We start from the raw sequence: 70,961 nt of genomic DNA on the forward strand, positions 1-70,961 counted from the left end.
AAAGCATCTGGAACTCACTGCTGGATATTGGGCTAGATGGACTGCAAGTCTGATCCAGTCTGGCGGTGCCTATCGTCCCTATCTATGGTGTAAATCCAAGACTCATATTTTGCTGATTTTCCTCGAGCTCCTGTGTGTCCAGAGCAAAGAAACCTCTCTTTAAGTATAATGTAATCTTTTTCGTTCCTTTCAGGAAGAAAAGTTCAAAAGTCCTCTGAGCCGACGAGCACGTGATGTCAGCTGTCAATGACACCACTTTCACCTATGCAGTGTTCCTGCTCACCGGGTTACCTGGGCAGGAAGATGTCTATCAGTGGATCTCTGTCCCTTTCTGCTTCATGTATTTTATTTCAATAGTAGGCAATTCAGTCATTCTGTTCATTATAAAAACAGACCCAAACCTCCATGAGCCCATGTACATTTTCCTTTCCATGTTGACCCTCACAGACCTTGGCTTATCAATAGCCACCATACCAACAATCCTAGGCGTATATTTGTTTAACTCTAGGGAGATCAGTTTCCATGCCTGTTTTGCTCAGCTGTTCTTCCTCCACTCATTTCAGTGTATTGAATCCTCTATGCTTTTGGTGATGGCCTTTGATCGCTATATAGCGATCTGCAACCCGCTGAGATATGCCTCCATCTTAAACCTGCCGAGAACATTAAAAATGGGACTGGTGTGTGTGCTAAGAGGGATGGGCCTATTATTCCCAATCCCGGTTCTCCTGAACCGGTTCCAATACTGTCGAGCCAACGTACTCTCCCATTCCTACTGCATGCACCAGGATGTCATGAAGTTGGCTTGTGCAGACATCACAGTCAACAACATCTATGGCTTGACCATTAAAATCTTAACGATGGGGTTGGATTCACTGATCATTTTCCTCTCTTATGTGATGATCCTCAAAACAGTGCTGAATATCACGTCCCGCATGAAGAGCCTCAAGGCTGTGAATACCTGTGGCTCCCACCTGTGTGCCGTCCTGCTCTTCTACACACCAGAGCTTGGACTGACTGTGATACACAGATTCTGTAAGGACTCTTCCCCTTTGCTTCAGATTCTCCTGGGCTACATCTCGCTGCTGGTCCCACCGCTGATGAACCCAATCGTGTACAGCGTGAAAAGCAAACACCTTCGTGCGAGGATAAACAAGGTGTTTGTCAAATGAAGATTCCATTAATCACTTTTCTCCAGTGCTCATGACATTGGAAACAACACACATTGGTCACCACCGGCTACTCCATCCTGGACCCTCTCTGCAGAATGCCCCTTGTTCTGTCATCTGTCACTACTGAGAACAGCCTTTCTCCATCCTCTTTGGAACCTCCCTTCAGGAAGCTGAAGGCTGCTATCAAATCCCCGCTCACTCTTCGCTTCTGCAGACTAAACAGACCCAAAACCCTCAGCCTCTCTTCATAGGTCATATGCTCCAGCCCCCTAATCATTTTGGTTGCCCTCCACTGGACCCTCTCCAATGCGTCCACATCCTTTTTGTAGTGGGGGGCCCAGAACTGGACACAATACTCCAGATGTGGCCTCGCCAGAGCTGAATAAAGGGGAATGATGATATCTCTGGATCTGCTGGCAATGCTCTCTTAATGCAGCCTAATATGCCATTAGCCTTCTTGGCTACAAGGCATACTGTTGACTCATATCCAGCTTCTCATCCACTGTAACCCCCAAGTCCTTTTCTGCAGAACTGCTACTTAGCTGGTTGGTCCCCAGCCTGTAACAATGCTTGGGATTCTTCCGTCCCAAGTGCAGGACTCTATACTTGTCCTTGTTGAACCTCATCAGATTTCTTGTGGCCCAATCCTCCAATTTGTCTAAGTCACTCTGGACGCTATCTCTGCCCTTAAATGGATCTACCTCTCTCCCTAGCTTAGTGTCATCCACAAACTTGCTGAGGGTGCAATCCATCCCCTCATCCAGGTCATTAATAAAGATGTTGAACAAAACTGGCCCTAGAACTGAACCTTGGGGCACTCCGCTAGAAACCGACCGCCATCCTGACATCGAGCCGTTGATCACTACCCGCTGGGCCTGGCCTTCTAGCCAACTTTCTATCCATCTCACTATCCATCTATCCAACTATCCATTTATATTATGGGAACAAGTAAATAACTTTTCCCTATTCACCTTTTTCACATCAGTCATGATTTTATAGACCTCTATCATATCCCTCCTTACTCTCCTTTTTTCTAACTGAAAAGTCCAAGTCTTTTTAAGCTCGTATATGGGACCTCTAATGGACAGGAGGAGTACTGACCAGCACCCATTGACTAAGGGGTTAAATACAGGCAGCTAGCAAAAGTGTTGGCCAGGGCCTGGGAGAACCAATAGAGAAAGAGAGTTGACATTTGAATTGGATAAAGATTCCTTGCCTGATTTCTTTGTGAGGGAGAGAAAAAACAGGAGTTGAGAGACACAGAATGGTTTAAACCCAGGCAGGACTGCCATGTCTCCAAGGAATTCGGAACATGGGGCTGGAGTGAATAAAGATGAGATTGGAAGTGAGTAAAAGGGGGAAAAAGTGAATCTAGTTGTGTTCAGAGTATTTTTCCTTATTTTGTGGTATGGTTTGAACTGCTCTGTGTAGATCTATGCCTCCCCTGCCTAATTACCACCTAGCATTGTGCCTAGAGATTTTTCTGTGTTTTAATTTGTTTCCCTTAGTTGCTCTGTAACATTTAGCAACCATGTATGCTTTATCAAGTTGATCTTTTGTTTTGTAATAAAAATCACTTTTTTTAAGGTGATGATTTGATTCTTGTGTCCTGGAACGTCTGTCAGTCCGTGAGTATCTGCAGGCCTCAGACTGAGGGGTCAGCTACCAGAGACTGCAGCTTGTTTATCTCTCTTCTTTTTTCAAGCTCTTTCGGGGCAAAAGAGCTTGGAATACCCCTGGGGGTGGTTTCAAGTATTCACCCCTGGTTTTTAGAGATGAAAAATTACTGGATGGTGGCAGCAACCCCCCCAAATCTGTGTATTGTTATTCTGGAGGGAAGGTTTTTGTAACTAGTGCCTGTAGAGGCCAGGTTTTTAAGCTCTCTTGCGAGCCCTCAGCTTCTGCACTCGGTGTGTCAGAATGGGGAACAGCCCTGTCAGGACCCGTTCCAAACACCTAATCACTTTTGTTCCCCCTTTCTGAACCTTTTCCAATGCCAGTATATATTTTCTGAGATGAGGCGACCACATGTGTACGCATTATTCAAGATGTGGGTGTACCACGGTTTTATATACAGGCAAAAAGATAGTCTCTGTCTTATTCCCTTTTTAAAGATTCCTAACATTCTATTGGCTTTTTTGACTGCCACTGCACACTGAGTGGATGTTTTCAGAGATGACTCCAAGATCTCTCTCTTGAGTAGTTGTAGCTAAATTAGTCCCCAGTCATCTTGTATGTATAATTGGGATTATTTTTTCCAATGTGCATTACTTTACATTTATCAATATTAATTTTCATTTGCCATTTTGTTGTCCAATCATTTACTTTGGTGAGATCTTTTTGAAGCTTTTCACAATCTGCTTTGGTCCTAACTATCTTGAGCAGTTTGGTATCATCTGCACATTTTGCCAGCTCACTGTTTACCCCTTTCTCCAGATCATTTATAAATAAAGTTGAATAGGATTGGTCCCAGAACAGGGAGCTGGAGAGAGTTCAGAGAAGAGCAACAAAAATGATTAAAGGTCTAAAAAATATGAGGGAAGACTGAAAGAATTGGGCTTGTTTAGCTCAGAAAAGAGAAGACCGAGAAGGGACATGACAGCAGCTTTGAAGTATCTAAAAGGGTGTTACATGAAAGGAGGTGGGGCAGAATTGTTCTCCTTAACCTCTGAGGTTACGACAACAAGCAATGAGTTTAAATTGCAGCAAGGGAGGTTTAGGTTGGACATTAGCAGGGCTTGACGAACGGCGGCGAAAGCCGCTCGCCAGCCCCACACTGCGCATGCGCAAGACCCGCATTGCATCTGCGTGTGCCGCAAATGAACGAGGCACCCGGCTGAAATCTACTCACCACGGGCTAGTAGATTCAATACTTTGTCTAGCCCTGGGCATTAGGAAAAGCTCCCTAACTGTCTGGAAGGTTAAACCCTGGAATAAATTGCCAAGGGAGGTTGTGAAATCTCCATCATAGGAGATATTTAAGACCAGGTTAGATAAGTACCTGTCAGGGATGAACTAGATGGTGATTGGTCCTACTGTGAAGGCAAGGGACTGGACTCAATGAACTCTCGAGGTCCCCTCCAGTTCTGGCATTCTACAATTCTACTTACAACATATATAGGAAGCAACTGAATCTATGGCCATGCCAAATCAATTATACATAATCACATTTATATATAACGTCACTATCACAATTACCCGGCATTGCTCGGGTCCTTAACTGTGAGACCTTTTTTAAAAATAGAAGAAAAATGTATAAGCTATATTTAAATGACAGTATAGGGCAGGGGCTTGGGTGGTGTGGGGAGGGCTGAGGGTAGGGGGTCGCTGTGCAGGAGTGAAGGCAGCGGCTTGGAGGAGTGGGGGGCTCAGGGCAGGGGAGGGGGTGCAGGAGTTAGGGCAGAGATTAGGTGTGGGGGGCTCAGGGCTGGGGGTGGGGAAGTAGGAGTTAGGGCAGGGGGCTGGGAGGTGTGGAGGGCCTCAGGGCAGGGGAATGTGGGGGTGGGATGAGGCCAGGGGTTGGAGGGTACAAGAGTGAGGGCAGGGGGTGGGGCAGAAGGTGGCAGGTGGAAGGTGCAGGGTTGGGTATGTGATAGGGCTGAGGACAGGGGTAGGTGAGCTGGGTAGGAAGGTCTGAGGGCAGGGGGCTGGGTATTGTGGGCTTACTGGGGCCTTCCATGGTGTCAAAGGTGTCGCTGGTCTGGAGGTGGGGGGGACAAGGCTTGGGTGCTCTGCATCAGCATCTCCGCTGGGCCCTGGTGTCTCCTCCGGGGTGCTGGTGTGGGAAAGCCGTGGTGTGATTCCTGTCTCTGGCATCTCCTCTGTGGAAGGGGGGGGGGGGAAGGGATAGATCCACAGTTCCTGGCCCTGTGGTCTTCTTGGGAGCGAGGTTGAGCTAGACCAACGAGAACTGTGATCGCCGATACCTGCGGAGGTGCAGGTAACTATAGAACTGACAGCCCACTAGTGACTCACCCAGGTGGGCTGCCGCTTTTTTATTGCCCACCCCTGCAATAAAGGAAACGTACAGGCTTTGGAAAACTGGAGTCCCTTAAGATTCCATGGACACTTTTAGGGACACACGGGGAATGCAGGTGAAGACAGAACCACAGTATAAAAGGGGGCTGCCCAGAATGAGAAAACTGAGCTCCCTCCAGCATGAGCTGTTCCTTCCCAGATGCTCAAGCCAGGAAAGACCCACCAGTCCTAACACTATCGTCAAGGGTGTGAGTAGAACTGTACTTGTAGCTTGTGCACAGGTCTGTATGGGATTACTAATTGCTTGGGATAATCATAACTCTAACCGGAACTGTAATGAAAATGATACACTAGACTAGAGCTTGTACTGGTGACTGTATGGGTGGTCACGGCCTGGGGTCTTTCTGTGTTTCTAGAGAGTAGTTACAAAACTTAGTTCCAATAAAATTAAAAGCTACTACATGACCCCTGGGATTTGGCCTCCTGCCATTTGCCATTGGCTGTGATGGGAGTTAAAGCTGGTGCGCATGAAACCAAGCAGCTGAGGTTCCCTGATGGCCAAGTGGCCCCAAGGGAAGGTACAAACATGCTGCATAAAGGCAGCTGCCTCCCTATCTGAACACACACTGCCTGCTGCCCGTGCAACCTCTCCGATGACTCCTTGTGCTGTAGGGTGAAGACCTCTGGTGCCAGCGGCTCCCTTCTTGCAGGAACTGGGTACGTTGGCAGGTGTCACTGTCTGTAACATGCCAAGTGCAGGGCAAAGGCTGCAGGCTGTTTGCATTGTCAGCTGTTCTGTGCAGCAGCAGAGGACTCAACTGGGCTGTCGGGGTGACTCAGTGATGGGCTGGAGGGCAGGCAGCGCGAGGTAGGTTGAAAACCCTCTACCACATGTGCCCATTCTGCACAGCGTATTATGTAATCCACAAAGAGACTCAAAATAAGCTTGGTGTGTCAAAACCCCAATGCGCCAAGTCAGGATTGTTCTGTGGGGCCCATTCTTAGGGGTGCCATGTGTTCTGGGTGAGATCCTGCCAGGGGCTGAGCTGCCAAATAATTTCAGGTTTATTTGCTCCTGGGAAATGGAATCAGCCACTGAATTTTTAGAAGAAATAGTCTCTGGCTTGATTGTGCAGGCAGGAACTCAGAGCTGCATTGCTCCGTGGTAACAAGTTCAACTGAGCTTATTTCTGTTTTCTGATTGGCCAAGGGCTCCCAGCACATCTTCCCTTTAGAGACCTCTCAGAGCTGCATGGCTACCAACATCTGTATCCATCTCTGTTCTCTGAATTCCAGAGGTCGAGACTCAAAGTCGAACTTCCCATTGAGTAGAATCCTGGGACCCTCCCTCCTTCGGACTGGGTCCTGGGTGCTGTAGGTCAACTGGGCCTGCGCTACAGTTCAGCACTGGCCTGTGTGTCTGAGACCACAAGTGTGAATGTTTTATTGCCAAACTTTTCATTGGAATGCACATGTTGCAAACCAAACTCCCATGACATGGAAAGGCAGCGGCAGAGGGGCTGGTGTCTGCACAGGAAGGAGTGGTGGAATCTTTCCTGGTGAATGGTTTTGCTTTAGAACATGTTTCAGAAGTTCTCCAAACATTGTGTGCAATGGGGTTTGTGCAACTATCTCTTCGTACAGAGAACAGTGCGATGCTCTCTCCTATTAACTGATCAGAAGCAGTTTCTAAGAGAGTCAGGCTCATGAACACAATCCCGCTGCAATACCTGTGCAAGACTTACCAAAAAGTCCAGAGAGAACAGAATTGCTGGCCTGTTTGTCAGCAGGCATGGAAAAGAAGCATGGAATAGTGGTGCTATGTAATTTATGCCTCTCACTCAGGGCAGAAGTAATTTGCACCCTCAACTGGACATCAGTAGAAATCTACTGTTTTTCCTAGTCACCCATTTGCTTTCCTCACCCCTTCCCCAACCAGCTGAAGTAACTGTCTGCTTTAGCTTGTAACTCACAAGATATCTTGGGGTATGTCTAGACTACAGGGTTTTGTCGACAGAAGTTTTGTCGACAGATACTGTTGACAAAGCTTCTGTCGACAAAGAGCATCTAGACTACATCCAGTTCTATCAACAAAGCAAGCCGCTTTGTCGACATAACAGTGTGGACGCAAAGAACAGTGTAGATGCAATAATGCCTTCTATCGACAAAGGCAGTGTGGACGTAGGTATAGTTTTGTCAACAAAAAGTCCACTTTTGTCGACAAAACCCTGTAGTCTAGACACACCCTTGGAGAGGAAGCAGATCCTGTGAGGATGAAGAGAAACCTGTAGGAAGAGCCACATCTCTGGATTCAGACAGCACTGGCCAGGCAAAGCACTTCGTCATCTCTTGGAGGGATTCCTGCGGCCAGAGTGTAAGACTGGGGGCATTTGGTACAAATCTGCATGTGTAGATCATGAGTGATGCCATTGCAGTCCGTGTTATTTAGTTAAGAACCTGTCGCTAAGGATTTATCCCCTGTACTGCACAGGAGATAATACAAATGTACGTATAATGAGGCAACAAAACACATTTACAAATAGCTTCCATGCAGGACAGATACATACACTGACCATTTCCGCCATGCACTTGCCCCGTGTGTGCGCACATGTTGGGCTACAAGGGGCCACACTCAGAAATGAAGGGCTAGAATGGGTGCCTGGGGACAGTCACAACTGTAAAGTCACACAATGCTCAGGTAGGCTGTGGTACTCCCCCACACAAGACATCAGTGGGGTTCGGATCTTAGGAGGATTCAAAGAGGGACTGGATGTTTATACGAGTAACCAGAAAATCCAATTGCAGTAGGGAGGAGATATTTACAAAACTCTTGGAAGGGCTCTAAACCTTCTTGGTGTACACCACAAAATGTGTCTAACTTGTGAGTGTTAAGGGACCAATTGCCTGTGGGTAGATTATGTCCCATCTTCCTATTGCAGAACTTCTTCCAGCTTCCTTCAGAATATCTGGATGTAGCCACTGGATATGGGGTTAGATGGACTGCAGGTCTGATCCAGTCTGCCAGGGCCTGTCTTCCTATCTGTGGTGTAAATCGAAAACTATGTTTTTGCTGATTTTCCTTGGGTTTGTAGAGACCTGCGGTGAGGGCAGAAAGACGAGATGGCTCTGTCATTATGAATTAGTCTATTCTTGTTCCTTTCAGGAAGAAAAGCTCAAACTCTTCATCCTTGACCAGTGCATGATGCCAGCTATCAATGACACCAAATTCAACTCTGCAGTGTTTCTTCTCACCGGGATACCAGTGCAGGAAGACGTCCATCTCTGGGTCTCTATTGCTTTCTGCTTCATGTATGTTATTTCAATAGTGGGAAACTCAGTCATTCTGTTCATTATAAAAACAGACCCAAGCCTCCATGAGCCCATGTACCTTTTCCTTTCCATGTTGGCCCTCACAGACCTTGGCTTATCGATTGCCACTGTTCCAACTGTACTGGGCATATACTTATTTAACTCTAGGGACATCAGTTTCGGTGCCTGTTTTGCCCAGCTGTTTTTCATCCACTCACTTCAATGCATTGAATCCTCAGTGCTCTTGCTGATGGCCTTCGACCGCTTTGTCGCGATCCGTGATCCGCTGAGATACGCTTCCTTTTTAACTCTGCCGAGAATAGCCAAGATGGGGCTGATGTGTGCAGTGAGAGGAGTGGCTGTCATATTCCCACTCCCCTTTCTCCTGAACCGGTTCCATTACTGTCGAGCCAATGTCCTCTACCATTCCTACTGCATGCACCAGGAGGTCATGAAGTTAGCTTGTTCGGATATCACCATCAACAGCATCTATGGCTTGTTTACTACACTGTTAACAATGGGGCTGGACTCATTGTTCATCTTCCTCTCCTATATGATGATCCTCAAAACAGTGCTGAGCATCGCATCCCTCACAGAGAGCCTCCGGGCCCTGAACACCTGCATCTCCCACCTCTGCGCCGTCCTGCTCTTCTACTCACCAGAGATTGCCTTGTCTTTGATACACAGATTTGCAAAGGGCTCTTCCCCCCTGCTTCAAATTCTCCTGGGCTACGTCTCTCTGTTGGTCCCGCCCCTGATGAACCCCATTGTATACTGCGTGAAAAGCAAACACTTGCGTGCAAGGATCATCAGGCTGTTCGTCAAGTAACTGGTCCATTTATCAATCAGTTCCAGTGCTGGTGACATAACAGATGAAAGAGCTGGGGCACAGCCAGGGCCGCCAGTTCTGCTGGAGACCTTACATCTACAACGTACCATGAGCTACTGATCTTCCCTCAGAAGGGAGAGGTTCTGGTTGGGTCTAAGGCCTGAAGGAAAGGGAGAGGGGATGGTAGCACAGGCCAGAGTGGGAAGGTGATCAAGCCAGGCAGCAGCAGTTACAAAGTGTTTGTATTGGAGGAGAGCCAGGCAACTGGTGGGATAAACAGCTGTATCAGTGGTTGCTCTGACCTCAGAATTCTTCTCTGTACAGTCAATCCAGAGAAGGGATGTGGTTGTTGTTTCCCTGGACACCTGCGCTGTCCCCCTCCTCTCTCTGGTAAAACACTCCCAGGCCATGAAACAAGCCGCAGAGCTGTCATGCAGTCTTAGTCCTGGCCCTTCCTGAGCATTGTGGGTGCTCTGGGATCCATGGGACTGCCCCAGTCCTGGGCAGGGGCTATTCAAGAGGCCTGGTCACTCATCTTCCCCTTCGCCTTCAGCTATATGGCTGTGACTGAGTCATGTTAGAGGCATGGTTAATACAGCAGCCCTCGAATCAAGGTAGGCAGCCCCCACCCCTGAGTAGCCCTGCCACCTGGTGAAAGGTCAAATGGGCGCTAAAGGTCTTCAGGTTCAAAGTCTTATTCAGATGCGCGCAGCCAGGCCTATCCAGGCTGCTAGGCTCAGCACATGCTCACCCCCTACCCCACAAATAAATACACCACATGGTATCTCTCCATCAAGCAACAGGCACACCACAAACACACACCCTACAAAACAACCATCTTATTCCATAACATCTCCTCCTTCACCTAGAGAACGCCCTTGCAAAAGTCCCTCGTTAGCTGCTCCTGTTGCCTATCATTCTTTGTGTAGTTTGAGCAGGGATCAAACCTGCTTGTTTTAAGGAAGCGGGGGGGGGGGGGGGGGAGGAGGGGTGTGACTGTGTAGGTTGGGTCACAGGCATCCTAAAGGAAGAGACTGAGGTGTCCATCAGACCAGCCTGGAGCTAAGTGTTTAATTGTTCCCAACAAGCAGAATAGGACAATTGCTAGGGAGACAGGAAGGGACCTAGTTTAGAGGGTCAAGAGACCGTATACCCCGATTTTACTGTGACAACCCCGATTCTTCATGGACGCCTTCTATCCTTGTTCAGTGCCTATTGGCTTTCAGAGGAGCAACCTGTTCAAATTGCACCCAAAATAATTCTCTTCTCAAGACAATGATAGAATCATATCAAGTCCTCTCATGTAGTAGAATTTAAAGCCTGTGTATTATTTTTTTTAGAGATATACCTATCTCATAGACCTGGAAGAGACCTTGCAGGAGCAGCCCTAGATGAGCTGCTGGTGCCCTAGGCAAAACATGCAATCCGTACACCTGCCTCCAAACCCCTCAACAGCCATTTAACTTGGCACCCTAGGCAACTGGCTAGTTTGTGCTGCCACTGACTCTGAGGGTACGTCTACACTACAGTTAATTCGAACTAACTTAGTTCGAACTAAGCTAATTTGAACTAATGCATCTAGAACTAAAAACTAGTTTGCGTTTTGCTAATTCGAACTAGCAAGTCCACATTGAGTGGACCCTGAACAGGGCTTAAGGATGGCCAGAAGCAGTGCCGGCAGGGCATCAGAGGAGGACTTAGAGCGTGGAGATGCTGTCTCAGGCTAGCCGAGGGCTGCGCTTAAAGGGTCCCGACCCCCACCCCGGACAGACAGTTCTCAGGGGTGCCCCGCTTGCAAAGCAGTCCTGGCTTGGATTGCCCGGAGTACCCACACTGGGCACATCACAACACTCGGCCATCAGCCTGGCTGCACTTGCCGCAGGCTGCCATCTGGGGAGAGGGGACAATTGGGGGGCTGCAGGAGAGCTTCCACCCCCAGAAGCCCGCAGAGCCAGCCCAGTCCTCCCCATCGGGGGCTCGTACCCCATTCCTCCCTCACCTCCTTCCACTTACCCTTCCCTAGCCCCCCTTCTTATTGATGTACAAAATAAAGATAATGTTTCTTCCAACATTAACTCTGTCTTTATTGAACAAAACTGGGGGAGACTGGGAAAAGGAGGTGGGAGAGGGGAAGAGAAAGGCTGGGAGAGGGGAGGGCAACTAACATGATCAGGGGTTGGGAACAGGTCCCATATGAAGAGAGGCTACAGAGACTGGGACTGTTCAGCTTAGAAAAGAGGAGATGGAGCGGGGACAGGATAGAGGTCTCTAAAAGCAGGGGTTGGGTGGAGAGGGTGCATTCATAAAAGTTCTTCCTGAGTTCCCATCAAGAAGGACTAGAGGACACCAAAGGAAAGGAATGGGTAGCAGGCTTGAAACTAGTAAGAGAAAGTTGTTGTTGTTGACAAAGCAAATAGTTAACCTGTGGAACTCCTTGCTGCAGGAGGCTGTGAAGGCTACAACTAGAACAGAGTTTAAAGGGAAGTGAGATCAAGTCATGGAGGTTGGGTCCATGGAGTAGTCTTAGCCAGGGGGTAGGAGTGGTGTCCCTGCCCAAAGTTTGTGGAAGGCTGGAGAGGGATGGCACGAGACAAATGGCTTGGTCACTGTCTTTGGTCCATCCCCTCCAGGGTCCCTAGAGTTGGCCGCTGTCGGCAGACAGGCTACTGGGCTAGATGGACCTTTGGTCTGACCCAGGACGGCCATTGTAAGCTCAGGGCTCAGGGTCGGGGGTCTCAGTGGACCCCCTTGATTTTCATGCACACCTGCTCCTGGGTGGCCAGGCTGGCAGCTCTCCTGCCCTAGACGGCCACTTTCCTGTGCCTAGTGCGGAGATCATGGACGAGGTCCACGATGTCCGCACTAGCCCAGGAAGGTGCCCGCCTCTTGCGGTCCAGGGCAAGCTCCCGGGAGCCGCCAGCCTGGTCCCGGGAAAAGGGGGTGGGCTGGGGGACATCGGGTGGGTGGCTCTGTGCCGTGCCAGGTGCAGGGTCTGCTGGCTGGGTGCTGGCAGGCTTGCACCTGGCACGGATACCGTAGCCAACCCGTGCCCCTTTAAGGGCTCCGGGGCCGGGAGGGGGGCATAGAGTTTCCCTGGTGTTGGCCAGAGTGGCCACCAGGGAAAGCTGGGGAGGGCTAGCCTCCCAGTAGTTCGAATTAAGGGTCTACACACCCCTTAATTCGAACTAGTAAGTTCGAACTAGGCTTAATCCTCGTAAAATGAGGTTTTCCTAGTTCGAACTAAGCGCTCCGCTAGTTCGATTCAAATTCGAACTAGCGGAGCACTAGTGTAGCGGCTATGAATGTTAGTTCGAACTAACATCCGTTAGTTCGAACTAACATTGTAGTGTAGACATACCCTTAGAGATTATCAAGTCCAGTCCCCTGCCCTCATGGCAAGCCCAAATACCATCCCGAACAGATTTGTCCCAGATGGTTCCCTGAAGAATTGAACTCACAACCCTGGGTTTAGCAGACCAATGCCAAAAGTGCTGAGCTATCCCTCCCCCAGAAGGAGCTGTTAGCTCTAATTCAGAGGTTCTCAAACGGAGGGGGGGGGGCAGGCCACCCCCAGGGTGCAGAATTGAATCAGGTGTGGGGGTGAGATGCTTTAGAGGAAAAATCTTTCTTGTGCACATTTTATTTGCTGCGATGAATAACTAGCAAATCTGGCAGCCCTGCAGCTATGTGCGTTTCACTGTGGGTGGCGCTGCGCATTTGGAAGCACTTCTGTTAAGCTTGCCTGGCATTATACAAAGTCATTATACAAAGCTTGCCTGGCAATATACAAAGTCGCTTGCCTGGCATTATTCATAGCAAAGCTGGATCTGTTTGCTATGGGGCAGCGAGCCCATTTCATTGTGAGCAGGGATCACGGTTTGCTTTGCTCTTACTCCCAATTGATTGTTGGCTCATTACTAATAAACCCCCCAAAACTCAAGTGAAACAACCAAAAAAATCAACAAACCCTGATTCTGATTCAGTTTAAGCCTTATCCCTAAATATATATGCATTTGCGGGGTGAGGGAAAGAGGCCAAACATTCTTACAGGCATAAAGGAATGTGGGGGGAGATGATCAAAAAGTTTGAGAACTCCAGATAGTCGGACCTCCTCTATCGCACAGGCTGCAGAATTTCATCCAGTTACCCACAGCACTAAGCCCAGGGCCTTGTGTTTGACTAGCACATAACTTGTGGTCATGTAAAGTGTATTTTCCAGTTAGGCATCCGGTCTTGGTTTGGAATTATCAGGAGAATCCATTGCCTCCATTGGGAGTTTGTTGCCCTGTTTAAGCACCTTGCTTTTAAAAATGGGTGTGCCATTTCCAAATTTAATTGATCTGATTAATTTTCCAGCCATTACATCTTTTCTGCTAGATTAAATAGCCTGTTAGTAGCCGGTATTTTGTCCCTGAAAGTGCTTATACAGTGTCACCCAGTCAGCTCTCAATCTTCCCTACGTCTACACACTACGCACCTGTTTACACAGCCTAAGGTCAATTGGAAGTGCCAGGGGAGGAGAAAGACCTGAGTGTATTAGTCCCAGGATGACCATGAGCCACCAACATGATGGGGCTGGGAGCCAAGGAAGTGAGATCCTACAATGCATGAGACATGATGGAGAAGTATTGATATCTTTATAACAAGCACTGGTGAGACTTCTTCTGGAAAACTGTGTCAAATTCTGGTTCCTCGTATTCCAGAGAGAAGATTTCAGACTGGAACAGCTGCAGAGAAGGGCTCCACAGAAGGTCAGGGCAACGGAGAGTCTGGCTTTCGAGGAGACAGGAAAAGCTTGGCTGGTTTAGTCTAACACAGTCCAGGCCTGGTGGAGATCAGATTCCTTTATAAATACACTGTGGGGGGAAACAGCAGGGAGGGAGGTGAGGTCCTGAATCTAGAGCGCAATGGTGGCTCAAGAACAAATGGGGAGAAACTGGTCAGAACTAAGCAGAACTGGAAAGAGGGAAGTCTCTGACCATCTGAAGAGAGAGGTTCTAGAACAGCCACCTGACAGAAAGTGGGGAGCGGGGCAAAGCAACCACTAGTCTTCAGATGGATCTTGACAGCTGTCACTCTTGCATCAGGAGGAGACAGCAGCAACAGGGCCTGGTTCAATATCTTGGGGTTTCTTTTCATCCATTCAACAGGGAACTGGCTCAGGTCTCACACAGTATCCTGGGAAAATTAGACTCCACCTCCAACTCCTAAGCACAGAGTCAGAGGGTATTTCTAGACTACATGCCTCTGCCGACAGAGGCATGTAAAATAGGCTACTTGACATAGTCAGTGAAGCGGGGATTTAAATATCCCCGGCTTCATTCAAATAAAAATGGCCACCACGCTGTGCCAGCTCAGCTGATCGTCAGCACAGTGCGTGAGTCAAGATGTGGATCGGTGGACAAGGGAAGCCTTTGTCAGCCACTCCCTTATGCCTTGTGAAACAAGGTTTACAGGAGCGGTCGACAAAGACTTGCCTTGTCGAATGCGCCTCGTCTTGACTCGTGCGCTGTGCTGACGATTAGCTGAGCCAGCACAGAGCAGCAGTCATTTTTATTTTATTGAAGCTGGGGATATTTAAATCCCTGCTTCATTGACTATGTCGGGTAGCCTATTTTACATGCCTCTTTCGGCAGAAGCATGTAGTCTAGACGTACCCAGGATGTATGAAAAACTTTTAATGAAAGGAGAGAAGTCCCTGGATGTTAATTAGGAGAAATGCCACAAGCAGGACTCTTTCACAAAGCAATGAGGAGGACACCCACCCCAGAGTGTGGAGTCTTCTGAGTCCTGTTCTAGAGTTCTCCAACCAAAAGTTCCTTTACTGTATTACTGTGCCCCTCTCTGCTCCAACACCTCACCTCGCTCACAGGGATTTTCCTTGGTCAGTGAGGACCGAGGGTTGAGAGGTGCATCAGTAAGAGTTCCTCTCCCAGACAAGGAAGATGGAATTTTCCTTGCTCTGCCATCTGAGCCCTTGCTCTGATTGACCACGCCACCCGCCATAGTTTCTCTCTATTGGCTGCCCTTCCAACCACTCATTCCACTCCCCATAGCCAATTGCTCAGTACTGCCACTGGCTACGTATGGCCACTCTTGTGTGTTCTCTGAGGGTATGTCTACACTACCCCGCTAATTCGAACTAGCGGGGTAATGTAGGCATATCACAATTGCAAATGAAGCCCGGGATTTGAATTTCCCGGGCTTCATTTGCATAAGCGGGGTGCCGCCATTTTTAAATGCCCAGTGGTTCGAATCCCATGCCGCGCGGCTACACGCGGCACGAACTAGGTAGTTCGAACTAGGCTTCCTAGTTCGAACTACCGTTACTCCTCGTGGAATGAGGAGTAACGGTAGTTCGAACTAGAAAGTCTAGTTCGAGCTACCTAGTTCGTGCCGCGTGTAGCCGCGCGGCATGGGGTTCGAACCACTGGGCATTTAAAAGTGGCGGCGCCCCGCTTATGCAAATGAAGCCCGGGAAATTCAAATCCCGGGCTTCATTTGCAATTGCGGTATGCCTACATTACCCCGCTAGTTCGAATTAGTGGGGTAGTGTAGACATACCCTGAGTGATTGTTGGCTTTTAGTTATTTTCAGCTGGTAGCAGTCGGGGCAGAAACTCCGTCCAACCTCCAGGGATTTTGGCACCCATTTTAGCACTTCACATATCAAAAGATTCCTAATGAAGCCCATTTAGCTATTTGGACAGTGAGGAGGGACACGGTAAACCAGACTGGGGATCCTTAGGGGAAGTCCAGACCTCCTGGCTGGGCCACCTGACCCAAACTCCCTTATTCACACAGGGATCTAACATTAGAGCCCCTGGCTTAGCGAGTTCCTTTCAACTGAGGGTGACCCATTCATTTGCGACAGGTGAAGCACCGTTTTGCTCCCTTTCATTTAGACAATAAATGCAACCACACTGATGGGAACAGTTCACTACCCTGGCAGTCAGTACTACAGAGATTTGTAACCCAACACCAGACAAAGTTGATCAATATTGCAGCGTTCAAAAGAAGACTACGTGAATTCATAGAGGATGGGTCCAGCAATGGCGATTAGCCAGGATGGCCTCCCTAACCTCTGCTTGCCAGATGCTGGCAACGGGCAGTAAGTCATGATAACTTGTTTTGTTCACTCCCCCTGAGTCATCTGACATTGGCCACTGTTGGAAGACAGGATACTGGACTGGATAGACCCATGGTTCTTACTCCATGCAACATTGCTCAGACTGCTGGAAATCTGGGCAGAGCAGGTGTGTTCAGGTCAATAAAGTTTCTTCCTGAAATCTCTCATCCTCCCAGGCTCATGTACCAGACAATATGCCGAGGAAGCCGGCCAGCACAGGGGACTGGGCGCACTGACCTAGGAGGTCCCTTCCAGGCATGTTTCCCTGTGGGTTACATGAGCCCATTTTGCATCTCTCTGGCAGCTCCTGTGGAGTTTCTTGCCCACTATGACCCTGCTCTGGGCCTGGCCAATGGATTTGGATGGGCTCCTGTTTAGTGATGTCACAGGGGTGTAATTCCCGGAGTTTCTGGAAATCTCAGCCCGCTGATCTGCCGGCTGCCCTCTCCCAGCCACTAGCCCCAGAGCAGAAGGAGGGTTCAGGGTTAACGTGCTGACCTGGGACTCAGAAGAGCCAGCTCCAGTTTCAGACTCTTCCACAGGACTTCTCCAGTGACTTTGGGCACCTCAGTCCCTCTGTGCCTCAGCAGCATGTGTTGTGCAAGATAAAGGCATGTATCTAGGAACAAGGGACACAGGCCTTACCAGAGGTGGGACCCAAACCTGGGAAGCAGGGACTTTGAAAAAAACACAAGTGTCATAATCAACTGAATATGAACTCTTTGGGTGTGTCTACACATCAAAGTTATTTCGGAATAACGGCCGTTATTCTGAAATAACTATGTGAGCGTCTAGACAGCAATTCCATTATTTTGAAATAATTTTGAACTAACGGATGGCTTATTCCAACTTCCGTAAACTTCATTCTACGAAGAATAATGCCTATTCCAAAATAACTATTTCAAAATAAGGCGTGTGTAGATGTTCCACTGCTGCTATTTTGAAATAGCCCCTCACCTGGGCCATTCTAAGTTATTCCTCCTGGGGCTCTAAATTGAGATAGCACATCTATATTAGGGAAGCCTGCCTTGGATTAATTTTCAGACTTCCCTGCAGTGTAGATGTACTACTTTGAAATAAGCTATTTCAGAATAACTATTGTGGAATAGCTTATTCCGAAATTACTGTGCAGTATAGATGCACCCTTAGTGTGAGGCGACAGCCTAAAAAAGCAAATGAAATCTTGGATGTATAACCTGGGGAATGAATCTCAGTAGGAACAGAGAGATTTTATCTCCACATTTGGCACTGGTGGAAGCACTCTAGTTCAAGAAAGTCATTGATCATTTGGAAGGGGTCCGAGAAGAGACATGAGAATGATAAAAGGGTTAGAAAACCTGCCAGAGAATGATAGACAAAAGGAGCTCTATCAGCTTTGCTTCATGACCAGAAGACGAAGGGGTGACTTACCATAGTCTGTAAATACCTTTATGGGGGATGCACATTGAACAATGGACAGTTCAATCTCAAAGAGAAAGATTTAACACAATCTAATGGCTTGCAGGTGAATTTAGACACATCCAGAGTGGAACTAAGGTGTAATTTTTTTTAAAGGAAGGTACTTAACCACTGGGAACAATTAACCGAGGGCTGGGGTAAATTCTCCGCCCGTGAGCAGTGTAATATCAAGGCGGGATAAATTGCCCAGGGAGGTTGTGGAATCTCCATCTCTGGAGATATTTAAGAGTAGGTTAGATAGACATCTGTCAGGGATGGTCTAGACAGTATTTGGTCCTGCCGTGAGGGCAGGGGACTGGACTCGACCTCTTGAGGTCCCTTCCAGTCCCAGTATTCCATGATTCTATGATCTAACAGCTCTGCTGTCGGAGTTAGTGTGGGGCAGATTTCTAGCCTGTGCAATACGGGATGTGTGTGTGTGTGTGTGTGTGTGTGTGTGTGTGTGTGTGTGGAGGGGTCAAATTACGTGGTTACATTGGTGCCTTCTGGCCTTGGGATCTGCTCAGTGGGGTTAGTAGCACTGCCCTACTGCATGGGGAGTTGAACTTATAAATATGTGACAGATTCTGAGGTGCTCGGACGGAACACACTAGGACCAGAGCTAAGTGCCTTAGGGAGATGACACCTCTCTATGTCTCCTCAGGATGTTTTGGGGCCCTGTGTGGAGACCCCAAACTCTTTTGAACCCGCAGCCTGCCATTCGCACAGCACCCTTTGCTGGGAGACTGCTGGGCCCCTCCCTGCAGCTCGGCCGTAAGAGGAGGGGTCAGGAGGTGCTTTTGGAGAATGAAGGGTCTGGAGAGCATTGCCTAGGAGAAACTGGGAGGCTACCTGATTTCATGAGAGCTGACTTCCTCCCATGGCATGAGCTAGTGCTAGAGATAGACCTCCCAGTCTGCATGCACATTTCTGTCATCACCATGTTGGTGGGCAGCTGGATCTGGGGCAGGGGGTTGTGTGGTTGCTATAGAGAGCTAGCAGAAGACACCTGAAACTGAGCTTTGGTCTCACCTCTTTATATTCACAATGTGCAAGGCCTTGCTTGTCTGGCATGTTCATATCTCATGCCTGAGCTAGAGGAGACCCACTGGGCTGTGCCTCAACTCCTCAGCAACTCTGAGAGGCTGTCACTGTAATGTCCGGTTGTCTGTGGCGTAATCCCATTCCCTATAATTGGGGTCTCTGTAGGCCAGCGCTTAGAGAAACAGGATCAATGACACTGAGCCAGAAAAGTCCCCTAACTAAGTGTTTCATTTGTGGGTGCTCCACTTGAGATACAGCCAGCGGCGTGGAATTTTATTTCCTCTCTCCCCTAGAGCTCCAGTTTCTGGGCTCAAGACTCTGTGAGTGACCCTCAGATTTCAGTTTTCCTTAAAAGGTTTATTTTAAAAAGTGAGTGGCAGAAAAGCTTGAAAACCTGAAGCAGGTGGCCCCAAAGGCTCACTAACCAACATGAAAGGAAAAAAAGAAGAAACTCACATAAATACATTTTTTTAAATCTCATGAAACCAATGTAATGATTTTTGGGAATGTGACTCATCGTTTCTGAACGAGGCTTTATGACACTATATGCCTGCTTCAAAAGGTATGAAGAACAAGTAGCAAAACCAGGAGAGCATACCAAATGGGTGGGGCCGGAGGATGTTTGACTTGCTAAAGGAGAACACAAGGGATATGAAGCTGTTGCAGAGAAACAACCTGTGGAACTCCTTTCCAGAGGATGTGGTGAATACTAGGACTTTAACTGGGTTTGAAAAAGAGCTAGATAGATTCATGGAGGTTCGGTCCATCAAGTGAGGATGAGTAGGAATGGTGTCCCTAGCCTCTGTTTGTCTGGAGATGGATGACAGGAGAGGGATCATGTGATGATTACCTGTTGTGTTCCCTCCCTCTGGAACATCTAGTATTGGCCACAGTTGGCAGACAGGATACTGGGCTAGATGGACTACTTTGGTCTGACCCAGTATGGCTGTTCTTATGTTCTTATGATGTTAAATGGATTATTTGCATATGTTTCCACTACAGAGGATTTGAGGGAGATTTCATCACCTCAGTCATTTCTTTTAGGTGACAGACCAGAGGGACTGTGCCACATTGAGGTGCCAGGAGAGGAAGCTTTGGAACAAACAGATAAATGAATAGGTAATAGATCACCCGGACCACATGCTATTCACCTAAGTTTTCTGAAGAAGCTCAGATCATAATTGCAGAGTTGCTAACTGTGGGGTGTAACCCCATCATTGAAAACACCCTCTGTGTCAGATGATGAGCAAATAGCTCATATGATGCTGATGCTTAAAAAAAAAAGAAGACTCCAGATACAACCTTGGCAATTCAGACCTGTGTTCCAAACTCAGCACCAGGCAAGTTGGTTGTAAAGAAATGGAAGTAAAGAACAGTATTATCATAGATGGACACACTTTGCTGAGGAAGACTCAACACAGCTTTTCAAAGGGAAATCCTGACTCACCTATCTATTTGAATTTTTGAGGGGTTCAACAAATGTCATAATTTATTACTAGTGACTGAGGTCATCTAGTGTACTTGGACATTCAGAAGGCTGATGACATGGTTCCTTACCAAAGGCTCTTAAGAAAAGTAAGTGGTCATGGGACAAGAGAGAAGGTTCTCTCATGGATTTATAACTGGGTAAATGACAGGAAACAAAGGGTAGGAATAAATGGTCAGTTTTCAGAATGTAAAGAGGTAAATAGAAATGCCCCCCAGGCTTCAGTATTGGGACCAGCACTGTTGCACATATTCCTAAACGATCTGCAGAAAGAGGTAAACAGCAAGGTGGAAAAATTTGGAGATGAGACAAAATTACTCAACATACATAGGTCCAAACAGACTACACAGAGTTACAAAGGGATCTCACAAAAAAGGGTAACAGGACGACAAAATAACAAGTGAAATTTAATGTTGATAAGTACAAAGTAATGCACATGGGAGAAAATAATCCCAACTATACACACAACAGGATGGGATCTAATTTAGCTGTTAGCACCAAAACAGTGTTCTTGGTGTCATTGTGGGTAGTTCCCTGAAAAAACCTACTCAGTGTGCCCCAAAAGTTAAAGAAGCTAACAGAACATTGGAACCCATCAAGAAAGGGATAGAAATGTAAGCAGGGGCTGAACTGCTGCTTGCTGTCAGCCAGCTAAAAGGAGGGGTGGGTGTGCCCACTACAGGGCTGTGTCTACATTGGGCCACTTATTCCGGAAAATCAGCTGCTTTTCCGGAATAAGCTGCGAGCTCTCTACACTGGCCCTTGAATTTCCGGAAAAGCAACGATGCTCTACTGTACAAAATCAGCCGCTATTCCGGAAAAACTATTCTGCTCCCGCTCGGGCATAAGTCCTTATTCCGGAACACTGTTCTGGAAAAGGGCCAGTGTAGACAGCCCAGTAGTCTTTTCCGGAAAAAAGCCCCAATCACAAAAATGGCGATCGGGGCTCTTTTCTGGAAAAGCGCATCTACATTGGTCACAGACGCTTTTCCGGAAAAAGGGCTTTTCCGGAAAAGCAGCCTGCCAATGTAGACACTCCTTTTCAGAAATAACTGAAAACGGAATAGTATTCCGTTTTAAGCATTTCCGGAAATTCATGCCAGTGTAGACACAGCCCAGTTGTTTAGCTCTACAAGGTAATTAACTGTTAACTGTTGACATGTAAATACCGCTCAGGAGAGAATCCAAGGTGTGGCTATGTAAATCCCATTCAGCCAGGGCTGATGGAGGGTCAGTGTTGGAATGGAATGTGGAGAATTGTATATAATTTGGGACTGTTGTGGGGGTCACTAATCATGCTACCCCTAAATGTGGGAACTGTAAAACATGCCACCAGTGCTTGCAGGAGAGACACCATCATGGTAAGAGGTCTCGGAAGAACAAGCCTCCCCCTTCCAGAGTTGAGTGGACAAAGCTGGGGGAAAGGGTTAAAGGACTTGAGTCAGCCTGCTTCACACCTACCAGGTGTGAGCTATAAGACTGGCCCAGCCTGCACCTTTCCCCCTTTGTTTTAAGGACAGACCTAAAGCAGACTCCCTGAGGAGTCTTTTTGTTTGCTAGTCCAGTGAAAGCTGGATTCATTTGAGAGCTGAAATCACTGGTTTGGCTGAGAGCCAGACCTACTGCAGCCAGTAAAGTGGTGGCGACCAGTGGCCTGGCATGGAGCGGCGGCAGGTGAAGAGCAGCCATCCGTGGCGTGGAGTGGCAGCAGGCGAGGAGGGGCGACCAGCGGCGTGGCGTGGAGCGGCTGCAGGTGAGAAGCGGCGACAGGTGCCCAGCGGAGCGTCCAGAGGTGTGGAACAAGACAGCTGGTGAAGCGTGGTGGAGTTTTGTATAAGGTGCCCCCTATCTATCCCCCCACCCCCATTTCTACCCAGGTTGGGAGGTGAAACCCTGCGGGTGAACTTTGGGACTCTTGGTGGCACAGAAACTTGTGGGGACAGAGACTTTTGGGGAGTTGGTGGACTTCGGGCAAATCTTGGCTGGGGTGGGGGCTTGGCTCATGTTTGGGTTATGAACTCTGTTTGTGGTGTTTTCCCCAAGCTAATGCCATATAAATTCTCTCTCTCTTTCATTAAATGTTCTTTTCCTACACTCAGACTATGTGCTTGCGAGTGGGGAAGCATTGCCTCTCAAAGGCGCCCAGGGGTGCGTGAATTTCCCAGATCACTGGGTGGGGGCTCGAGCTGGTTCTTTGTAAGATTGACCCCAAGATATTGAACCCAGCCCTGGTTACTGCCAGGCCTACCCGGCAGAAGGGTTACAGATACTAACACAGAGATACTCATACGGCTGTTATATAAATCCACGGTACAGCCAAACCTTGAATACTGTGTGCAGTTCTGGATGTCCAACACATAATTGTATATTGGAATTGGAAAAAACACAGAGCAAGGCAACAAAAATGACTCAGGGAATGCAACCACTCCCATGTGAGATGAGATTAAAAGACTAGGACTGTTCAGGATGAAAAAGAGATGGCTAAGGGTGTGTCTACACTGCACCGGTATTTCGAGATAACTAGCGTTATTAACTACTGTCTACACAGCCATTCCGTTATTTTGAAATTATTTCAAAATAACGGACGGCTTATTCCGAAATCTGTAAACCTCATTCATGAGGAATAACGCCTATTCTTAAATAGCCATGTCGAAATAAGACGTGTGTCGACAGTCCACTGCTGCTCTTTCAAAATAACCCCTCCCCCAGGGCCATTCTAAATGATTCCTCCCCAGTGCCTCCTAAATTGAGATAGCACGTCTACATGAGGGAAACCTGCCTCAGACTAATTTTGAGGCTTCCTTTGCAATGCAGAAGTGCTATTCTGGAATAAGCCTGCAGTATTGATGCACCCTAAGCGGGAATATTCAGGCACACTGACAGGGCGGGGAACAAAGAGGGCAACTTCCCCAGGGCCTAGCAATACAAAAGGACCCAGAGCTTCTGGCCTCTGTTATTGCTACTGCAGCAGCGATGACGGCTGGAACCCCTGGCCCTTTAAACTGCTGCTAGAGCCCCACACGGAGTACTCCGGGCAGCATGCAGGGCTGCCTAGGAAAGGCACGCTGCTCTCTGGGTGGGACTTAGAGCTTCCTAGCCCCGGCCCTGCCCCTTCCACCTGAGGCTCCGCCCCTTCCAGGGATGTGGAACAGTCCCCGCCCCCTTACCCAAGGATCCAGCCAGGCTGTTGGCCCCACTGGGAATAGTTAGAGGTCTATAAATTTAGGGTGATGTGGAGAAAGAGAACAAGGAAGTGTTATTTACCCCTCCTCAAGAACCACAATAGAAAGTAGAAGCCAGGACCCAGGGATCCCCAAAAGTTAGGCACAGATCTCAGTGATCCACTGGTCGCTCGACCTAGCCCCCCACAATCCCTGGGTGTCCACAGCTGCTCTAGGACTTTCTCCGGCTGCTTGCTAGCCCAGGGCCTGTCACAGTGGCCTGCAGGTTCTGCTGATGAGAGGTTGTGCAGGATGGAGGGGGCTGCACAGAGATGGAGGCTGGTTAGAGTCACTGATGGGCCTGATCCAACCAGTCAGAGACTGGTTGGGAGATTTCAACTGTTGCATACCCAGAGTTCAGCCACAGACTCCATCAGAACCAATCCCATTTTCAGGACGAGGGAGAGGCCAATGAAAAGCCTCCAGTTTCTCTTGGGGATCCAGGCAGCTGCAGCTGGACAGCCTCCTGGCAACAGAGCGGTCAGAGAAAAATGAATCGTTTTCTATCAAAACTGACCTCAGGTTTCCAGCCCAGCTCTAGCTCAACCCATGCTCAATCCCTCTTGCTACAGGACCACACTCCTCAGTAGCAACATTTGTCCCACGTCAGCCTCCCACGCAGAGCAGAGAATCCCCTGCGAGTGGCCATATTTCCCCAAAAAAGGAAACAGGAGACAATGAGGGGACTGGAGCACATGACCTATAAGGAGAGGCTGAGGGATTTGGGTTTGTTCACTCTGCAGAAGGGAAGAGTGAGGGAGGGATTTGAAAGCAGCCTTCAACTTCCTGAAGGGAGGTTCCCAAGAGGATGGAGAGACCCCTAGCCAAGGTTGGCACCTGTCACTGGAGCTTGACCGGGGTGCTTCAACTCCCAGGAAACTATAACCTTTGGCTGGAATGCTGAACCCCCCCCCCCCACACACACACACACACACACTGTGCCTCACCCCTGTATGGGGACAGGTATCTCCTCCAGCCTCCCCTGAGCACTCCTCCACTCCCCAGGCCAGTTGTTTAGCATCATTGAGCATCCCCCATGATTTGGCTTCCTGGAGTTGGACATGACGGGGTTAAAGCTGGTGCACACGAAGCCAAGCAGCTGAGGCTCCCCGATGGCCATGTGGCCCCAAGGGAAGGTACAAACATGCTGCATAAAGGCAGTTGCCTCCCTATCTGAACACACACTGCCTGCTGCCCGTGCAACCTCTCCGATGACTCCTTGTGCTTCAGGGTGAAGACCTCTGGTGCCAGCGGCTCCCTTCTAGCAGGAACTGGGTACGTTGGCAGGTGTCACTGTCTGTAACATGCCAAGTGCAGGGCGAAGGCTGCAGGCTGTTTGCATTGGCAGCTGTTCTGTGCAGCGGCAGAGGACTCAGCTGGGCTGTCGGGGTTATTCAGGGACAGGGCTAGAGGGCTGGAAGCTCTAGGGAGCTTGAGGACCCCTTTCCACCAGCTGCCCATGCTCTGCAATGGGTTGTTCAAGCTACAGACGTGTGGCTTTCGAAAGACGCTCCGAGTGTTAAAACCCGGATGCCCCCTGTCAGGATTTCTCAGGGGGTCCCATTTCTAGATGCTCTGGGCCCAAACCTGTGGGGCTTGAGTGAGAGGAGACCCTCTTACCTCCCCGGAATATCAGAGACAATTCCCAAATTACCTCAGGTTTATTTGCTCCTTGAAATTTAACCAGCAAACGTATTTCCAGGGGTTTTACACTCTTGCGCGACGGTGAAGGCAGGCATTCCGAGCGGCATAGCTCTGTGGTAACAGGCCTGACAGGGCTTATTTCTCTGTCCTGACTGGCTGAGGGCTCCGGCATTTCTGCCCTTTAGATAGCCCTATACCTCTTGGGGGGTGGGGTATCAGAATCCCTGCCCTTCTCTAGTCTCTGAATGTCCGATGTCAGGCCTTGTGCCTGGCCGTTTCATGGGGTGGAATCTCACAATCCTCCCACGCCCAGACAGGGTGTTGGGCTAAGGCACACTCTGGGTCTGCCCGGCAGTGTTTGCCTTTCAAGGATGAGGGGGTTTGGCACCTGTGGTTCTTCCCTCTGGGCATCTGACTAGTGCTGAGATAAGAGACCCGCCAGTTTTCTGGAACCAAAATACTGTTTAATACGACTCTACAAATAAAGCATCATGTGGGTGAATAAAACAGGGGTTTTGGACAACAGTCTGCCCATGTCTCTGACCCCACTTTGATGGGCAACCAGGCAGGCTGAGGGTCTTCAGCCTTCCCCAGTGGTGTCTGTACCTGTCAGCCTGATGAGCTTCTCAGCAACAGCTGCCCCACCTCTGGGCAGACTCCCAGCACTGGCAGAACAAGTGGTGGAGTGTGGTTGGAGCAACAGGCTTTTCCCAGCTTGTAGCTCCGGTGTGCTCTCTGAAGCTCCTTGAGGTACTTGCTAAGCAATGGCTTTTCTTGAGCTGTGGCTTCCCTTCCTGCTTGTTTTCCAGCAGCCTGCTCTTCAGCTAAGGGGAGACAGATGCATTTCACACAATACAGCCATACCATCAGCATCCCAATGGTTTACCCAATATAGCTACCTGATAAATAGTGAAAGAATTGTGGCCTCTCAGCTCCATGTCTGTCACAATGCCCTTATCGGGTGCTACATATTTTATGAATTGAGGGCATAGCTGGCGAGAGAAAGAGAGAGAGATCAACTACTTTCATGTGTGAAATGACATTCCATCTCAGTGAATACTCAGGCATTTCACCTTAAAACTCATTTTCTGCAAACCCTCATTGTACCTCCATACCAGGTTCTTTTTTATTATGTCCTAGGCTGTGTCCAGACTCAGGGTTTTTTTCGAAAAAAGTAGCCTTTTTTCGAAAAAACTTCACCTGCGTCTAGACTGCAGCCGCGTTCTTTCAAAATTAAATCGAAAGAACGCGGCTTTTCTTTCGACGGCGGTAAGCCTCATTGCACGAGGAAGAACGCCTTCTTTCGAAAGTTCCTCTTTCGAAAGAAGGCGTTCTTGAATGTAAATAGGGCTTCTTCGAAAGAGAGCATCCAGACTCACTGGGTGCTTTCTTTCGAAAAAGCAAGCCGCTTTTTCGAAAGTTCCGCGTGCAGTCTAGATGCTCTCTTTCGAAAGAAGCTCTTTCGAAAGTATCTTTCGAAAGAGCCTCTTTCGAAAGAGGCTTGCAGTCTAGACATAGCCCTAGAGAGTGAGCGCTCAGGGAATTAATATTTTATATCGTAATCCCAAAGACTGTCATCACTCAGGATACAGTCTACAGAATGACAGAACAGAATCTGAGGAGAACCATATAGATATTAATCTCTAAGGTGCCACAGGACTACTCATTGTTTTGACTAGACTTTTGTTTGCTGACCAGGGACTGTTTGAGGATTGAGATGTTATGATTGTTTCAGGTTCTGATGAAATCCTGAGGACAGACACAACATATGAAAGTCACACTCGTACCAGAATATTAATCAGATCAGAGGGAAAAATGGCTTGATAAATGTCTATTAAAACACGGTTCTGTAAATGTTATCCCAAACTTTTCATTGTAACATACATATTATAACCCAAACATTCACGATGTGAATTTATATTAGAAGCCAGCAGCAGATGTGTTGAAACTTCTCCAGGAAGGAGCAGCAGTAACTTTACTGCTAAATGAGTATGTTTTAGAAAATATTTCAGGTGCACTCCAAATTCTGTTTGCAATGGGTATGTGCTAATAACTCTTTTTTCAGTGAACAGTTGTACGATACTGTCTGCTGGTTATACCGTAGAAACAGTTTCTAACACTTACATTCAGGATTGTGCAATCACTCTGAAATACCTATCTGACAAAGTGGGTCTTTGCCCACGAAAGCTTATGCTCCTACACTTCAGTTAGTCTATAAAGTGCCACAGGACTCCTCGCCGCTATCTCAGAGAGGTACCTGTGTTTGTCTGTATCTGCAAAATCAATGAGGAGTCCTGTGACACCTTAAGACTAAGGGTATGTCTACACTCTCAACCTAGTTCGGGCTAGGATGGCTAATGTAGGCACTCAAACTTGCACATGAAGCCCGGGATTTAAATATCCAGGGCTTCATTTGCTTGTTCCTGGGTGCCGCCATTTTTAAATGCCCCATAGTTTGAACTATCTGCCCACGGCTACACGCGGCACAGACGAGGTAGTTTGAATTAAAGCTCCTAATTCGAGCTACCATTATTCCTCCTACAAGGTTTATTTCTGCAAGGACGAATAACGGTAGTTCAAATTAGGAGCTTTAATTCGAACTACCTAGACCGTGCCGCGTGTAGCCATGGGCAGGTAGTTCGAACTACGGGGCATTTAAAAATGATGGCGCCCAGGAACATGCAAATGAAGCCCGGGATATTTAAATCCCAGGCTTCATTTGCAAGTTTGAATGCCTACATTAGCCACCCTAGTTCGAACTAGGATGGCAGTGTAGACATACCGTAACAGATTTATTTGGGAGCTTCAGGAGGTAGCCGAGTTAGTCTGTTACAGAAAAAAATACAGCAAGAAAATGATCTGGTAGCACTTTATAGACTAACAAAACATGTAGATGGGATCATGAGCTTTCGTGGGCATAAGTTTTTTCATTAAATGCATTGCAGTGGAAATTAGAGAGGCAGGGATGTCAATAGTTACTAATGTATCGAAATAATGGAGTTACTTATTGAGTTGAAGAACAGTGTTAATGAGGACAATTCAATCAGGGTGCATGTGGCTCACTCTCAGTAGCTGATTAGATAGATAGATAGATAGATAGATAGATAGATAGATAGATAGATAGATAGATAGATAGATACCTCTGTAATTTCGCACCCCAATACAACTGATGATCCGATGAAGTAGATTTTACCCACGAAAGCTGATGCCTAAATAATTCTGTTAGTCTTTAAGGTGTCACAGGACTCCTCACTGTTTTCAAAATACCTGTTCAAGTCTTTCCAAGAAATCTTGAAAGAATAGAACCCCTGTTCTGTCTTTCAGCAAAGAGCAGAGCTGAGGGGAAGGACAGGGGAGTGGAAGAATGATTGTATGTAATTTATTCCCATGACACATGTACATGGCTGAAGCAACTTGCACACTCAGATGGATATTAGCTAAAAATGAGTGTATGCATATTTACCCATTCATGATGCTATCCCCTCTCTAATCTAAGTGAAATAGTTTCCTTTTGTCAGTGTGTAGTTTGCCAAATAGCTATAAACCACAGATGGGGCACCTCAAGGCCAGGAGCCAGATTCGACTGACTGAGGCTCACATCTGCGCCCTAATGCAGGACTGGAGCACACAAAATCTACCAGCCTGGGCCCTACTAGGCTCTGGTGTGTGAGGGGAATGTGGGGACCGTTTGTGTCCTTCTCAGTCCGGGGCCACGTCAGTGAGGGTTTGGCTTCTCCAGACTGATTTTTCTGTGGGTCAGTGGCCCCCACCCAAAAAAAGGTTCCCCACCCTTGCTATAGACCTTTGCTTCCAGGGAGATTGCAGGTCCTAGGAGGATGAAGAGAAGCCAGTAGGATGATGTCTCTGGATTCAGTCCACATTATCCAAGCAAAACACTTCAACTTCTCTTGGAGGTAATCCTGAGGGTCACAGTCTATCACCAGACATGCTTGGTAAGGGAAAGTGAATAGAGTCTGGTTCTGATCCCATTTACACATGTAAATCTGGAGTGATGTAGGTGAAGTCAACATTTTTGAGATGAGAACCGAACCCTGAGTGTATCCCACGGTACAATGGGCCACACTCAGAAGCTTTGAAGGTCCATTGTAAGTAGTCTGTGGAACTCCCAGCAACAAGATGTCAGAAGGGCCAAGAGCTTAGCGGTAGTCAGAGAGAGACAGGTTGTTTAAATGGGTAACCAGAATATTCAATTTTAATATTGATTTTTAAAAAAAGTCTTGGAAAGGCTCCACAGCTTCCTGATTTACACCACAACATATGTCTAAATGGTGACCCTCAAAGAGAAATTTTCCCCAGGAGAAGGGCTGCTTTCATCTTCTTTAACAGCATTTTGTACTGGCCGCTGGATACTGGGCTAGATGGACTACAGGTCTGATCCAGTCAGGCCGTGCCTATCCTTTTGTTTGTGGTATAAATCGTAGACTGTGTTTCTGCTGATCTTCCTGGAGCTTTTGAACATCTCTCAACATGCACTAAAAACAGAATGATGTCTTCCTAAATTTCATCCAATAATCTATTCTTTTTCCTTTCAGGAAAGAAAGTTCAAGACTGCTCAGGCCTGCTCAATACATTATGACAGCCATCAATAACACACAGTTCAGCTCCACAGTGTTCCTCCTCACTGGGATAGCAGGGCACGAAGACATCCATATCTGGCTCTCTATTCCCTTCTGTTTAGTGTATGCTATCTCGATAGTAGGAAATTCAGTCATTCTCTTCATCATAAAAACAGATTCAAGCCTCCATGAGCCCATGTACATTTTCCTTTCCATGTTGGCCCTCACAGACCTTGGCTTATTAATAGCCACAATACCGACGTTCCTGGGCGTATTCTTATTTAACTCTAGGGAGATCAGCTTCAATGCCTGTTTGTCCCAGATGTTCTTCGTCCATTCGCTTTCCAAAATAGAATCCTCCGTGCTGATCTTGATGGCCATTGATCGCTTTATTGCAATCAGTAACCCTTTGAAATACACTTCCATCTTAACACTGTCAAGAATAGCTAAAATGGGACTGGTGGGAATGTTAAGAGGGCTGGCTGTAATATTACCACTCCCCATTCTTCTGACACGGTACCGATACTGTCAAACCAACACCCTCTCCCACTTCTACTGCCTGCACCAGGACGTCATGAAGTTGGCTTGTTCAGACATCACAGTCAACAGTGTCTATGGCTTGTGTGTTAAAGTCTTTACAGTAGGGTTGGACTCGTTTCTCATCTTCGTCTCCTATGTGATGATCCTCAAAACAGTGCTGGGCATTGCATCCCGCACAGAGTCCCTCAGGGCTCTGAACACCTGCGTCTCCCACCTCTGTGCCGTCACAGTCTTCTACATATCAGATATTGGCCTTGCGTTGATACACAGATTTGGGAGCAGCTCTTCTCACTTGCTTCAGATTATCTTGGGCTACATCTACCTGCTGGTGCCACCCTTGATTAATCCAATAGTGTACAGCGTGAAAAGTAAACACCTGCGTGGGAGAATAATCAAGGCATTTGTCAAGTGAGGGTCAGTTCATTGTCCATCCTCAGGGCTGGTGACATGGGACCAAAAAATCCCCCAAAACCAAAAAAAAAAAACCCCAACCAAAAACAAAAAAACAAAAAACCCAAGCAATGGCCGTGGCTACATATTCTGTCTTGTATTTTCTTCTCCTCCTTCTGCCCCATTTCTTCCCCTGTTGTGTTCCCTCCCTCTAGGACACCTGGCATTGGCCACTGTCGGCAGATAGGATACTGGGCTAGATGGACCTTTGGTCTGACCCACTATGGCTGGTATAATGTTCTTATGTTCCCCCAAGACCTCACCCTTCCTACTACCTTTTATCCTAGACTCTGCCACTCTGCGGTCTGGAAGCCAGGGCTAGGTCATGGTAAGTGCTGCCCAGAGAGCTAGAACCACTATGAAGACCCACAAGTCCTCCCCATTCCCTCCCCACTAGGATGTACAGCCCAAGGAATGTAGCGAATCTGGAGAGCTCCAAGGTCGCCTATGTCCGTAGGGCAGCACTTACCAAGTACCAACTTTGGCCTCCCTGGGAGGTTGAGGTTGGGGGAAAGTTGAGGAGCAGTGGCTAGGGTGTAGTGGGAAGAGAGGGGGATGTTCCCAGATGGGAGAGTGGGATGTTGTGAGATTCCCCTCAGGACAGGCAAGGATCTGGTATGGAGGGTAAAGAAACAATAAATACAATTTCACTCTGACAATCCCGATTCTTATTGGCCAGCATCTGTTTTTGTTGTGTGTCTATCAGCATTCCAAGGTGCAACTTGTTCCAGCTGCATCCTAGAATATGATCCATGCAATCCAATGATTCAGAGAGCCATCGAATTTAAGGCCAGAATGATCCATTAGATCGCATAGTCCAGAGGTTCTCCAACTGGGGGAGGTGCAGGGTGTATGTGGCCAGTGAGGTGGGCCTAAGAAGCTGTAGGGGAAAAAACCCCTTCCTGTTCACGTTTAGCCACAGAAATGAGTAACTAGCCAAGCTGATTCCTCCAGACAGATCTGGTCTCCAGACGGCACTGTGCCTTTGTCGCTAAGCGGTGCTGTGAATTCTGACTGATTTGTGTCACGGCTGCATTACAGTATAAAAAGTTGTTTCCATCTGAAAGTGAGTCCATTTGATATGGCGTGGTGTGCACATTTCATTGTGAGCAGGCACCAGGACCTCCATTTTGCTTTTGCTCTTATTACAGTGGGTCATTGTTTTATTTGTGCAACAGAAAAACAACAACCCTCAACAGATTCAAATGGGATGTGTCTAGACTGGCAAGTTTTTCCGCAAAATCATCTGCTTTTGTGCAAAAACTTGCCAGCTGTCTACACTGGCCGCTTGAATTTCCGCAAAAGCACTGACAATCTCATGTAAGATTGTCAGTGCTTTTGCGGAAATACTATGTTGCTCCCGTTCGGGCAAAAGTCTTTTTCCGAAAAACTTTTGCGCAAAAGGGCCAGTGTAGACAGCAGAGATTTGTTTTCCGCAAAAAAGCCCCGATCGCAAAAATGGCGATCGGGGCTTTTTTGCGGAAAAGCGCGTCTAGATTGGCCACGGATGCTTTTCCGCAAAAAGTGCTTTTGTGGAAAAGCATCCTGCCAATCTAGTCACGCTTTTCCGAAAATGCTTTTAACGGAAAACTTTTCCGCTAAAAGCATTTCCGGAAAATCATGCCAGTGTAGACCTAGCCATGATGTAATGGCCCCCCGCCTAAATCAGTTTGTGTCTTTGTGTGGTGGGCTGGGGATACACTTTTAGGCCATGTCTTCACTAAACGGACACTACCACGATTGATCTTCTGGAGTTCGATGTAGTGAGTCTAGTTGATTCACTAAATCAAACTCAGAGGGCACCCCCATTGGCGGCTGGTACTGCTGCTTCTGTGAGGAGTAAGGGACGCAAATGCTCTCATCTGACTCCCACTGCAAGGAAATGCAAAACAAGGTACATTGACTCCAGCTACATAATTAACGTAGCTGGGGTTGGGTATCTTGATTCTCCTTCCGTTTTAGTGTAGACCTGGGCTGAGGGACACAAAGAAGGAGGATTGCAATCATATAAATCTGAGAACCACTGATCTGGTCTGACCCCCTGTACATCACAGGAAGCAGAATTTCATCCCGTTATCCCGGTATTGAGCTCAATGACTTCTTTTTGACTAATGCACAACTTTTGTTCATCTCACAAGTCTCTTTCATAGAATCATAGAATCATAGAGCTGGAAGAGACTTCAGGAGGTCATCAAGTCTAGTTCTCTGCCCAAGGCAGGACCAATCCCAACTAAATCAACCCAGTCAGGGCTTTGTCAAGCCGAGACTTATAAACCTCTAGTGATGGAGATTCCACCACCTTTCAGGAATGCATCTCATCATGTTAGTTTGTAGATAGCAGGAGAATTCACCACCTCCCTTGGGAATTTATTCCAGTGATTAAGTGCCTTCGCTGTCAAAAACGTGTGCCTCATTTTCAAATGTTATCTGTGTGGTTTCCAAGTCAGCTCTCAGTCTTCCATTCTGTACATGGTGCAGGCTCATGCCTTGAAGTCTCCCAATGTCAGGCATGTTCTCAAGACCTTCAGTTATTTTTGTGGCTCTCCCGTTTTTCACTCTAGGCACCAGACCTGGATGCAGCGTTGTTCTCACCAATGCCTTCCACGAAAGTGAGATCCTCTCCCCTCGTTCAACTCACTACCCGTATGTATCCAGCAAAGGCTATGTTGGAAACAACAGAGGAGGAGAAAGCCCTGGTGGCATTAGTCAGACCCAAAGTGGCTGTGAGCCATGTCGTGATGTGGCTGTGAACAAGGCGCATGAGATCTTAGAATGTGCCAGGCACTGGCAAGATTTCCTCTGTCCAACTGTGCAAATTTATGATCAGTCACATTCCAGAAAGACTAATTCAGGCTGGAATGGGTGCAGAGAAGGAGTGCTAATATGGTCAGCCTAATGGAAGGCCTCAGCTTCAAGTAGACTGAAAGACTTTGTCTAGTTTAGCCTAGCCCTGGGAAGGCTGAAAGGGGTTGGCTTTCTCGATCAATACAGCAGGGGAGTAAACACGAGGGAGGAGAGTTCCTGAAGGTAAAGGCTGGAGTTGGCAGAAGAACAAATGGGGACACACTGGACAGCAGTAAACAGAGGCTGGCAAGGAGAAGGAGGTTTCTGACCATCTGTACAGAAAGGTTCTGGAAAAGCCACCCAATGGGGGGGAGGAGGGCACGAACATCACAACTCATTTTAAAATGGAGCTTGACAGGTTCATACTCTGGACAATAGGCCAGGGTCACCTGCCATAGCAGGCAACTGGGGCTCACTGACCCAGGAGGTCTCTTCTACGCCTATGTGCCTATGGGTTGCATTAGCCCATTTTGCATCCCACTAGGATCCCAAGTGGAGTTGCTTAGCTCTGGGCCCTGGCCAACATCCCTCAGTAGATCCAGGAGAAAGCAGGACTCAGTGTTGTCATCCGGCAAAGGAATTATTCTTGGGCCTCTGGTCACAAGGGTGTAATTCCCGGAGAGTCTGACAATCTCAGCCTGCTGAGCTGCCGGCTGCCCCCTTCCAGCCACTAGCCAAAGAGAGGAAGGAGGGTTCAGGGGTTAACATGCTGGCCTGGGACACAAAAGATCCGGCTTCAGTTTCAGGCTCTGCCATAGCTATCTCCTGTGACCTTGGGAAAACTCACTTTGTAATGCTTATAAGAAGCAGATGGGATCTTTCTAGGGGAAAAGGCAATATGCCATGTTTATTGAGAACACAAAATAAAAAGCATAAACAATGAGAAGTCCTGTGGCATCTTATAGACTAACAGATTTATTGGAGCCTATGCTTTCGTGGGCAAAGACCCACTTCGTCAGATGCCACATAACTTCTCGTTGTTTATGCAGATTCAGACACGGCTACTCCTCTGACAGTTGTCAAGATAAAAAGCATATGAATATTCTCTCTCTCTCTCTCTCTCTCTCTTTTTCACACACACACACGTCCTGCTGATGTTACAGTTATCAGTCTGTTGCTTGCATCAGCCTCGTGGCCAGTTAGGTTGTAAAATCTCAGAGAAGTACCCATGCTAGTCTGTAACTTAAAAAAAAAAGAGTAGTCCTCATTAACACCAGTCCTACAATTGACAGGTATTTTTGTCTCCCTCTCTCCCTTCTTTTTCTGTCATTTATTGTGAGGTTCTCCCTTTTTTCTCCACTCTCAACCGAGGAAGTGGGTTTTGCCCACAAAACCTTATGATATTATATATATTGTTCAATATGGCTATGTCTAGACTCCACCTCTCTGTCAACAGAGAGATGTAGATTAGGCACATCAAAATTGCTAATGAAGAGGAGATTTAAATACCCCGAGCTTCATTAACATAAATCTGGGCCGCCGCTTTTTTTCAACATGGTGTTTTGTCGAAAAAAAACAGCAGTCTGGACGTGGATCTGTGGAAAATAAACCCTTTTTTGACAAATCCTGTAAACCTCATGTTTTGAGGCATACAGGATCTGTCCAAAAATGGTTTATTTTCGACAGATCTGCATCTAGACTGCCCTCATCTGTCACCAAATGGGCACATTTGATAGTTCCTTTGCGCTCCCAACTCTCTGGCTTCAACTCTAACCATCCGCATGCCATGCCAGCCTTCAGACTGATCTCTTTTGAAACAAGCACTCACAGTCTTCACTCACACGAACTCAAATAGCATTGTTGCTTGGCACAAGTACGGATTACATAGTTGCTTTTGGTACAATGGATCTAGTGCAAAATATTCTAAGATGAAAATAACTATTACTATTACAAATTCTTCCATAATGCAAAACAAATTCTTATACTCTTACATTAAAGAACAAATCAATCCTAAGCATAGAAGGGTGACAATACTGAGTCACAAGGACTTTTCTGGTCTGTTCCTGCCTTAACATTAATAAGAAACACAAACAATCTGCTTCATGGATCTTTACCTACACCACTAGACCGTTCCTTTCTGCTAGTCAGAAAGACGGCTGACCAGGTACACTGAGACACATTACATTGCATAAGGTTACATTTTAGCTACATGCATGGCTGCAACTTAGTCCCTCTCTGCCACAGCAAACTGTGTTTTAATATAGCTCAATGTGAAGGGGTATGTCTAGGAACAAGGGATGCTGGTCGTCTTCATTGGATGGGGAACCCAGTTCTGGGAGGCAGTGATTCTTAAAAAGATTCACGGTCATAATGGGTAATCAGCTGGCCATGAGCACCCAAAATAACTAGTGCAACATGAGATGTAGAACTAGGGGAATCTTGAGGAGGAGCAGAGAGCTTGTTTTACCTCTGGCTATGTCTACACGACAAGTTTTCTCGGGAAAAAATATGCTAATGAGGGACTAATTTGCATGGGTCACAATCTCATTTGCATATTTTCTGCTGATTCATTTTTGTGCTGGAATGTTTGTGCAAATACAAGCCGTGTGGACATTTTCTTTTGGTGCAAAACCCCCTTTTTGCACAAGATCCTTATGCCCCCCAAAAGGAGGGAAACTGATCTTGCAGAAAAAGGGGTTTTTGAGCCAAAAGAAAATGTCCATGCTGCTTGTTTTTGCGCAAAAACCCCAGTGCAATAATGGATCAGCAGAATATATGTAAATGAGATCACAACTCATGCAAATGAGTCCCTCATTAGCATATTTTTTGCCGAGAAAACTTGTAGTGTAGACAGCATTTGTGTTTTTGGAGCTGATATGATCCCTGCTGGGATATTGCATCCGGTTCTGGGGTCCACAATTCAAGAGGGATGTTCATAAAGTGGAGGGGGTCAGACAAGAGCATCTGCCTAACTAAAATCATGCCAGATGGCAGATGTTTCTGGACCAGAGAGTTCTGGATGAGAGAGTGCTGGCTTCCTCTCAGAAATATACATTTCAATTGGGAAAAAAAGATCAGAGAAGGACCACAGAAATATTTACGGGTATGGAGCAGTTTCCACATGAAAAGAGATTTAAAAGATAGGGACTCTTCAGCTTGAAAAGGGATGAATATGGGAACATAAGAACAGCCATACTGGGTCAGACCAAAGGTCCATCTAGCCCAGAATCCTGTCTGCCAACAGTGGCCAGCACCATGTGCCCCAGAGGGGATGGACCGAAGACAATGATCAAGCGATTTGTCTCCTGCCATCCCTCTCCAGCCTCTGACGAACAGAGGCCAAGGACACCATTTTATCCCCTGGCTAATAGCCTTTTATGGACCTAACCTCCATGAAATTATCTAGCTTCTCTTTAAACTCTGTTATAGTCCTAGCCTTCACAGCCTCCTCTGGCAAGGAGTTCCGCAGGTTGACTATGCGCTGTGTGAAGAAGAACTGGGGAATGTGATAAAGGCCTATAAAATGAGTGGTGTGGTGCAAGTGAATTAGGAAGTGTGATTAAGCCCTTCACAAGAACCAGGGGCCACCCAGTGAAGTTAGTAGGCTGTAGGTTTAGAAAGAATAGAAGAAATTACTTGTTCATAAAACACAGAGCCAGCCTGCGAAACTCCTTGCCAAGGGGCCTTGTGAAGGCCTAAAGAATAACTGGCCCTACCCAGAATTAGGTAAGTTCATGGAGAACAGGTCCATCAATAGCTCTTAGCCAAGACAGTCAGCGATGTAGCTATGTGCTCTGAGTGTCTCTTAACTTCAGAGCCCCAGAAACTGTAAGCAGATGTGGGGGGTGGATAACTCAATACTTACACTCTGCTCCCTCTGAAGTCTCTGTATGGGCCCTATCAGCAGACAGGAAACTGGGCTAGATGGACTGTTGCCCTGACCGCATGAGGCAGCTATTATGTTCTTAAATTATGTCGACAAGCAGTGAGCTGGTGCATCATGGAGACAGCATGGCGCACCATAGCACATCTCAAGGGGGTGTTCAGGGGGGAACCTGATGGGAGGACTATTGCTGTCAACTAGGGGAATGGTCCTGTCACAGGAAGGACAGGGAGACCTTGTGTTGTGAAGACCTCGGCTGGAAAACAAAGAGTTTATTCCCCAACACACAAAAATTTTGATCCAAACCCTGAGTTTCCTTTTCATCCATCATTTGGGGAGAGTTTTCACAGAAAATGGATCATTTTTCTCTAGATGCTCAGCTGCCAGGATGCTGCCTGGCTGCACCGGCTTGGATACAGAAGAAGAACTAGAAGCTTTGCATCCCCTGTTACCTGACTTCCAGCCATTTGCCATTGGCTGTGACAGGGGTTAAAGCTGGTGCTCATGAAAACAGATAGCTAAAGTTCCCTGATGGCCAAGTGGCCCCAAGGGAAGGTACAAACATGCTGCATAAAAGCAGTTGCCACCCTGGCCTAGCAGACACTGACTGCTGCCCATGCAACCTCTCCGATGACTCCTTCTGCTTCACGGTGAAGACCTCTGGTGGCAGCAGCTCCCTTCTAGCAGGGATTGGGTACGTTGGCAGGTTTCACATGTGAAATGCAGGGCGAAGGCTGCAGGCTGTTTGCATTGGCAGCTGTTCTGTGCAGTGGCAGAGGACTCCCTCGGGCTGTGAGGGTGACTCAGGGATGCGGTTGGAAGGGAGGCAGCGTTAGGAAGCTTGGGAACCCCTCACCCTACAATTGCCCAAGCTCCACATTTGGCGGTTTAAGATGTACAGAATTCAGACTTTCAAAGTGAGCTCAGAGGTATAAAACTCTGATGCCTCCAGTCAAAGTTTCACAGAGGGTCCTATTTCTAGAGGTGCCATGTGCTCTGGGCTCCATCTGCCAGGGGCTGACCAAGGGGAGACCCCACAGAACACCGGTGACACATTCCCAAATTACTTTAGGTTTATTTGTTGCTGGAAATGTCATCGGCAAGAGCATTGTCGAGGTTTTATGCTCTGGCTTTACAACAAGAATTGGATATGGAATTCAGAGCTCTGTAACAGCTCTGATAGGGGGTATTTCTGGTTCCTGACTGGCTGGGAGCTTCATCATTTATGCCCTATAGAGACTTCTCAGAGTTACAGGGCTACCCGCATCTCTGACCCTCTCTGGTCCGTGAGTGTCCCATGTCAGGCCTCATAGCCTAGACTTTCATGGGGTGGAATCCATGATCCTCCCACCCTCAGATGGAGTCCTGTGCTACAGCGCACTGTGGGTTGACTGTGCTTGACCAGCAGGCCTGAGTGGGTTTGGTACCTGTGGTTCTTCCTTTTGGGAGGCTGTGACAAGTGGTGAGATGGGACCACCCAGCCGTCCTGAACCAAAGTACTGTGCAATCTGAACAGCAGGAAGAAAGCGTAAGATGGGAGAACAGGAGGGTTTTCAAATAACAGTCTGTCCACACCTCTGACCCCAGCCCCCCACTCTGACAGGGACCCAGGCAGGCCGAGGGCCTTCAGCCTTCCCCAGAGGTGTCTGATGAGCTTCTCAGCAACAGCTGCCCCACCTCTGGAAAAACTCCCAATGCTGGCCAAACAAGCTTGGTAATGTGACTGGATTCTGGAAATAGGCTCTTCCCAGCTTGTAGCACCATTGTGGTCTCTCAACCTCTCTGAAGTGCTGACTGAGTAACCGCTTTTCTTGAGCTGCTGCTTCCCTTCCTGTTTGTTTTCCAGCAGCCTGTTCCTACATTAAGCAGCACCATATTGGTTTCACCTAATACAGACATAACCAACACCCCAATATTATACACCCCATTATAGCTCAACTGCAAACATACCAAGAAGGGGATTTAGCATAGACATTGATTATGTCAGTCTCTCACAGTGCTGAAGCAATCCAAATGTCAAATCTCTATTTTGAGTCTCACTCTAACCCAAGATGTCGGCTCTGAAACAAGATTCCGGGAGAGGGAATGGGTTGGCATGTGTGTGCTCAATACAGGTGTGCAAATGATAGGCCAGATCTTTTTATTGTAATACAAATATTATGAGGCAAGATTTCCTGACATTCTTGATTGTGAAAAGCCAGCAGCAGCATTGCTGGAAATCTCTACAGTGGTAACTTTAGTGCATAATGGATTTTCCTTTAGAAAGTATTTCAGACGTACTCCATATACTCTTTGCAACGGGTTTATGCAATTTACCTTTGTTACATGAGTGCTTGTGTGATACTCTCTCCTGATAACTAAACAGACACTGTATCTAACACTATCAGGGTCTTTCAGGGTCGCTTCAATACCTGTGCAAGTTTTCCAAAAAGTCTGAGAGAACAGCATCGCGGGTCTGTGTTTCAGCAAAGAAGTGCATGAAATAGGACTGTAATAATGGTTATATGTAATTGACACCATCAGCTGTCACACTAGCATGACTGAGATCACTTCCACACTGACCTGGATGTTAATGCAAACTGAGCTTTTTGCCCCTATTTGGGATGCAGTTCTCACCCCCATTGAGCTGAAGTAACAGTGTTAACTTGTAATTTAACATATATGTACGGACCCTTGCATGGGGGGAGGATGTAGGCCCTACGAGGATGAAGAGAAGCCTACAGAATGATCAGCATTTCTGGATTCAGTCAATATAGGCCAGGCAAAGCACTTGAGTTTCTCTTGGAGGGAGGCTTGGGTGGTCAGAGTATAACCGGGAACATTTCGGGAGGGAAATTTAACAGAGCCCAGGTCTGATCTAATTTACACATGTAAATCTGGAGTGATACTATTGATGACAATTGTATTGAATTCAAAATGTAGTGCTCAGCATTTATCCGATGGGCTGTGAAGAGGCAGCGGCATGATTTGTACTTTTTGTATGTAGAAAATAAATATATAATGAGACAATGGAACTTATTTATAAATAGCTCCAGTGCAAAACGGTTAAATATAATGTCCGTTTCCACAGTGCACTTACCATGTGTTTACACATGTCATGATTCAATGGGCCACATCCAGGGCCAGAGAGGGTGTGTGTGGGAAGATCACACCTATAAAATCACACTGTGCTCAAGTAGGCTGCAGAACTTCCAGCAACAAGTTGTCCATGAGGCCCAGAGCTTAGCAGGATTCATAGAGGGACTGGATGCGACAGACCCAGACTGGCTGGCTGCAGTGGTCTGGTCGAGGGTAAGTACGCTGATCGCTGGATGAATAAATTCAGTTCCCTGAATGACCGGGGCAGAGGCTGCTCCAGAGCAATCAGAAATGAGCTAGAACCAATGAAGTCAGGCAGACACCACTGGAAACCTGGAGCCAGTTAAGAACCTGCTACAAGAGATTAGGAGAGACCCACTAATCAGAACACCTGCAGCCTATTGAGAACCGACTGGGATTTCAGACAGGGTGACACGCGAGGGGCTGGGAGTAAAGCGGAGCACTATGGAAGAGCTGGGAGTGCGAGTGTGGTCATGTGCCAGGAGCAAGTATGCTGGAATGGGCCATCTGGGGAAATGGCCCAGGCCAGGGCTATAGGAAAACTACCTGTTACCATTGCCATTAAGGTCCCTGGGCTGGAATCCAAAGTAGAGCTTGGGCCCGGGGTTCCCCCCAACCCTCCTCACGCCACAGACACACCCCACACGAGGGGAGACTGAGATTAAGGAGGGATCTCACCCCAAACGCATTGACTGGCCTACAACGAAGGTGGCTCAGGATGCTGTGACCCCTGCCTCCTGAAAGGAAGAGAGGCTACGTCGAGAGTCACAGTGAGCCTCTGAGGCAAGCCCTAACCACCTAGAAGTGCAGGATGCCTGAGACAAAACCGGAACTTTGCCCCAGTGGCTAACCAGAGAGCCCTGTTACTCTAGTGAAGACTGGACTATGCAGCTCTCTAAAGACTAACAAAATGGTTTATTAGATGATGAGTTTTCGTGGGCCAGACCCACTTCCTCAGATCAATTTGTGGAAGAAAATTGGCATGGCCATATATACCAAAGGGGTACAATAAAAAAAAATGTGAACACATATAAAAGTGACAAATCAGATTTTAGAACAAAGGGGAGGTGAGGGGGGTAGGTTAATGTCTGTGAGGTAATGATATTACGGGTGATAATTGGGGAAGCTATCTTTGTAATGGGTGAGATAATTAGCATCTTTGTTAAGGCCCATACATAAAGTGTCAAATTTAAGCATGAATGACAGTTCTGAGGCTTCTCTTCGAAGTCTGGAGTTAAAATATTTTTGAAGCAATATGCATGTTTTAAGGTCATCGAGAGAATGGCAAGTCTGGTTAAAATGGCAAGCAACAGTTTTCTCTCTGTGAAAGACTCTGATGTCTGTTTTATGTGCATTGATTCTTTGGCAAAATGTCTGAGAAGTTTGTCCAATATACATAGCAGACGGACACGTTAGGTACATGATGGCATAAATTATATTTCTGGATGAACAGGATATGTGTTCTTGATCTTGTAACTGGCATGGTTAGGTCCAATAATGGTGTCATCAGAGTAAATATGTGGACAAAGCTGGCACCGGCATTTGTTGCAAGGGAAAGTTCCAGGGTTGGTATTAGTGTGGTATGTCCTGTGGATGTTGGTAAGAATTATCCTGAGGTTAGGTGGTTGTCTATAGGAGACTATGAGTCTGTCTCCCAGAGCCTCTCGGAGGGTAGTATATTGTTCCAGTATAGGTTGTAGTTTATTGATAATGCGTTGGGCGGGTTTACGTTGGGGGCTATAGGTGATGACAAGTGGTGTTCTATTGTTGCTTTTCTTGGGTCTGTCTTGAAGTAGATGGTTTCTGGGTATTCGTCTGGCTCTTTCAATTTGTTTTTTTATTTCTCCCATGGGTAATTGAGGCTTATAAATGCTTAGTAGAGATCCTGAAGTTTCTGGTCTCTGTCAGCGGGATTAGAGCAGATGCGATTGTATCTAAGGGTTTGGCTATAGACGATGGATCGGAAGGTGTGTCCTGGATGGGAGCTGGAGGCATGTAGGTAACTGTAGGAGTCAGTGGGTTTTCTGTAAAGAGTGGTGTCTAATCTACCACTGGTGATTTGTACTGTGGTGTCCAGGAAATCGATCTCTCGTGTAGAATGGTCCAGACTGAGATTGATGGTGGGGTGTAGGTTGTTAAAGTCTCTGTGGAATGCATCCAGTGTTTCTTGGCCATGGGTCCAGATCATAAAGATGTCATCCATGTAGCATAAGTAGAGAAGGGCTAAAAGGGGATGAGATCTGAGGAAACGTTGTTCTAAGTCAGCCATAAAAATGTGAGCGTACTGTGGGGCCATGCGGATACCCATGGCTGTGCCAATGATCTGGAGGTATAAGTTGTCCCCAAATTGGAAATAATTGTGGGTGAGAACAAAGTTACATAGGTCTGCTACCAGATTGGCAGTAGTATCCTCTGGGATAGTGTTTCTAATTGCTTGTAATCCGTCTTCATGTGGGATGTTGGTGTAGAGAGCTTCTACATCCATGGTAGAAAGGATGGTGTTATCAGGGAGGTTATCGATGTTTTGTAGTTTTCTCAGGAAGTCAGTAGTATATCGGCTTTAGCTGGGAGTGTTGGTTGCATAGGGTTTGAGAAGAGAGTCTACATAGCTGGATAATCCAGTAGTGAGCACCTTTCCTCTGTTCTAAAATCTGATTTGTCAATTTCATATGTGTTCACTTTTTTTTGATTGTATCACTTTGGTATATATGGTCGTGCCAATTTTCTTCCAAAAATTGATCTGAGGAAGTGGGTCTGGCCCACGAAAGCTCATCATCTAATAAACCATCCTGTTAGTCTTTAAAGTGCTGCATAGTCCTGTCTTTTGTTTCAGCTAGACCAGACTAACACGGCTGCATCTCTATCACTATTCTAGTGAAGTCTGTTTTAAAAAACTTGTAGAAGATGTCTAATTAGTTGGCTTCGAGGGAGACATTGTGAGCAAGCCATCTCAGAGGTACCTAGGGTAGGGCCTCTTCTCCTGTCCTCTGCAGCATCTGGAAGTGCTCACTCGATAATGGACTAAGACTACAGGTCTGATTCAGTATGGCAGGGCCTCTCTTTCTCTTGGTGGTGTAAACAGAAGTCATTTTGTCTCATCTTCCTTAAGCTTCTCTAGATTTGCACTGAGAACAGAAAGAGGTCTTGCTAAATATCATTGAGTCGCTTGTTCATTTTTCTTTCAGGGAGGAAAGTTCACAACTAATCAGACCTCCCCAGTGCACGATGTCAGATGTCAATGACACCACCTTCACACACGCCGTGTTCCTTCTCACCGGGATACCCGGGCAGGAAGCCATGTATCTCTGGATTGCTGTCCTCTTCTGCACATTGTATGTTATTTCAATAGTAGGAAATTCAGTCATTCTGTTCATTATAAAAACAGATTCAGTCCTCCACGAGCCCATGTACATTTTCCTCTCCATGCTGGCTGTCATAGACCTTTGTTTGTCTATAGCCACCGGACCAACAATACTGGGCATGTTTATCTTTAACTCTAGGGAGATCAGCCTTGATACCTGTTTTGCCCAGCAGTTCTTCATCCACTTCCTTCATAATGTTGAATCCTCTGTGTTCCTCTTGATGGCCTTTGACCGCTTTGTTGCGATCAGTAACCCGCTCAGATACACATCCATCTTATCCCCATCTAAAATAAGCAAGATGGGGCTGGTGTGTGTGCTAAGAGGATTGATTGTAATGCTTCCACTCACCATTCTCCTGAAACGGTACCGATACTGTCGAGCCAATGTCCTCTCCCACTCCTACTGCCTGCACCAGGAAGTCATGAAGATGGCTTGTTCAGACATCAGTGTCAACGTTATCTATGGCCTGTTTACTAAAATCTTCACAATGGGGTTGGACTCACTGCTCATCTTCATGTCCTATGTGATGATCCTCAAAACAGTCCTGAGCATCGCGTCCCGCACGGAGACCCTCAGGGCCCTGAACACCTGCGTCTCCCACCTCTGTGCCGTCCTGCTCTTCTACATACCAGATTTTAGTTTGAGTGTGATATACAGATTTGGGAAGAGCTCTTCTCTGTTGCTTCCACTGGTCTTGAGTTTCATCTCCCTACTGGTCCCACCCCTGATGAACCCAATCGTGTACAGCGTGAAGTGCAAACAGCTTCGTGCGCGGATCATCAGGGTGTTCATCAAGTGAAAGGTCAGTTCCTCACAAGGCTCCAGTGCTGGTGACATGAGAGACAAAGAACTTCAGCCATGGACAAGGTCACTGCTTCCATCCTGGACCCTTACATTGGAGATGGGATAAGCTACTGATCTCCACTCTGCAGAGAGAGGTTCACTGGGGCTATGTCTAGACTGGCCAGTTTTTCCGGAAAATCAGCCTCTTTTCTGGAAAAACTTGCCAGCTGTCTACACTGGCTACTTGAATTTCCGCAAAAGCACTCACTTCCTACTGTAAGAAATCAGTGCTTTTTGCGGAAATACTATGCTGCTCCCATTCGGGCAAAAGTCCCTTTTGCGCAAAAGTTTTGCGCAAAAGGGCCAGTGTAGACAGCTGAGATTTGTTTTCCGCAAAAAAGCCCCGATCGCGAAAATGGCGATCGGGGCTTTTTTTTGCGGAAAAGCGCATCTAGATTGGCACGGACACCTTTCCTCAAAAAGTGGTTTTGCGGAAAAGCGTCCGTGCCAATCTAGACGCTCTCTTCCAAAAATGCTTTTAACAGAAAACTTTTCCGTTAAAAGTATTTCCGGAAAATCATGCCAGTCTAGATGTAGCCACAGTGTGTAAGGTCTGAAGCAATGGTAGAAGGGCTGTCCACACACTAGTGAGGGAGGATAGAGCATTGTTGGAAGGAGACCAACGCTGGCAGCAGCATTTACATAGTGACTGTGCTCATGGACAGCCAGGAGACCGGAGGGACATTGCCCCATAAATAGCTATTTATGTGGCTTACCTCACAATTGCTGTCAGTACAGTCAATAAAGAGAAGGGAAGTGGCTTTTGTTTCCCATGGGACTTGGTCTGTCACTGTCCTGAGCTCTCTGGGTGCTGCCTGACCCATGAGCTGTGCACAGGAACTACTCAAGGGGCACAGAGCACCACCCTCCCCCTCCTCCCTCAGCCAGAAGTTTGGGACTGAGTCATGTCAGAGACAGGATTATATCATGATCCCAAGGAGAAGCCAGTCAGGCAGCCCCTGTTGATTGCTCTGCACATCACACACCTGCTGGGCCCACTCCCAGCTGAGGCGGGGTAGAGCTGTGGGTGTGAGGGAGGGTCTGGCACACATGAGTCCTGGCATGAGACTCGGGCCCAGGTTCCTTCCCACTCCTTTGCTGCTCCTGCTTCCTGGAAAGCTCTGGAAACGGTCCTTAGCTCCCCAGTTGGTTCCTACCCTAGCTGGGCCCATTCGGTGTGTGGTGACCACTTTCTGCAAAAGGCAATACTGGGAGAAATGCAGGTTCCACGTCCTCTCTGGGACTCCGCCCCTGAGCTGCAGCTTTCCCATTCAGGTCCCACCCTCACCCCCCACCACTTTCCCCCAAACACCACCCCCTGCTCCTCCTCATTACCCAAAGCCCCTCGCCCCCATTAGAAGCTAGAGCCAGGCCTTGGTAAGAGCTGCCCAGGGAGACAAAGCCACTGTGAAGCACCCTTTATGCCCTGGTTATATGGCTGGAGGGGCCTGAGAGAAGCCCTGAACCTATTTCCCTGTGCCCTAGGACTCCATCCAAGGGGAGATGGAGAGTCCAGGGAACCCAACAGCAGAGTGGTGGCCCAGGGCAGCTTTTGCCATGACCTGCCTCTGGCCGGGCTAAAGGGTGGAGCCTTGGGAGCAATGGAGAACCAGGGGGCAAAGTCTAGTGGGAAAAATGTGGGGAGTCAGCAGAAAAGGAGGAGCAGGGAGTCCAGCAAATCTGCACCAACACTGGCCCTAGAATGCTGGGTAGTTCGGGGCTTCTGTATCAAGGAGGAGGATGGGGCTGGGGGGCAGGAGAGCCCATGTTTTGGAGCCTCACAAAGGGGACTCTTGTTTGAAGTATTCCAGGCTGACAGTCAGCCATTACAAGGGTGCCTTCAGGGCTCACCTCGGCCCCAAGGTGAAAGGGCCCAGGCTCACAGAGGTTTCAGCAAAGGCTGCTGCCACGAGAGAGGGACAAACAGATGGGAAGAGGCTCTCAGAGGGCACATCTACACGGCAGGACTAAAATCAATTTAAGTGACACAAAACCTCATTGCAGAAAGAATAACAGGTATTTCGGAATAGGGCTTTATTTCGGAATACCATTTCACTGCCGTGTGTAGACACCGGCAGTTACTTCAGGCTTGTAAATTTCAAAAATGGCGCCCGGCCTGGAATATGCAAATCAAGCACGGGATATTTAAATCCCCGGCTTGATTTGCAATTCCGAATGCCTACATTTGCAGCCCTATTTCGAAATAGGCTGCAAGTATACACATACTCTGAGAGTATGTCTACACTACCCCGCTAGTTCGAGCGGGGTAATGTATGCATACCGCACTTGCAAATGAAGCCTGGGATTTGAATTTCCCGGGCTTCATTTGCATAAGTGGGGAGCCGCCATTTTTAAAACCCCGCTGGTTTGAACCCCGTGCAGCGCGGCTACACGGGGCACGAACTAGGTAGTTCGAACTAGGCTTCCTAGTTCAAACTACCGTTACTCCTAGTTCGAACTAGGAGGGTAGTGTAGACATACCCTTAGAGATTAACGAAAATACATGCGAGCTGTGTCTACACTGGGCCACTTATTCCAAAAATCAGCTGCTTTTCCGGAATAAACTGCGAACTATCTACACTGGCCCCTTGAATTTCCAGAAAAGCACTGACGATCTACTGTAAGAAATCAGCTGCTTTTCCGGAAAAACTATGCTGCTCCCGCTCGGGCAAAAGTCCTTTTTCCAGAAAACTGTTCCGGAAAAGGGCCAGTGTAGACAGCACAGTAGTCTTTTCCGCAAAAAAGCCCTGATCGCGAAAATGGCGATCGGGGCTTTTTTCCCCTCAGACTAGGTGATCATAGCGGCTCCTGCTGGCCTTCAGATCTGCTATGGGTGTTAATGGCCCTGCCCTACCACAGGGGGTGTTGGGTTGGTAAACATGTCTCAGATTGTAAGGCACCCAAATGTTACAGTAGGTGCAAAGCTAAGCGCCTGAGTGAGATTCCAGCTCTGTGCACCTCATAAAACCAATATGGGGCACCGGGCAAAGAACCTGTGCTTTTCCCAATGCCTCTTGCTGATGAGGCCCGCCATGAGCTTTGACAAGGCAACCCTGGGCTCCTCTGGCAGCTGTGCAGTAAGACGGGGAATCAGGAGGCAATTTCAGAGAGTGAAGGATCTGGAGAGCATTGCCTGGCCAAGCAGAGCCCAGATGGGCTGCCCCTCCCTCTGACCCTGCCCTCCTACCCCCTCCGTGAGTAGCGAGAGCCATTCTAGCACCAGCCATAGACCTCACATCGAAATGTCCAACATCACCAAGTTTGAGGGTACCTTGATCGGGAGGAAGGGGTCCCTTGTGTGCAACAGTGAGCTAGAAGCAGGCATGTGGAGCTGGTCTTAGTCCACATCCTTTTCTATTAAGAAGGTGCATGGCCTTGCTTATCTGAGAAACTCATGTCTCATGCTGGAACAAGAGAAGGAAACCCTCCAAGCTGTGCCTCAAGTATCCAATGACTCTGGAAGCCCATCTAGCGGTCTGTAACATAACCCTGTTCCTTACGACCAGGGACTGTGTAGCCCAGAGCAGAGGCAAACAGCATCTCTGCCACGGCTGAACTGCGTGACCAGAAATGCCCACAAATTAGCCCTCAGGTCTTCCCTTTGTGATTGCTCCCCTTGGCTACATCTACATTGGCAAGATTTTGTGCAAATACTTTTAACGCAAGATTTTTTGCATTAAAGTATTTGCCCAAGAGAGCGTCTACACTGGCATGTGTTTTGCATAAAAGCATCCATGCCAGTGTAGACGCTCTCTTGCGCAAGAAAGCTCTGATGGCCATTTTAGCCATCAGGCTTTCTTGTGCAAGAAATTCATGTTGCCTTTCTACACTGGCCTATTGCACAAGAAGAGTTGCGCAAGAGGGCTTATTCCTGAGTGGTAGCATCACAGTTCTTGCAGAAGAACCCCTGATTTCACACATTAGAACATCAGTGATCTTGCGCAAGAACTCCCTGCTAGTGTAGACAGGCAGCAAGTTTTTGCGCAAAAAATACCATGCCAGTGTAGACACAGCCCTTGAGAGAAAGCCAGCAGCACCACCTCTTGGGTTTCACTGTGAGTCTCACACTATTGCCTGTCTTTCTTGAAGCCCCAACTTCTGGAATCCACTCTCTGTTCAGGGATCTCAGTTCTCAGTTTTCCTAAGCAAATGTTTGTAAGTTAATGAGTTGCAGGAAAGCTAGAAAATATGATGTAAGGAACCTCCCCAAAAAGCTGAGACACCAAAGACTCTCCAAAAGAACCTCACATGAATATACTTTTGCATCTCATTATTTCTACCCTACTCTCAATATTTGACTCATTTCAAGTGAGGCCTGGCGACACTCCACCCCCAGCTTGAAACATCTGCAGAGCAGGTAGTAAAAGATAAAAATAGCAGCAGAATTTTGAAAAGCACATCAGAAGCAGGAAGCCTCTTTCCCATGCCAGCCTCTGCACTTCTCCCCTTGGTGGGAAGGGCCCGAGGAAAAACACCCCCCTATCTGGACAGGCAGCCTTCCCCTTAGCTGGGCTTGTCGTTTTTCCCTGGAATAGGGAGCCCAACCTCTCCTTCTGCAATCCCTCACCCTCCTGCTGACTCTCAACTGAGTAGCTATTGATGTTTCTATCTACCTGTCTCTCTTCCCTCCTCCACCCACCAGGCAGGGCTTCTAAAAGGTCTCAGGCAGAAGTGAAATCAGCTGACCCTAAAAGCCAAGAAAGCCCTGTACCAGCTGCTCCTAATCCATGTGAGACAACCCCTTGTCAGCTGCTCCTGCCTGACCTGCAGTGACTCAGTTCTAATTAACAGGAGGGGAGTTGGCTTTTTACCCTTCTCCAGCTGCCTTTTCTCACTCTCCTGCAGCCCTCTTGTTTGTCAGGGCACTAAACCATGATCAAGCTGTGGCTGAGAGGTAAATGAGTTCTTTGCCTTGGTCTTCCCTGCAGAGCATGTGAGGTGAAAAAAAGAAAGAAAAAAAAAAGAGGCGGCACTGTACCACATTGAGATATCAGTAGAGGAGGTTTTGGACTAATCTGATACATGGAACAGTAATTTGTGACTAGTTCCATGTGGGATTCACTCAAGAGTTCTGAAGGAACTCAAATAGCAATTTGCAAAAATCTATGACATATCAGAAACAGTAAAAATGATATGAAATCTACAACTTATATCAGACCTCTCTGCCAAGACGATATTGATTTATAAACAAGTCTCTAGAGATGAGCCAGGCCAATAAGCCTAAATTCAGTACCAGACACATTGGTGGGAAAGATACTAAAGACCAGGGCTGTGTCTAGACTGGCCAGTTTTTCCAGAAAATCAGCCGCTTTTCCGGAAAAACTTGCCAGCTGTCTACACTGGCCGCTTGAATTTCCGCAAGAGCACTGACTTCCTACTGTAAGAAATCAGAGCTTTTTGTGGAAATACTGTGCAGCTCCCGTTCGGGCAAAAGTCCCTTTCATGCAAAACTTTTGCGCAAAAGAGCCAGTGTAGACAGCTGAGATTTGTTTTCTGCAAAAAAGCTCCGATCGTGAAAATGGCGATCGGGGCTTTTTTGCGGAAAAGCGCGTCTAGATTGTCCATGGACGCTCTGTTCCGAAAATGCTTTTAACAGAAAAGTTTTCCATTAAAAGCATTTCTGGAAAATCATGCCAGTCTAGACGTAGCCCAGGATTGTATCTGTCTCTCACTCTCACACACACACAAATACACAATTACAGCTTTTCAAAGGGAAATCACGCCTCAGCGATCTATAAAGATTCTTTGAGGAGGTTAACAAACATATGGACAAGGATGATCCGCTGCATATATTGAACTTGGACTTTCAGAAAGACTCTAAGGTCCTCCACCAAAGGTTCTTAGGAAACGAAGCACTCTGGGGAGAAGAAGGAAGGTTCTATCATGGATTAGTAACGTCTTTAAGAAAAAGAAGTAAAGGGTAGCAATGATCACGGAGCCATTAAGCTTCTAGAGCATCAGTAATGGCCCTCACTAGCACATTTAGAATTATAAACAGATCCACACTTTGTATTTCTAACTCCACATACAAGAATGATCCATGCACAAAAACTGGAGGTACACATTCAGCAGACTTCAGTATTAATATTGACTTTGTTACAGGAGCTATTTTGACAAAAGTATCTTCAAGTTATGGATATTCATGTTCATAAGTCAAGTTTCATAAATCATGGGGGGGTGACATTCACCCAAACTAAACTAAACTTTCTTTTCATCTGTATTTTTGGGGTGTGATGTCATAGACGATGGTTCATTTCTCTCTGAGATCTTAGCTGCCAAGACGTTGCTCCGCTGTGTCTGTCTGGACCCCAGAGACAAATTTGAGGATTTTCATCTGCCTCTCCCTTGTTACGTAAACAAAGATTACACAGATGGAGTCTATGGCTGCCCTCTGGGTTTAGAAAGAATAAAAGCTCCCCACCAGTCTACAAATAGTGTGTTGCGCCCATCAGCTACTCTAACCAGCCTTCCCACCAGTGTGTAGCCCACTCCTTCCTGTACTACACCCCTTGAGCAGATCATGTGGGTAGTGACTACAGGCCTTGGTAGCGCATCTCTGATCAGCCTGTGCTAGCAGGGAGCTGGAAAGGGTTCTAGAGCAGCTGTGGAAGCCCAGAGATTGTGGGTGGCTGGGCCTGGCTACCAGTGGGTCAATGAGATCTGTGCCTAACTTTGGGGACCCCTGTTCCCTAGGTTCATCTTTTCACTCCTTAGTATTCATTCCGGAATGATTCAAAGGATGTTTCCATGTATGGAGCCTTGTGGAATCTCCTTTCTCTTGCCTGCACACTATCTTTGTAATGCAGGAAAGGGGGTTACCAGGCAGAAGTCTGGTTCATTATTATTATTATTTATTATGGCACAGATGTGACATTGTTAGCAGTCATCCCTCCTCGAGGTAGCCATGGGAGCATTCAGGTCCACATGAATATTGATCAGAAGCCCAGATTCCAGCAACAGAGTCTGCAGGCCAGTTGTTTAGCATCACCGCCCCTCCCCCCCGACACACACATCTCCTGGGATTTAGCCTCCTGCCGTTTGCCTTTGGCTGTCATGGGGGTTCAAGCTGGTGTACACGAAGCCAAGCATCTGAGGTTCCCTGATGGCCAAGTGGCCCCAAGGGAAGGTACAAACATGCTGCATAAAGGCAGTTCCCTCCCTATCTGAACACACACTGCCTGCTGCCCGTGCAACCTCTCTGGTGACTCATCCGTTACAGTGAATACCTCTGGTGCCAGCGGCTCCCTTCTAGCAGGAACTGGGTACGTGGGCAGGTTTCACTGTCTGTAACAAGCCAAGTGCAGGGCTAAGGCTGCAGGCTGTTTGCATTGGCAGCTGTTCTGTGCAGCGGCAGAGGACTCAGCTGGACTGTTGGGGTGACTCAGTGATGCGGTTGGAAGGGAGGCAGCATTAGGGAGCTTGGGAACCCCTCACCCTACAATTGCCCAAGCTCTATGTTTGATGGTTCATGTTAAACAGAAATCCGACTTTCAAAGTGAGCTCAGAGGGATAAAACTCTGATGCCTCCAGTTAAAGTTTCACAGAGGGTCCTATTTCTGGAGGTGCCATGTGCTCTGGGCTCCATCTGCCAGGGGCTGACCAAGGGGAGACCCCACAGACACATTCCCAAATTGCTTTCGGTTTATTTGTTGCTGGAAATGTAATCGGCAAATGCATTGTCGAGGTTTTATGCTCTGGCTTTACAACAAGAATTGGATATGGAATTCAGAGCACTGTAACAGCTCTGATAGGGGGTATTTCTGGTCCCTGAGTGGTTGGGAGCTTCAGCATTTATGCCCTAATGGGACCTCTCACAGTTACAGGGCTACCCGCATCTCTGATCCTCTCTGGTCTGATCCTCTCTCTGAATTCCATATCCAATTCTTGTTGTAAAGCCAGAGCATAAAACCTCGAAAATGCATTTGCCAATTACATTTCCAGCAACAAATAAACCTAAAGCAATTTGGGAATGTGTCTGTGGGGTCACGTCAGGCCTCATAGCCTAGATTCTGATGAGGTGGAATCCATGATCCTCCCACCCTCAGATGGAGCCCTGTGCTATAGCGCACTGTGGGTTGACTGTGCTTGACCTGCAGGCCAGAGTGGGTTCAGCACCTGTGGTTCTTCCTTTTGGGAGGCTGTGACAAGTGGTGAGATGGGACCACCCAGCCGTCCTGAACCAAAGTACTGTGCAATCTGAACATCAGGAAGAAAGCGTAAGATCGGAGATCAGGAGAGATAAGGGATCTCTCAGAAAAGGCTTTATTTTCCGCAAGGTCCGCGTCTAGACTGGCGCTTTTTTCCGGCAAAGCTCCAAGCCGAAAAAAAGCGGCAGCCATTTTTATGCTAATGAAGCGGGGGAGATTTAAATCCCCGCTTCATTAGCAATTGCGATACGTCTAATTTCCATCCCTTTTACGAAAAAGGGATGCAATCTAGACGTAGCCTATAGGTTTCACCTCATACATTCATCACAAACACTCCAATATTATACACCCCATTATAGCTTTACAGTAAACATACCAAGAAGGGGATTTAGCATAGGCATTTATTATGTCAGTCTCTTACAGTGCTGAAGCAATCCAAATGTCAAATCTCTATTTTGAGTCTCACTCTAACCCAAGACATCGGCTCTGAAATTAGATTCCGGGAGAGGGAACAGGTTGGCATGTGTGTGCTCAAGTACAGGTGTGTAAATGTTAGGCCACATCTTTTTATTGTAATACAAATATTACGAGGTGAGATTTCCTGACATTCTTGATTGTGAAAAGCCAGCAGCAGCATTGGTGGAAATCTCTACAGTGGTAACTTTAGTGCGTAATGGCTTTTCCTTTAGAAAGTGTTTCAGAAGTACTCCATATACTCTTTGCAACGGGTTTATGCAATTTACCTTTGTTACATGAGTGCTTGTGTGATACTCTCTCCTGATAACTAAACAGATACTGTATCTAACACTATTAGGGTCTTTCAGGGTCTCTTCAATACCTGTGTAAGATTTTCCAAAAAGTCTGAGAGAACAACATCGTGGGTCTGTGTTCCAGCAAAGAAGTGCATGAAATAGGACTGTAATAATGCTTATATGTAATTGACACCATCAGGTGTCACACTAGCATGACTGAGATCACTTCCACACTGACCTGGATGTTAATGCAAACTGAGCTTTTTGCCCGTATTTGGGATTCAGTTCTCACCCCCACCGAGCTGAAGTAACAGTGTTAACTTGTAATTTCACATGTATGTACGGACCCTTGCATGGGGGGAGGATATAGGCCCTATGAGGATGAAGAGAAGCTGGATTCATAAAATCATAGAATACTAGGACTCGAAGGGACCTCAAGAGGTCATCGAATCCATCCAGTCCCCTCCCCTTATGGCAGGACCCAGTACTGTCTAGACCATCCGTGATAGACATTTATCTAACCTGCTCTTAAATATCTCCAGAGATGGAGATTCCACGACACACCTAGGCAACGTATTCCAGTGTTTGACCACCCTGACAGGTAGGAATTTTTTCCTAATGTCCAACCTAAACCTCCCTGGCTGCAGTTTAAGCCCATTGTTTCTTGTTCTATTCTCAGAGGCCTGGAAGAACAAGTTTTCTCCCTCCTCCTTATGATACCCCTTTAGATACCTGAAAACCGCTATCATGTCCCCCCTCAATCTTCTCTTTTCCAAACTAAAGCAGCCCAATTCTTTCAGTCTTTCTTCATAGGTCATGTTCTCTTGACCTTTAATAATTCTTGTTGCTCTTCTCTGGCCCCTCTCCAATTTCTCCACATCTTTCTTGAAACGCGGTGCCCAGAAATGGACACAATACTCCAACTGAGGCCTAATCAGCGCAGAGTGGAGCGGAAGAATGACTTCTTGTGTCTTGCTCACAACACACCTCTTAATTCAGTCAATATAGGCCAGGCAAAGACCTTTAGTTTCTCTTCGAGAGATTCTTGTGGGTCAGAGTGTATAACTGGGGACATTTCGGGAGGGAAATTTAATACAGCCCAGGTCTGATTGAATTTACACATGTATATCTGGAGTGATACTATTGATGACAATTGTATTGAATTCAAAATGTAGTGCTCAGCATTTATCCAATGGGGTGTGAAGATGCAGCGGCATGATTTGTACTTTTTGGCGTGTAGAAAATAAATATATATACAATGAGGCAATGGAACTTATTTATAAATAGCTCCAGTGCAACACAGTTACATATAATAGCCGTTTTCACAGTGCACTTGCCATGCATTTACACATGTCATGATTCAATGGGCCACATCCAGTGCCAGAGAGGGTGTGTGTGGGAAGATCACACCTGTAAAATCACACCATGCTCAAGTAGTCAGCGGAACTCCCAGCCACAGGATGTCCATGAGGAACAGAGCTTAGCAGGATGCAAAGAGGGACTGGATATGCACATAGTGTGACAGACCCAGACTGGCTGGCTGCAGTAGTCTGGTCGAAGGTGAGTACGCTCATCACTGGATGAATAATTTTCTGTTCACCAAAATGACCGGGGCAGAGGCTGCTCCAGAGCAATCAGAAATGAGCTAGAACCAATGAAGTCAGGCAGACACCACTGGAAACCTGGAGCTAGTTAAGAACCTGCTACAAGCGATTAGGAGAGACCCACTAATCAGAACACCTGCAGCCTATTGAGAACCGACTGGGATTTCAGACAGGGTGACACGCGAGGGGCTGGGAGTAAAGCGGAGCACTATGGAAGAGCTGGGAGTGCGAGTGTGGTCATGTGCCAGGAGCAAGTATGCTGGAATGGGCCATCTGGGGAAATGGCCCAGGCCAGGGCTATAGGAAAACTACCTGTTACCGTTGCCATTAAGGTCCCTGGGCTGGAATCCAAAGTAGAGCCTGGGCCCGGGGTTCCCCCTAACCCTCCCCATGCCACAGACACACCCCACATGAGGGGAGACTGAGATTAAGGAGGGATCTCACCGCAAACCCATTGACTGGCCTACAACGAAGGTGGCTCAGGATGCTGTGACCCCTGCCTCCTGAAAGGAAGAGAGGCTACGTTGAGGGTCACAGTGAGCCTCTGAGGCAAGCCCTAACCATGTAGAAGTGCGGGATCCCTGAGGCAAAACTGGAGCTTTGCCCCAGTGGCTAACCAGAGAGCCCTGTTACTCTAGAGGCGACTGATTTAAAAAACTCCTAGAAGATATCTAATTAGTAGGCTTCGGTGGAGACATTTTGAGCAATCCATCTCATAGCTACCCAGGACAGGGCCTCTTCTTGGGTATGTCTAGACTATTTGGCTCCGTCGACGGAGCCATGTAGATGAGTTTACTAGACATAGGAAAATGAAGTGGCGATTTAAATAATCGCCGCTTCATTTACATCAAAATGGCTGCCACGCTGTGCCGATCAGCTGTTTGGTGGCACAGCGGGGCAGTCTTGTCAACCACTCCGGTAAACCTCATTTCATGAGGCATAACGGAGCAGTCGATGGAGCCATGTAGTCTAGACATACCCCTCCAGTCCTCTGCAGCAATTGGAAGTGCCCACTCGATAATGGACTAAGACCACAGGTCTGATCCAGTCCTGCAGGGCCTCTCTTTCTCTTGGTGGTGTAAACAGAAGTCTTTTTGTCTCATCTTCCTTAAGTTTCTCTAGACTTGCACTGAGAACAGAAAGAGGTCTTGCTAAATATCATGGAGTCTCTTGTTCATTTTTCTTTCAGGGAGGAGAGTTCACAACTAATCAGACCTCCCCAGTGCATGATGTCAGCTGTCAATGACACCACCTTCACACACGCCGTGTTCCTTCTCACCGGGATACCTGGACAGGAAAACATCTATCTCTGGATCGCTGTCCCCTTCTGCTTCATGTATGCTACTTCGATAGTAGGCAATTCAGTCATTCTGTTCATTGTAAAAACAGATCCAAGCCTGCATGAGCCCATGTACATTTTCCTTTCCACATTGGCCATCACAGACCTAGGCTTATCTCTAGCCACCATGCCGACGATACTGGGCATGTTCTTGTTTAACTCCAGAGAGATCTGCTTCGATGCTTGTTTGGCCCAGCTGTTCTTCATCCACTTCTTTCAATGCATTGAATCTTCTGTGCTTTTGTTGATGGCCTTTGACCGCTTCGTTGCCATCAGTAACCCGCTCAGATACACATCCATTTTATCCCCGTCTAGAATAGGCAAGATGGGGCTGCTGTGTGTGCTAAGAGGATTGATTGTAATGCTGCCACTCACCATTCTCCTGAAATGGTACCGATACTGCCGAGCCAACGTCCTCTCCCACTCCTACTGCATGCACCAGGACGTCATGAAGATGGCTTGTTCAGACATCAGTGTCAACGTTATCTACGGCCTGTTTACTAAAGTCTTAACAATGGGGTTGGACTCACTGCTCATCTTCCTGTCCTATGTGATGATCCTCAAAACAGTCCTGAGCATCGCGTCCCGCACGGAGACCCTCAGGGCCCTGAACACCTGCGTCTCCCACCTCTGCGTGGTCCTGCTCTTCTACATTCCAGACATCAGTTTGAGTGTGATATACAGGTTTGGGAAGAGCTCTTCTCTGTTGCTTCAACTGCTCCTGGGTTTCATCTCCCTACTGGTTCCACCCCTGATGAACCCAATCGTGTACAGCGTGAAGTGCAAACAGCTTCGTGCACGGCTCATCAGGGTATTTGTCAAGTGAAGGGACAGTTCCTCCCGAGTCTCCAGTGCTGGTGACATGGGTGACAAAAAACTCCAGCCATGGACAAGGCCACTGCTTCCATCCTGGACCCTTACATTGGAGATGGGATAAGCTACTGCTCTCCACTCTGCAGAGAGAGGTTCACAGGGTGTGTAAGGCCTGAAGCAATGGTAGAAGGGCTGTCCTCACACACTGCTGAGGGAGGATAGCGCATTGATGGAAGGAGACCAACGCTGGCAGCAGCATTTACATAGTGACTGTGGTCATGGAGAGCCAAAGGACTGATCTCACAATTGCTGTCAGTACAGTCAATAAAGAGAAGGGAGGTGGCTGTTGTTTCCCATGGGACTTGACCTGAGCTCTCTGGGTGCTGTGTGACCCCTGAGCTGTGCACAGGAACTACTCAAGGGGCACAGAGCCCCACACTCCCCCTACTTCCTCAGCCAGGCGGTTGGGGCTGAGTCTTGTCAAAGACGGGTTTATATCATGAGCCCCAGGAGAAGCCCATCAGGCGGCCCCTTTTGGTGAATCTGCACATCACACACTGGCTGGGCCCACTCCCAGCTGAGACGGGGCAGAGCTGTGGGTGTGAGGGGGGGGGGTCTGGCACACAAGAGTCCTGGCAAGAAACTGAGGCCCAGGTTCCTTCCCACTCCTTTGCTGCTCCTGCTTCCTGGAAAGCTCTGGAAACGGCCCTTAGCTCCCAAGCTGGTTCCTATCTTAGCCGGGCCCATTCGGTGTGTGGTGAACACTTTCTGCAAAAGGCAATACTGGGAGAAATGCAGGTTCCACGTCCTCTCTGGGACTCCGCCCCCGAGTTGCAGTTTTCCCATTCAGGTCCCACCCTCAGCCCCATCACTTTCCCCCAAATACCACCCCCTTCTCCTCCTCATTACCCAAAGTTCCCCCTGTTAGATGCTAGAGCCAGGCCGTGGTAAAAGTTGCCCAGGGAGACAGAGCCATTATGAGGCACCTCAGACCCTCCTTCTGCTCTGGTTATGTGGCTGGAGGGGTCTGAGAGAAGCCCCCAGCCTGTTTCCCTGCTCCCTGGGACTCCATCCAAGGGGAGATGGAGAGTCCAGGGAACCCAACAATGGAGTGGTGGCCCAGGGCAGCTTTTGCCATGACCTGACTCTGGCCGGGCTAAAGGGTGGAGCCTCGGGAGCAATGGAGAACCAGGGGGCAGGGTCTAGTGGGAAAAGATGTGGGGAGTCAGCAGAAAAGGAGGAGCAGGGAGTCCAGCAAATCTGCACCAACACTGGTCCCAGGATGCTGGGTAGTTTGGGGCTTCTGTATGAAGGATGAGGATGGGGCTGGGGGGCAGGAGAGCCCATGTTTTGGAGCCTCACGAAGACTGAGAGTCAGCCATTACAAGGGTTTCTACAGGTCTAACCTTGGACCCACAGTGACAGGGTCCAGGCCCACACAGGTTTCAGCAAAGGCTGCTGTCACAAGAACGGGGCAAACAGATGGGAAGAGGCTCTCGGCGGGCATATCTACACAGGAGGGCTAAAAATCAAATTAAGCTACACAACTTCAGCTACGTCCATTGCATAGCTGCAGTCAAAATAGCTTAATGGGGCATTTTACGCTGTGGACACAGCAGGGGGTCGAAGGAAGAACACTCTCCTTCCAACTTCCCTTACTCCTCGTGAAATGAGAGTGACCAGGAGCCAGACTGAGATGTCCTCCAACTCATCATGATTTTGAAAAGGAAGTCTTGTGGTGTTGATGCGTGCCATGTTATTTCGAAATAACGTCTGTTACTCCCAAAATAACACTGCTTTGTAGATGTACCCAGACACACAGGGAAACTAGGCGGGCTCCCAATAACTCCTTCCCTTGGTTTCCATTCCCAGCTTTTGGCAAACATAAGCCAGAGTTATCATTCCTGCCATCCTGGCTAACAGTCATTGTTAGACTTTTCCATTAATTTCTCTAGCTATTTTTGACCCCTGCTATAATCTTGGCTTTCACAACTTCCTCTGGCCAGGAGTTCCACAGTTTCACTTTGCATTGTGTGAAGAGACACTTCCATTTATTTATTTGTTTGAAACCTGCTGCCTGTTAATGTCATGTTATGCTCCCCTCTCCCTGCCCCCAGTTCCTTTTTAGGAGAAAGCAAATGGGAATGAATTATTTACTCTATCTCCACCCCCGTCATGAGAGGAAGAGACCTCATTTATACAGTAAAGATATTACACAGCCTGGCTCGATTGTGACAATCTTGATTCTTCCTGGCCAGCATCTATCGAGTTCCTATCAGCACTCAGAGGAACAGCTTGTTCAAGTTATATCCAAGATAATGGCCCACTTGAGGCTAATTTATGGACTTGAAAGCCAGCTGGAACCATTCATTCGTCTATTTGGACTTGTCTCGGGGGTAGTCGTGTTGGTCTGTAACTTCAGAAACAACGAGCAGCCCTGTGGCATCTTAAAGACAAACAAAAATACATGCAGGCTACGTCTAGATTGCATCCATTTTCCGTAAAAGGGATGCAAATTAGACGTATCGCAATTGGTAATGAAGCAGGGATTTAAATCTCCCCCACTTCATTAGCATAAAAATGGCTGCCACTTTTTTTCAGCACGGACCTTTGCCGGAAAAAAGCACCAGTCTAGATGCGGATCTTTCGGAAAATAAAGCCTTTTCCGAAAGATCCCTTATCCCTCTTAAAAAAAGATTAGCCCTCAGGCCTTCCTTTTGCGAGTGCTCCACTTGAGAGAAAGGCAGCAGCACCACCTCTTGGATTTGACAGCAAGTCTCACACTATTTCCTGCCCTTCTTAAAGCCCCACTTCTGGAATCCACTCACTGTGCAGAAATCTCAGGTCTCTGTTTTCCTAAGCAAGTGTTTGTTTAAGTTGCAGGAAAGCTAGAAAATCTGACATAGGGGAAAGCTGAGAGAGAAGACACTCAGGCTCTGTCTACACTCGCAGCTTCTTGCATGAGAAATATGCAAATGAAGCTAAGCATGGAATATTGCCTACACTGCCAGAAAAACCCTCTAGCGCAATACCGCTATGCCAATTATTTTCAGAAATAACAGCATTGCGCAAAAGGGTTTTTCTTGCACAAGAAGGGGTGGTTTAGACAGCTCCCCCTGGCACAAGAACCTCTCCTGCAAAAATGGCAGCTCATTAGGTATGCAAATGAGGCTCAGCAATACCCCACACAAGAAGCCACGAGCATAGACATAACCTCAGAAAGAACCTCACATGAATATACTTTTGCATCTCATTTCTACACCACTCTCATTATTGAGAAGTGATATGACTCATTTCTAGTGAGGCTTGGTGATACTCCACCCCTAGCTTGAAACATCTGAAGAACAGGTAGCAAAATAAAATAAAACAAAATAAAATAAAATAGAAGCAGAATTTTGAAAAGTACAGAAGAAAGAAGCCTCCTCCCCTTGCCAGCCTCTGCACTTCTCCCCTTGTCAAGGAAGGACCTGAGGTAAAACACACCTCCCCCACATCTGTCGTGCCTCAAAAGTAAGCCTTCCCCTTAGCTGGGCTTGTAGTTTTTCCCTGGAATAGGGAGCCCAACCTCTTCTTCTGCAATCCCTCACTCTCCTGCTGATTCTCAACTGAGTAGCTGTTGGTGTTTCTATCTACCTGTCTCTCTTCCTTCCTCTACCCACCAGGCAGGGCTTCTAAAAGGTCTCAGGCAGAAGTGAAATCAGCTGACCCTAATTGGTCCAAGACGGCCCTGTACCAGCTGCTCCTAATCCATGTGAGACAACTCCTTGTCAGCTGCTCTTGCCTGACCTGCAGTGACTCAGTTCTAATTAACAGGAGGGGAGTTGGCTTTTTACCCTTCTCCAGCTGCCTTTTCTCACTCTCCTGCAGCCCTCTTGTTTGAATTTGTCAGGGCACTAAACCATGATCAAGCTGCGGCTGAGAGGTAAATGAGTTCTTTGCCATTTCTTCACTGCAGAGCATGTGAGGTGGAAAAAAAAGGAGGCACTGTACCACACTGAGATATCAGTAGAGGAGGTTTTGGACTAATCTGATACATGGAACAGTAATTTGTGACCAGTTCCATGTGGGATTCACCCAAGAGTTCTGAAGGAACTCAAATAGCAATTTGCAAAAATAGTAACCGTGCTATGAAATCTATGACATATCAGAAACAGTATTAACTGTGGTATAAAATCTACAACTTATGTCAGAAATAGAAATCATGGCATGAAATCTATGACTTATATGAGACCTCCGTGCCAAGAAAATATGGAGATGAGCCAGGCCAATAAGCCTAACTTCAGTACCAGACACATTGGTGGAAAGATACTAAAGACCAGAATTATCTGTCTCTCTCTCGAGCGTAGCAATGATCACGGAGCCATTAAGCTTCTAGAGCATCAGTAATGGCCCTCCCTAGCATATTTAGAATTATAAACAGATCCACGCTTTGTATTTCTAACTCTACATATCAGAATGATCCATGCACAAAAACTGGAGGTACACATTCAGCAGAACACAATACTAACAATGAATTGTTACAGGAGCTATTATGACAAAAGTATCTTCAAGTTATGGATATGCATATTCATAAATCAATTTTCATAAATCATGGGGGTGACATTCACCCAAACTAAACTAAAATGTTTCCTTTTCATCTGTATTTTTGGGGTGTGATGTCATAGACAACAGTTCATTTCTCTCTGAGATCTTAGCTGCCAAGACGCTGCTCCGCTGTGTCTGTCTGGATCCCAGAGACAATTTGGAGGATTTTCATCTGCCTCTCCCTTGTTACGTAAACAAAGATTACACTGATGGAGTCTATGGCTGCCCTCTGGGTTTAGAAAGAATAAAAGCTCCCCACCAGTCTACAAATAGTGTGTTGCACCCATCAGCTACTCTAACCAGCCTTCCCACCAGTGTGTAGCCCACTCCTTCCTGTACTACACCCCTTAAGCAGATCTTGTGGGTAGTGACTACAGGCCTTGGTAGCGCATCTCTGATCAGCCTGTACTAGCAGGGAGCTGGAAAGGGTTCTAGAACAGCTGTGGAGGCCCAGAGATTGTGGGTGGCTGGGCCTGGCTACCAGTGGGTCAATGAGATCTGTGCCTAACTTTGGGGACCCCTGTTCCCTAGGTTCATCTTTTCACTCCTTATTATTCATTCCGGAATGACTCAGAGGATGTTTCCGTGTATGGAGCCTTGTGGAATCTCCTTTCTCTTGCCTGCACACTGGCTTTGTAGTGCAGGAAAGGGGGTTACCAGGCAGAAGTCTGGTTTATTATTATTATTATTATTTATTTATTTATTATTATGTCATAGCTGTGACAGTGTCATTGTTAGCAGTCATCCCTCCTCGAGGTAGCCATGGGAGCATTCAGGTCCACATGAATATTGATCAGAAGCTCAGATTCCAGGAACAGAGTCTGCAGGCCAGTTGTTTAGCATCACCGCCCCTCTCCCCCCCTCCCCCACACATCTCCTGGGATTTGGCCTCCTGCCGTTTGCCATTGGCCATGACGGGGTTAAAGCTGGTGCACATAAAACCAAGCGGCTGAGTTTCCCTGATGGCCAAGTGGCCCCAAGGGAAGGTACAAACATGCTGCATAAAGGCAGTTGCCTCCCTAGCTGAACACACACTGCCTGCTGCCCGTGCAACCTCTCTGGTGACTCATCTTTTACAGTGAAGACATCTGATGCCAGCGGCTCCCTTCTAGCAGGAACTGGGTACGTTGGCAGGTTTCACTGTCTGTAACATGCCAAGTGCAGGGCCAAGGCTGCAGGCTGTTTGCATTGGCAGCTGTTCTGCGCAGCGGCAGAGGACTCAGCTGGGCTGTAGGGGTAACTCAGTGACAGGGCTGGAGAGCAGGCAGCGCTAGGTAGCTCAGGATCCCTCCCATATTCCATGGGGAGGCTATTTTAACTACACAGTAACCTGACATTCCAAGCAAGCTTGGAGTGTTAAAATCCCAGTGCTCCAAGCCAGGATTTGTAAAGGGGTCCTATTTCGAGAATTTTCGGGTGCTCTGAGTTTCATCCTGTCAGGTGCTGAGCAGGAAGAGACCCCGTGGAATATCAGTGACTAGTTTGCAAATCACCTCAAGTTTATTTGCTCCTGCAAACTGAATGAGGCTTTATTCTCTGGCTTAATTGTGAAAGCAGAAATTCAGAGTTGGGTTGCTCTGTGGGAACAGCTCAATCGGGTATATTTTAGTTTCCTGAATGGCTGAGGAGGTTAGTTTTTCTGCCCCATAGAAACTACTCACAGTTCAAGAGATACCAGAATTTCTGTCCACTTTCTGGCCTCCTACTGCCACACGTCAGATTTTGTATCCTGCTCTCTCATGAGGTGGAATCCATCGATCCTCCAACAGTAACACTGGTCCTAAGCTACAGCACACTGAGGATTGACTGGGCTGTCCAGCAGGTCCGAGTGTGTTCAACACCTGTGGTTCTTCCCCTCAGGAGTCTGAGACTAGTGGTGAAACAAATGACCAGCCAGCCTTCGTGAACCAAAATGATGTTTAATATGAATGGCAGGAAGGAAGGATTACATGGGAGAACAAGAGGACTTTCAAATAACAGGCTATCTGCATCTCTTACCCCAAATTCTCCCGCTCTGATGGGGACACAGACAGACGTAGCTTCAGACTTCCCCAGCAGCATCTGTGCCTGAGTCAGGGCTGTTCTCCATTCTGGCATTCCAAGTGAAGAAGGTGGGGACCCACAAAGATCTTAAATGCCTTGCCTCTTTAGGCTCTGCTTACCAAAAAACAACAACCCCAAAACAAAAAATAAACTCCCCAGCGCCACAGATATGCTGGCTCTGAAAAAAGACCTAAAAATCCTGCTACCATCAAGTGATTTCACCCTAAAAATCAGGAGAGAACACTTGAATTCCTTCTCCAGGGGTACCCTGAGTGCTTTTGCCCCAAAAGAGCTTGAAATAAGAAAAGAGAGAAACAAGCTGCAGTTTCTGGTAGCTGACCACTTGTCTTAGGCAGGCAAATGCACACACAGACCCCCTGTTACTTCCAGGACACAAGAATTAAATAATCATCTTCAAAGAGTGATTTGTATTAACAAACAAATGATATACGTGATAAAGCATACTTGGTTGCTTGGTGTTACAGAGCAACTAAGTAAAACATATTACAACACAGAGGAAATCTCTTGGAACATCTCTTAGATAGGGAATGGGGGAGGGAAGTTGAAACCAAACGACCAAAATAAAGAAAAATACCCTGATCATGACTAGCTACTCTTTCTCCTCTACTCACGATCCATGCTGATCTGTACTTCAAGCTCCAGTCCACTCCCATGTCTAATATTTCTTATAGGCATGGTGATACGGATCCCTGCATCTGCTCCCTCCAGTCCTTTTCTTAGAAATCCCCCACAAAGGAAGAGCAGACCAGGCATCGATATCCAATTCAAATTTCAGCACTGTATTCCCATTGGTTCTTCTGGCCCCCTGCCAACACCCTGAGTTTAACCCCTTAGTCACTGGGTGCTGGCCGGCACTCCTCCTGTCCATCACAGCCTGTCAGACTGAAGAGCTTCTCTGCAAAAGCTGCCGTACCTCTGGGCGGACTCTAAGCACTGTCAGAACAAGCTGGGTAACATGTCTGGAGCCTGGAAATAGGCTCTTCCCAGCTTTTAGCTCTGGTGTTACTTTCAGCTTCTCTGATGAGCTTTACTTAGAGTTGACTATTTTTCTCCTGTTGCTTCCCTTCCTGCTTGTTTTGCAGCAACCTGCTGTGAAACTAAGAACAAGAAGACTGGTTTAACCCACTACAGCCATAACAGCAACATTGCAATAGTTAGCCCAGTATAACTCTACCACAACCTACCCCTCCCCCCCCCCACCACACACACGCATTGATTATTGTATCAGAGTTGTTGGAATTTATAGAGGAAGGAGCCGTGATATCCTTACTGCTTTTTCTGTAATGCCAGCCCTTTCTGTGTCCTGCTGAAGTAACTGCCTGTCTCAGCTTGTAACTTTCAGGACACTTACAGACAGACCCTTTCATGGGGATAGAACACAGGTCCTGTGAGCAGGAAGAAAAGACTAGACAATGTTTGAATTCTCTGTATTTCGTCACCATTTGCTAGGCAAAGCATTTCAGCTTTTCATGGAAGAATTATTGGAGGTGGAGAGTGTAACTTGGAGGCTTTGGTGAGGGAAAATTAGTACAGTCCAACTAGGATCTTATTCACATATATAAATCTGGAGTGATGCCTTTGAAATCCATGTTATTGAATTGAGAAGCACTAAGTATTTATTCCATGTGCTGCAAAGACACAGTGGCCTAATTTGGATTCTTCAAAAGAAAGAGAATCAAATATATATAAAATGAGTCAATGAGAAACATTTACAGAGAAATACACTCACTGCCTTCACCATGCACTGGCCATGCATTATACACATATTACTGTAAATGGGCCACACTCAGAAATAGATGGACAGAAAGTGTGTGAAAATCACACTTGTAAAATGACACAGTGCTCACGTAGGCTGTGGAACTCCCAGCCACAAGATACATAGATTCAAAGAGGGGTGGGATGTTTACATGGGCAAACAGATAATCCCTTTACAGTAATGAGCATGATTTGCAGGGATTCTAAACTTTCCTATGTACATCACAGACTATCTCAGGTTATCTCATGGCTGCCTATTGCAGTTCTTTTGCCTTCCTCTGAGGCATCTGAAATTGGCCACTGGATACTTGGGTAGATGAAATATAGGTCTGATCCAGTCTGGCAGTGTCTATCTTCCTATCAGTAGTGTAAATCCCAGATACATCTCCCTTAGAGTCTCTAGATCTGCACTGAGAGCAGAAGGACACATCACTAAATAGAATCTAATCTCCTGTTCTTCTTTCTTTCAGGAAGGAAATTTTGCAACCTCTTGGACCTGCCCGTACAAGATGTTAGCTGTCAACGACACCAAATTCAACTACGCCATGTTCCTTCTCAGTGGGATAACTGGGCAGGAAGACATCTATCTCTGGATCGCTGTCCCCTTCTGCTTAATGTATGCTATTTCCATCGTAGGAAATTCATTCATTGTGTTCATTATAAAAACAGATCCAAACCTCCATGAGCCCATGTACATTTTGCTTTCCATGTTGGTCATCACAGACCTTAGCTTATCGATAGCCACCATGCCAACAATATTGGGCATATTCTTGTTTAACTCTAGGGAGATCAGCCTCGATGCCTGTTTTGGTCAGCTGTTCTTCATCCACGCACTTGGTAAAATTGAATCCTCTGTGTTGTTGTTGATGGCTTTTGACCGCTATGTTGCCATTTGTAACCCTCTGAGATATACTTCCATCTTGACCCTGTCCAGGATAGCCAAGACAGGGGTAGTTTTTTTGTTAAGAGGGGTGGCTATCATATTCCCTCTGCCCTTCCTCCTGAAGCAGTTCCGATACTGTCGAACCAATGTCCTCTCCCATTCCTACTGCCTGCACCAGGAAGTCATGAAGTTGGCTTGTTCAGATATTAGTGTCAACAGTGCCTACGGCTTGTTTATTACACTCTCCACGGTGGGGTTGGATTCTCTGCTCATCCTCTTGTCTTATGTGATGATCCTCAAAACAGTGCTGACGGTCACATCTCGCACGGAGTGCCTCCGGGCCCTAAACACCTGCGTCTCCCACCTCTGCGCCGTCCTGCTCTTCTACGTACCAGAGATCGGCTTGCCTGTGATCCACAGATTCGGGAACAACTCCACTCACTTGCTTAAAATTCTCCTGGGCTATGTCTACCTGCTGGTTCCACCCTTGATTAATCCAATCGTGTACAGTGTAAAAAGCAAACACTTGCGTATGAGGATAATGAGGATACTGTTCAAGTGAAGTATCAATTCACCCACCCACACACACATATGCACCAGCCCCAGCGTGATTGACACAGGAACTGTGTAGCCAGACAGGAACCCCCCTTGTAACATCCATTTTTGCTTGCCTGGAGCATACAGAGCACACAGAGCAGAAGGCCCAGGCTGCTGTGACCGTGAATGGCTGTAAACAGAGATACGCCAATTGCTGACCAAGAGGCTGCCAAGGAGTGCCTTTGACTCAAACCCATATTGATACGAACACACATCCATCCGCGGGGGGAGGAATCTCTCGCCCAGTAAAAAAATGTCTAGTATTCACAATTTAGTTATCTCTCTTGCAAGTGTAAATTAACTTGAAACTTGCTTGTAAGAACTGGCGCCACAAAACGGACCACTACAATTCGGCATCTTAGATAAGAAAGAGGATACGGGCCCCCAGGGGTATATAGATGGGTCCAGCAGCACATTTTCTCTGATTGTCAATCTACCATCTATCTGCTGGTCGGGTTAGGTGTTTGATCTCCCGAGGTTCCAAGGGGACGCCCACCTCGTATTCGTCTTTCCTAGGAATTGAGAGACCGGCCCTGGCCTGACACGCTGGAGTCGAGAGGCACAGAAAGGGGTAAAAATTGTACCTGGATGTGGTCCTTTGCTTAAGTATATATATATATACATAGTGTTAGAGCTCTTTAAAGATTAAGCTGTCACTTGGTATCATTATTTCTATTTTCTATCTTTACCTTTTTCCTGTGATCATTTTTAAGACCTATATATATATATATATATATATATATATTTATATATATATATATATATATATATATTTGCTAGCATTTAAGAAATAGAGCAATAGCCATTGTAACCATATGCTTTTATAAGTCTTTTAATAAACCTGTAACTGTTTAAGCTTTAACCTGACTCCTCCAGTTGCTGTAACAGAACCAAGCACAATTTAAAAGAACTTCAGCCGGTCATAAAGGGACAGACATAGGGAGAGCTTGGGCGTTTGGATCTGTGTCACTCCCAGGTGACAAGATCCGTTGGGGCACCTTTTCAGCCTTTCCTAGGCTGCCCGCTGCGAAGGAACTTTGTGTTCTAGCAGCTGAAATCTAAGGTGTAATAAGCTCTTCCTATATAACGGGGCGTCTGTTGGCCTGCAGGCCACCCTCTGCGATGGGACCCCGGTCCTAGCAGTAAAGACACAGACGTTAAACCTTTTCTCGGAAACACACACACACACACACACTGCCCTGACCGTCGGCTGACAAACTGTAAAACATGGACCATAGGTAGCCATTCCATCTTGAATCCTTACATCTGAGACCAGATGAGCTGCCCACTCCACTCTCGAGAGAGAGGTTCAGAGCAAAGTCTAAGGTGTGGGGCAATTGGACAGTTGTTGTCCTCACCCACGGGTGAGGGTGGGAAGCACATTGGGAAAAGAGACTGAAGCAGGCGGCAGCATGTACAAAATGACTGTGTTTGTGGAGAGCCTGGGGATGCTGGCCCATCAAGAGCCACGTCAGTGGTTGTGCCAACCTAAGAAATCCTGCCTGTACTGTCAATAAAGTGAATGGCTGTGGAAGTTAGGTCCCATGACATCAGGCCTGTCGCTGTTTCATCTCTGGTGAAACATCCAGGGGCCATGAAAAAAGCTGCAGAGCTGTTCTGCAGTCGCAGTCCTGGCCCTTCCTGAGCACTCTGGGTGCTGCATGATCCAGGGGCTGCCCCGCTGTGTGTTTGCATTTAGTCGGCCCTATGCATTTTGGTGGATTTCTGTTACATTTGCACCACACAATACAAAATGGTTGCCATTTGTATGTGGGTTCATTCGCGACGGCGTGGTTTGCGCATATCATTGTTTTTGCTCTTATTCCAAGTGACCATTGGCTCATGCCGAGTTACAAACTCTGTACAAACACAACATACATTAAAAACAAGCCCACATACAAGGTAAAAGCCCCACTCCTCCAGTTTGGTGCACATGCCAATCAGGAGAAGGGTGCTATTCTAGAATAATAATAAATTGGAGCCGAGTCAACGTCGCAGCTAAAAATAAACATTAATTTCTCAAGTGCATGAGTATCGTACAAGCCATTACTGTAAAGGAGGGAAAGGATGATGTTAATCTAATCCTCATGCGGTTTGAGACTTAAACTGTAAAAGCAATAAAACCAGAAAACCAAAACACACTTTTCATGCCAGAGAGCTGTAAACCTGGTGGACAGGATGCATGGGTTAAAAAATCCTAAATGCATGGGTTAAAAATCCTCTAAATATGGGAATAGAGCAAACTTGATTGTACTAGAACAGGGCTACTCAACACAAGGCCCGCGGTGCAGTTTGGGTTTACATGGGGCTCAACATATGGCCCACAGGTGGGATCCTTTGAACAAGGCCTCTACTGGGAACACACTCCACAATGGGGAGTCAATATAATGGTCTTCTGTTGCTATGAATTTTAATAGTTAAATTCCCGGACTGCCATTGCTCATTAAAAGTGCTGTTATATGGGTGGAAATTGGGTAAATCTTGCATTTTATTAATACCAGCAGAACTGACTTCAATGGGGCCTGCGTGTTGTGTAGCCTTGCCTGAATCTTTGTATTCATGCCCGTCAGTGTGAAATAAGCTATTTGCATATATTTGCATTTATATGTGCATGTATATGCAACCACACTTGAGTTGCGGCCCTCGGCATGTGCTATGAGTATCATTGTGGCCCCCGGGGCTTCCAAAGTTGAGTAGTCCTGCACTAGAAGGTGACTTACCTCCATATGATCAAGAATATCCAATGCCCCAAACTAAAATATCACTAAAACAAAAAAAGCCATTAAACAATCCAGAGATGCTCTGAGCCTAATTCAGCACCTGTCTAGCCAGTAAAAAAGACAGAGGGAACTTCCTTTGGTAAAGATGGGCACCATGTTTTCCTCTTTTCCAGTTGTTTGAGTTTTCAAAGATAACGGCTAGTGGCTCTGCTCTCACATAAGCCAACTCCCTCAGCACCCTCAGAAGCATTAGATCCAGCCCCATGGACTCATGCTTGTCCAACTCTGCTAATGAGCGGGGATGGGTGGCAAACTCACAAAAGGATTCATCCTCGGGTGAGCAGCTGGGAATCTCCCATTTCTCCTTGGCATGTATGATCATCATGCTAAAGACCCAGCCAGTGTGAGAGTCTGATGAGGAGAGTCTGAGGGGTATAGTCCTATAGCACAAGGGACAGACTCAAGAGTTGATCAAGCGATCAGCAGGAAAAGACAGTTTTCCCCCCAATAATTTTTTTCACTCAAACTAAATGTTTCCTTTTCCTCTTTTGTGTGTGTGTGTGTGTGTGTGTGTGTGTGTTAGACAGTGTAGAAAATGGATCATTTGTCCCTGAAAGCTCAGCTGTCACCATGCTGCCCAGCTGTGGCTGTCTAGATCCCCAAGACAAATTGGAGGATTTTCAACTGTTTTTCCCTTGTTACATAAACTGACCAATTCTAGGACTGCCCTTTGGATAGGGAAAGGTTGAACCCTCTCAACGAGTCTCTGGCCGGGGTGGTGGGACCATCAACTACTCTAATCTGCCTTCCCGTCTCTGTGCAGCCACCTCTACCTTGCACAACGCCCCTTCGGTAGATCCTGTGGGCAGTAGTTGCTGTGACAGGTGCCGGTGGGAGGGAGAGGTTGGCCTGGCTACCTT

At 47.2% G+C, this 70,961-nt stretch overlaps 6 protein-coding genes across 6 annotated transcripts; all 6 read left to right on the plus strand.

Annotated features, from left to right (window-relative positions):
* Positions 1–233: 233 nt before the first annotated feature.
* Positions 234–1,169, plus strand: LOC102446318 (olfactory receptor 51G2-like). The gene has a single exon (XM_006113146.3). It carries the CDS (start codon positions 234–236, stop codon positions 1,167–1,169), a length of 936 nt encoding a protein of 311 aa, XP_006113208.1.
* A 7,177-nt stretch (positions 1,170–8,346) lies between these two features.
* LOC102446085 (olfactory receptor 51G2-like) lies at positions 8,347–9,285 on the plus strand. The gene has a single exon (XM_025179738.3). It carries the CDS (start codon positions 8,347–8,349, stop codon positions 9,283–9,285), a length of 939 nt encoding a protein of 312 aa, XP_025035523.3.
* A 20,553-nt stretch (positions 9,286–29,838) lies between these two features.
* On the plus strand, positions 29,839–30,774 carry LOC102445860 (olfactory receptor 51G2-like). Its single transcript, XM_075921934.2, has one exon. It carries the CDS (start codon positions 29,839–29,841, stop codon positions 30,772–30,774), a length of 936 nt encoding a protein of 311 aa, XP_075778049.2.
* A 13,029-nt stretch (positions 30,775–43,803) lies between these two features.
* Positions 43,804–44,739, plus strand: LOC102445620 (olfactory receptor 51G2-like). The gene has a single exon (XM_006113144.3). It carries the CDS (start codon positions 43,804–43,806, stop codon positions 44,737–44,739), a length of 936 nt encoding a protein of 311 aa, XP_006113206.3.
* An 11,715-nt stretch (positions 44,740–56,454) lies between these two features.
* Positions 56,455–57,774, plus strand: LOC102445376 (olfactory receptor 51G2-like). Its single transcript, XM_006113143.3, has one exon. It carries the CDS (start codon positions 56,513–56,515, stop codon positions 57,449–57,451), a length of 939 nt encoding a protein of 312 aa, XP_006113205.3. The 5' UTR covers positions 56,455–56,512; the 3' UTR covers positions 57,452–57,774.
* Positions 57,775–66,321: 8,547 nt separating this feature from the next.
* LOC102445119 (olfactory receptor 51G2-like) lies at positions 66,322–67,286 on the plus strand. The gene has a single exon (XM_025179737.3). The coding sequence runs from the start codon at positions 66,351–66,353 to the stop codon at positions 67,284–67,286; it is 936 nt and encodes a 311-aa protein (XP_025035522.3). The 5' UTR covers positions 66,322–66,350.
* Positions 67,287–70,961: the final 3,675 nt, after the last annotated feature.

The sequence above is a fragment of the Pelodiscus sinensis genome, chromosome 1 (assembly GCF_052426305.1).
Source record: "Pelodiscus sinensis isolate ZL-2025 chromosome 1, ASM5242630v1, whole genome shotgun sequence".
Classification (NCBI taxonomy): domain Eukaryota; kingdom Metazoa; phylum Chordata; order Testudines; family Trionychidae; genus Pelodiscus; species Pelodiscus sinensis.

Coding starts and splice junctions, on each gene's coding strand:
- LOC102446318 (XM_006113146.3), top strand. CDS start 234: ATGTCAGCTGTCAATGACACCACTTTCACCTATGCAGTGTTCCTGCTC.
- LOC102446085 (XM_025179738.3), top strand. CDS start 8,347: ATGATGCCAGCTATCAATGACACCAAATTCAACTCTGCAGTGTTTCTT.
- LOC102445860 (XM_075921934.2), top strand. CDS start 29,839: ATGACAGCCATCAATAACACACAGTTCAGCTCCACAGTGTTCCTCCTC.
- LOC102445620 (XM_006113144.3), top strand. CDS start 43,804: ATGTCAGATGTCAATGACACCACCTTCACACACGCCGTGTTCCTTCTC.
- LOC102445376 (XM_006113143.3), top strand. CDS start 56,513: ATGATGTCAGCTGTCAATGACACCACCTTCACACACGCCGTGTTCCTT.
- LOC102445119 (XM_025179737.3), top strand. CDS start 66,351: ATGTTAGCTGTCAACGACACCAAATTCAACTACGCCATGTTCCTTCTC.